Below are 57,571 nucleotides of genomic sequence, written 5' to 3' on the forward strand. Positions count from 1 at the left end.
TCATTGAGTATGTGGAGTAGAGCTGACATGAGTTAATTGACTTAATCAGATATATTGTACATATTTCCATTCATATTTTCTACAGTATTTGTTTTATATTTTGATTTTCCTTTTTTTGTTCTATATTTATGTTTCTGGACGTTTACCGTTCTTGTTCATATTTTGATTTTCTCTTACTATGTTTATTTTTAGTCACCAAAACACCTACACACATCTCCTTGTTTGTGAAAACCTGATTCTGATTCTGAAAACAAGCCTGAAATGTTGAGAGCCACGTCCCTAAACAAGCAAGAATGTGAACATTTTTAATAAAATAAGTCTCTCAGATGCAGTGTAATCATTATTCCTCTCTTTTTTTTATTCGGTGCAGTGGGTGAGATTACATCGGCATACAAACAGACATTCTTGAGGGTAATTGTAGGTTTTTTTTGCCCGATAACCTCTATGTTCTGACCCTAAATGACTAATAAACAAACAGACTAAAGCTTCAGACGGCTTCTAACTGGTCCCAAAGAAAATTGAAGAGCACCTTGATTTTAGCAATAAATAAATTCACAAAATATTGTAACTCCAAAACCATTTCTGTGACCAAGATGGCAGACAACTGAACAGTAACTGATGTGAAAACCTTCAACCCAGAGTGAATTATCAAGGTAATATTATCTGTTATGATCTAAGGAAATGAGAAATCTCTTCTATCCATAATACCCAGTATGAAAACCAGTAAGACTTTCACAGAGCTGCATTTGTTCCAGTTCCTACCTCAGATTTTATATGTTACAGCTAACGCTAACAATCTCAGGTAGATCTGAACCTGCTAGCTCCAAGTAAAAAAAAGAAAAGAAAAAAAAGGGTTTGTAAAAAACACCTCATTCATAAATCGGAACATTCATAACATTCATTGTAATAAAAATATAGCATTAGCTCACATTAGACTAACAAAAGAGAATCATTTGCACTTGAATATTCAAGTATAATATAAAACACATTCAGGAAAATACTGTTGGCTGTTTCCATGACTCCAGATAATACGATGGGGGAATACATTTTGGTTCCTGATAACAAAAAGGTTTGTGTGTAACTTTTTTTTTAAACTAGTGAGGTGTGTTTTTATTCACTCAACCTGGATCAATTAATCTGGTTGTTCAGCTGCCCGGGGTATTTCTCAAACCTCCTCTCCGCCTCCTCACTGAACGCATCGCCTGTAGGGATTAAAAACAAACAAACACACAAACAAGGTTTTAATCTAAAAGACAAACGGGACATAAACTAATCTGGTAGTTTTAAGTGGGTTTTTGTGACTGGTTACCAATGTGGCAGTTATGGAGCCAGATTCGATGTCCGTCATATTTGCAGTTGCATTTCATGGCGTTGTTGGTGAAGTCGCTTTCAGACACTTCTTGATTTGGATTGATAACAATCTGAAGGAGTAAGAAACATGAAAAGGAACATTTTTATAACAGAATAGACAACCACATACATTTAAAAAAATAAAATCAAATACATTTGTGATTAAAAGCTGGTGTCGGGGAATGAAATGCTCAGTCCAGCTTTCTCATTCGCTTACAGCAGATTCAACTTTAGACAAAAAACAGACAGGATAAATTAACTTTTTTGAGGTTCTTCTGGTGAGAAGAGGGTTTTGATTAATGTAAACAGGGTTCCTGAAGTATTTCCTTCAGCAACAAGTAACACATACCTCTCCAAATACTCAACACACTTCAACAAACAATTCAAACATAAAGAATAAGTTCCCCAACAGTAGTTTTCCCTCCAAAATCATCTTCCTTGAGAAAAATGTACCAAATGAACTAGAAAAGTGATGAGTGCATACTTCTTCCTGTCCTCTTTTCTACTGTAAATAAGTTTTTCTGAGTGTTGGTTTTGGGTTATATCCACACACTTATGTGTATATATTTATATATATGTATATGCACATGCTCACCTGCAGAATGTAGTTTCCAGGTCTGACGTCTGTGATGTCGATCCACTGGCAGTCGATGTCGTGACGGTACAAATCCCAGCAGCCCACAGTGATGCCCTGATCGCCAAAGTTGGCGCACTCGTACCGCTTAGAAACACCTGGGTGGCAAAAACATGCATCGATTTTAAGATGCAATAGTGAATCCATAATGAAGTATTCCCTGGTAGTCATTAGATATTTTATATATATAGATATTTAATTATATTTAATTAACAAAGGGTAATTCTTTTGATTCACTCACAAGTTGCCTACATACACACGCCCTTAAAACCTTAAAGATGACAGAAGATTCCTGCATCTTTGCCTTTATTGTCACTTGTTTAAATTGGTGGGACAGATGGGATAGTTTCCCCCAAAACTTTCTCTCATTTGTCGCTCTGCTTCACGACACGTCTCCACCCTTCTGAATGAAAACTGACCCCTGTGGTTTGACTCTAATCTGAAGCATCAGACTCACCATCTTCACAGTCTGAGTCCTCCAGACAGAAGCTGGCTTTGTGTCCCTCGGCCACTCGGGTACCGTTGGCGTTCATCAGATCATAGTGGGTGAAAATATCCATGCTGTGGTAGTGGCTGAAAAATACAGAGAACACTTTGTTGGTAATGACAACAATTTGAAAATTCTCCATTGGCATCTCCTTTTAAACACAAAACAAACACTTGTTTTATTCCACACACTTCAAAAAGATTACCTTTATGCTTTGAAAAACAGAATTAATGGTCGACTGAAGTGGATGTAAAATTAAGATTTTCTTCAGGTGTCTGGTGTATTTTATGGATTTTATGGACTTGTTTTCCTGAAATATATGATCACATGTTTTAAAATCTAAAGTGTTCTACGTGCCACAGAGGGCAAGATGTTTCAGTGAAAACATGAAGACACTCTCAGTAGAGGGCAGATTTCCGGCAGGTGATTCTGCAACGACCACTGCTGTAATGTTGGATTGAATGAAAGCATTTGAAATAACGTATTAGAGAAAAAATTGTAAAGCAGCAGCTTATGAATTCAATTCACAGACGATAAACATATACGCATTATGCTTTAACTCAATTTTGTGCATAAAATAGGAACACACAAGATATGAATTCTACTGTTATGTAAGAATGTACGCATCATGTAAATTGATGTAGATGTATGACAAAATAATGTCACTGGATTGGTGTAAACTTCATTTTTTTGTTTTTTTTACCCAGTGAGACAAGTGAATCTCGGATCTGTCTCATCCAAACAGTTAATTGAAGTTGATGATGGATAATATTACCCATGGCAGGCGTGCCAGACCCACGAGTGGCGCCCGGCCTTCGGCTTGAAGTCAGCCCGACCGATGTTGTGGATCTGGGAGGAGAAGCGCAGCAGCCGTCGGTGTCCGTAGGGCCAGTCGGCCTTGGCTGCAGACTTGGACAGGCAGTCCTCCTCGGCAGCGCAGTAGAGCATGTGCAGAGGGCGATCCTCGATGTAAACCGTCTGCTGGACCAGAGGGGCGTTCAGGACGAGGTCAGAGGTCGCTGTGTGGAGGAGCAGCAGCAGGATTAGGATTGAGTTATGCTCCTCATATGGATGTAATGAACTTGTACTTTACTTGATTTTTTTCTCATGCCACTTTATGCTTCTATTAAAATCAATTCAGAGGGGAATATTTGACTTTTTACGTTACTTCATTTATCTGACAGCTTTAGTTTCTTTAAAAATCAAGATTTTAACACAGAAAACATATGAAAAATGTACAAGAAAAGCTGAAATGATAAGTCGATCAATTGTTTGACAGAAATTCAACATCAACTAAAACTAAACATTCATGGTGCCAGCTTCACAAATGTGAGAATAATATTTTTCCTAATCTTCATTTCTTAATCCGCCTATTTCTGTCACTCACTGTCAGAACAGATGACTCCAGCTGCAAACTTTGCTGCCGCTTTCTGGCAGCTGAGCGTTTTGTGATGCTGGCACTGACTCAGAGACATCTCGTTCCCCGTGCACTTCACGCCGCTGATTATCATCTCCGTCACGTTGCTGCTATCCCAGTACCACGTCTCCTTGGATTGGGGTTCAGACAGAAACAAAACAAGCAAACAGAAACAAACACAGTGCATCGATCAGGAGAGAATCTTTCACAGACGGAGCTGCAGAGAGTTCAGTCAGATGTTCTGAAAAACAGATGTTCACGACTCACGGTGTAAATCTGAGACAATATCTTTCTGCAAATACTGAGTTATTCAATAATCGTGCAACTTACTGGAAGGTTTCTCAAATCTATACCAATATAAATATATTTATGGACCCATTTAAGTGCATTTTCACATTGTTGCAGTCATGTTTAAGATAGCTGAAACATTTTCTTTAAACATCAAACTGCATTTTGTTTCCCTAGAAATACTGAAAATTGTTAATATTGATCCATTGAAACAATATAAATGTGCCCATACTTAAAAGGTACATCAACAAAAACTTTTAAAGGGATTTTGTGTGTTGTTTTAACTCTAAAAAGTACTCTTTGTATTAAGATACTTTGATAAGTTTTCCGTCTGTTTCCTCAGTCTCAACAGGATCTAAGACTTTGATTCGAAACATTTACAGTTAGATATCTTTTTTATTATTTTAAACTAACTTTATTTCTCACATAAAATCAAGTTGCTTCTGCTTCTCAGTGTTTTTGTAATTATTATTTAAAGTCCTAAAAGATTCTGTCATGCTATTGTTCTATCAATCATGTTCTGTGTGTGTTCTTTGTAAGTTTATATCATGATGCATCTGGAGGGTTTTAGCCTTTAAACAATACATTTGATCAACGTCTCCTTTAGGAGCAGATGTCGTCATTCTTTGGTCTACTTACAGTGATGGCATGCATGGAGTAGCCGAGCCCTAGCTGCCTGCAAACCACCATGGCTTCCTTTGTGGTCCAGCCTGTGCTGCATACTGTGCCCCACTTGGAGCCAACCTGAACCTCCACCCGGCCCTCATAACTGGTCCGGCCTCCCACTATCCGGATCTGCAGAAATGCCCTGCTGGGAGTCAGTGAGGGGACACACTTCCTGTCCTGTCTCTGAACTGTCTGGGCTCAAACTAACACTTTTTAGTCACACAGTTTCTCCGGCAGTGGAGAGCGTGTTGTTGAAGCAGCAGTTTGGTTAAGACTGTTCTAGGCCTGGAGAGCGTCAGCGTGGTTTCCAGATGAGGTCACCACTTGGCTTTAGTGGTGAGTAGCTTTTTGAGTTTGATTAGAAACTTCATGTGAGTCTTTTTTTTGGTCCGCCCATGGAGAAATGACCAAAACAGTTTCATGATCTTCCATTTAGGAAAAAAAGGAAACATCTACTCCATATGGAACTTATAATGTACTGTCATTAACACATTCATGTTAACGTATATTCCAAAAATATACACACCGAAATTATTATATGTTTTAGGAAGATATTAGAATGTGTTGCCAGATTTAAAAAGAAGTATTAGTATGCTGCACATATTAAATAATATATGACCGAATAGAAATATTGATTATATTTGAACATATATGCATAGAATGTAATGTAGTTACTGTAATAAAATGAAGTGTTCATGACAGTATATTATATTTGCATATGTCAAATATACATAAAAGGCATCCTGCTGGTCAAAGCAGCTCTGCTCTGCTGCAGGAAGTTGGCCTCACTGGTGTTAATAACCTACTTGCACGCCCTGGTTAGCGTAGCCCAGGCCCAGCTGCCTGCAGACCACTATGGCCTCCTTGGTGCTCCAGGTCTCTCCACAGATCAGACCCCAGCTCTGCGTCCCGTTAGAGTCCGTGCTCAGCACCTCCACGCGGCCCTCGTAACGGGTCCGACCTCCTGTTAGTCGGATCTGTGTGTTGGGCCGAGGGGTTAGAGACCAGAGAGCGGAGCGTGCAGTAGATACACAAGGACCGGGCTGGATAAAAACTCTGTGGTTTCAAATCTTACTGGTGGCATAGTTTACATGTCATATGATGAGAGTGTCCACATGTAACGTTTTTATCCCACTTATTCCGGCTTCAATGTGTATCTACAGGAAACAAAGAAGAGTATCATCTGGTTGAATACAAACTGCACAACCAGAGATACTCTGTGTTAAAAGGAAATCACTGCTGTAACAAAAGAAAACAAGTTTTTCACAAATTTTTCAAAGAATAAATTTGATCTGAGATGGTTTAAAGCAACTGAACTGATTTGGAACATAAGTGGCATCACATTTATTTGTGACAGCAGTTAAGAAGTATTGGTAGAGAAGGAAAATGTGAGATTTTTGGGAATATCAGCTCTTAATCTCACATTTTAGGGCAAATTGAAAAGAAGTTTAGAGCAGCAAAGAGCTAAATGAAAGAATAAACAATAAACACAGTATAAAACAAACTAAGTTGTATCCTTTGCTACATTATTCTGAAGAAAGTCTGATGCAACTAACCAATTTCACCAATAATTTACATAATTTATCTGATGTAATACATTGTATAATAACAGTATAAAGAAAATCAACTGTTCCTCAAGTTAACAGAACAATCTTAAGATGAAACATTGCAGTAAGAAGGTTCAGCTCTGACCGAGTCCTCCAGTCCCATGTGGGGCACGTTGCAGCGGACGGCGGCGTCCTCCACGTGTTGACAGTCCTCTGAGGTGATGTTTTTAAAGGGGCAGTTCCAGATGGTCTTCTCCTGGCCGAAGCACTTCACCTCGTTCATGTAGATGGGACCCATTCCTGGAAAGACGCACAGACAGTCACACAGAGAGAAATCAGCTTCAAGGTCAAAGAAAGTCGACTTGTTATTAGGATAAGTTTAAAGTGCTGCCAGAACCTGATAAATGCTGAGGCAAAGTTTCTTTCCTCAACTATATTTACAGTTTTCTGAAAGCTGCAGGTCACTTCCTGTTTCTTAAACTCTTGTTTCAAGTCTCAGATCAAAAATCTGGGCAAAGAAAAAACAAATAAAGGAAACAGTGACATCTTTTTGTGATCATCTGTTAAGGAACTGTCTCTCCTCTGTATGGTTAGTTATCCTTAACAATGATATCTGTAACAGGTCAATGTTACTATTTTACCCTTCAAAAAAAGGTTTTATGAACCGAATGCAGGTGGAAAAACTAATTGAAAAGGTCACAAGTAATCTACTTTCCTCCATAACCGCTGATAGAAGCAGACAAAGGCACATTGAGCCACATCTAGATACCCAGGATGTAAAGCATGTTTGCGGTTTGTGATATCAATTCATATATCCATTGCTCTGATGTTAAATACTTACATGTTTCCATACAGAATTGGTAGTTAAGGAGTCAGGTCTTGTAGGCTTTTTAATGTTGTTTTAATGTTCTGCCTGTTTGCTGAGCATGCATGTTCTCCGTCAGCGACACCTTGGTTTACATTCACCCTCTAAACTCTCCCTCCATCACTACTGAGTCACAGCACCATGAGGGGATTGTATCACGAAATTTCTGTGAAAGGAATTCCTTTAGGTGTGACGTTTAGGAATGTTTCTTGGATTAATTCAGCTGGGTGGTGGTCCAACATCCATCTGAGCACAGAGCAGGTTCTGCTGCTGCCTCAGAGAGTCTCCTCCACCGACTTCCTCTGTGGCGGAAATCATAATGTGCACACACGAGAGAAGACTTCCCCACCCAGCGTTTCTGAGAACTGCCCTTCAAAAGACTGCTTGTTTCTACTTTGGTGGAATCTCTGGGCAGTTTACCTAAAAAAAACTACAAACCCGCTCCATGTTCTAATGAGAAACACACACACATTAGGATACATATTTTAGCTTCATTATGAGTGGCGCGACAACACTTACAGTTTTGTTTGGTCAGAGAATAATTATTCACAGCAATGTTTCACTTCCTGTGTCCTTCCTCTTGCTGAAAGTTGCTTTTTTAAACAATATTATTTACACAATTCTGTAAGTGGAGCAACTGTACTTTTGAACACTGGGTATCAAACTTTTTTGGTTTGGTATGAAGTTGTTTTTGTCTTAAAATGTGTCCAAAGTAAGTAATACTGCAATGGACTTGGTTTGAAAGGTAACCTTTGTCCTACATACGGTGAAAAGGTCTTTAGGGTGAGATGTGCTGACTAAAAACTATGATTTTCATGTTCTCTAGAAAACTACAAAGGTCAAGTTGTGTAATTTACAGAGACAGATTCTGTGTCTCATATTATTGTTTTTCAATGATTATCTCAATAATCAAATCCATCAGTCATCATTTTGTGTTTGTTTCTAGTTGTTTGAAAGAATCTCCATGACATCACTATTAACCGATATTCATGTGGAGGCCCAGTGGCTCAGTGTCAAGTTGGATTTATAAAATCAAATGCCTCATTTTCACATGAAATAACCTTGTTGGAGTAAAACAGGCGGTTTTCTGTTCTTAATAGAAACCAGGAACCAGAAGCACACAGATAAAATAGTTATTTGATGAATGAGGAAGTTTAACGCCAGAATTGTACTGGAGATTATACACTAAGATCTGTCTATTATTGTAGTAACTTGTTCAGAAAATGAGCCGCATATTTGTTTTCTGTGGTGGGCGTCTGTCTTTCATGTGTTTTATCTTTGTTTCTTTTCTTTCGTCATGCACAGAATTCCTTAATTTATTAAAATAATGAGTAATCTGCGTAGGAATGTGCCCTCCTTGTTGAGGGCAGATTATCGGAGATGACCTGAGAGATAGGACAGCTGCAGATGGACAGCTGATGACTGATGACTGTCTGAAGACAGTTATTAACACATCCTGCCTCAGTTGATGGGTTTAGAGTGATTTAATGCAAACCGCAGAACCAATTTCCATCACGGTACAATATTTTTTTCATGACAGGGTGTTGTAACTGACCTTGTCCCATGCGGCCTCCGGTGAGCGCCTCCTTGGCGCTGCCGAAGCCGAGCTCCCTGCAGACGACGCTGGCCGACTGGAGGTTCCAGCGATCATCACACACGGTTCCCCACTCGTTGTTTTTCAGAACCTCCACCCGACCCTCGCCCACCCTGGCACCTCCCTTCAGCCTCACGTTGCTCTAGACAACAAGCAGACACATAAAACTAGATTTTTAATCTACGTTTGGCAGGTCAATCTTCTGAGCAGCTACAAACAATTCAATTATTAAAAATGATTAAGAATTTTGTTCATGACACATTGGAAAAAAGAAATTAGATCATTATGGGACACTAAAACGTGACTCAAGGTCCACTTACTAACTCTTTCTGGAGCTCTGAACCACATTCCATTGTCAAATACTGAGTTATCTCCATGACAACGGAGCAAACTCCATCTGCTGAGGAAGCTTTACCTCGAGGTACGAAGTCCTTTTTCCATAATCAAGAATGACGTTTCATGTACAGTAGAATAATTCAGCTTTTTAAGGTACATACTCCATCTCAATCACCTTCATACAAAGGCACTTTAAATTGTATTAATTAAAGATATTTATAGAAAATAAAATGAGTAGCTGAAATCTTTATAATGTATATATATTCTGTATATTGATCTATATTTAATTAGTTTTCATATTTCTGTAATGGAGTTATCTATACAGAAGGGCTTGTTTTAATTTAGACTACCTCCATTCCTCAAAAATACAAGAACTTTGTTGTTGTCACATTGAAAAACAGAAATTAGATCATTTTGGGACAATAAAATATCACTTAAACCTAGACTAACTACTTTAACAAAAAAACGCTCAACGCTCAACTCAAGGTCCACAAACTGATTTTTCTTAATCAAAGAGTAAATTGTGACCAAAGCTCCATCTGCTGTCGCAATTGAGTTATGTCCATTACAAATGAACAAATCCATCTACTGAGGAAGACCATGAGACGCAGTCCAAAGCTGTTTACAAGGTCAAGATTAAAATGTAATGCTCAATGCAGTAATAAAGCTTTGCTTTTTCAGGAACCAATCCTGCTTCAGTGACAGGCTTTAAATTAAGTTAATAAACTACATGTATCTATCATAGCATAATCTCCCATAGGCCTTTTTCACACAGTACATTTTGACATGTTATAGTAGGAAAAGCACAGCTATAAATTTAGCTGCTTTAGTTTCAGGGTCATGGAATTGTCCATGCTAGTTTACTGTCATGTGTTTCAATTGTCACATACTGAGACACTTGAAAAGAGCAGAGACATTGTTAATGACATTAGAAACACCTGTGCTTTTCCTACTATAACAAGTCAGAATGTCTGCTAAGAAAAAGGACTGTTTAGTGAGTTAGAGCCTACATTACCGAAATTTTAGGTTTCTTTTTCAAGCCGTTGTTCTGCATGAACAGCGGCCCCGGCATGCAGCTGACGACGGCCGGCATGCCGCCCGTACAGGTGGACGTTGCGTTTGGCCTGCTGAACTCCAGAGGACAGGCTGCCAGGTGAACCTCGGTGCCCGTACACGCCACAGAGTGAATGTGGAAGTGGTTCTTCTGACGCTCCAAATACAACCTGAAGGGAGTGGAGACAAAGGAAACATTAGCTGTGTCCCAAAGCCATACTTATTATTTACAGTATGTATTTACTAATCATCATAGATTATTGTTGAAACAGTTAGAATAGAAAAACATCAATATGTGGGAAAGCTACTGTCAGTTAAACTTCACAAAGAGACATCAAAATGTTTAGTTTTAGATTTAATACTTGTTGCTTTTTGGAGCTGTTTTACCATCACTCACAATTTATCACCATATTTTCCAACTGAGAGCAGCTCCTCTATTTCCTTTGTGCATTGCATTGTGGGAGAATAGTGTCCATCAAAAGCACACTCAAATATTGAGCGTGCTTAGTATGCCTGCCGTCTGATTTGTGATACTTTATTTTGTCGCTTTTTCTAGTGTAAACAAAGAGTTTTGACATAATGCTAAGAATTAACAACAACAAAAAAGACCACACAAATGAATGAATCATTGAAAATGAGGCAACATAATGTTCCTCGTCTACAAAGAAAAAACTTAATGTAAAAACTTGTAAATGAAAATGCTTCAGGTTTGTTTCATGTCATTACAACAACAGCACAAACAGATATCATCTTAAATTATAAAAAACATGTTGGATAAAAGGATAAAAACATAGCTGTCAGGAGTTTGATCTTTGGTACAAACAGTAAATCTGTGTCCAGTAAAATCAAATAATAAGTGAAGCTGAATTTATGAATTGAACTTGCAAAACCATTCATTAGCGGCACTGTTTGACTTTTTAGTAAATATTCTAAACTACTTTCTTGCCAAGAGTTACCCATCTGTTCAGACTGCATCTCGGCCCATAAAATAAAATCTCTTATTGTCTCTAATGTAGCACTTGAAGTAGATCAGATTTCTGGGGTTGTACCCACATGGTTCAATGAACTTACTGTAAGTTGCTTTGGATAAAAAGCTAAATAAATGTAAAGTAATGTAATGAGTTTAAGGAGAAGATTGATACCACTCTCATGCCTGTACGTTAAATATATTATGCTGAGCTAAGCTAGTACCAATCTTCTTATTTAACTTATGGCAAGAAAGTGAACAAGAATATTTCCCATTTATTTCTTTTCAGAAAATGGCTCTTTATGATCAAAAATCATTGGAACCATTTGCGTAGTTTTAGCGCAAATAAGGTGTTTTAATTCTGCTCATCCATTTTGGTACTTTGACTAAATATTCACATAACACCTAACATTTTTCTGACTTTCTCATCAGTTTACATGACATTTGTTTTATGAGTCTTGTGGAAGCAGCATGTGTGCCGGTCTTTTTCAGACAGCTTGAATTTCTGTTCATCCTCAGGTTACCTTTTGCCAGCGCTGCTCTGTTTAGACTTAGAGTTAGCTTTAGCTTTGGATGTCGGCCTGCAAGGTAAACACGGGTTAGACGGCACAGTTAGAAGAACACGAGGAGACAAAGTGAAATAAATCATAGTAACAAAAGTTACCTGATGCACAATTATGTTAAAATCACTGAAGCTACGCTGGTCAAAAGGATGTGTCTCCTTCAACATGGTTGTTAAAAAGAGTTGTCAATACATAATATGTAATTAGTGAATTTTTATAAAGTGTGTTATATATAAGACACACAGACTTGTTGAAAGTGACACATCCCTTTTAAATGCATGTAAATAAACACAAATATGACAAAGAATTAGGATAGAATTTGGAGATTCAGCAGTTATTTTGACACTTTTTATCAACGCAGGCTTATATTCACTACATGGCCAAAAGTATATGGACATTCTTCTACATATTCTTGTGTACTGTCTTGGTTCCATTTAATGTAAATCTTAATGATATGGCCTACAAATATGTTTTAAACAACAGTGGACTCTTCCCTGTGTTAACTTGACAGGTTCATAAGGAAATATGAATGTCCATATACCTTTGGCCACATAGTGTGTCACTCGTAAAGCAAGATCATTAACATTTAACACATAGCGTTTGTTAGTACTTCTTATTTTTCTACAGTGCCAATGTGAACCTTAAGTTACCACATTGATTATGTTTGACGTATGGCATTGCTTTTAAAATTATGGAGGGAGGTGTAATAAAGAAAGCATGATATTAAATGGTAATATCATAAATCACACACACTCTATGTTAGTGGGTTCTTCAACTTTTTCATTAGAAATGCAGTTTTATTTTGTGAGACAAACCTCAGATATTTTGTTACTCTGGTCCAGAACTGAGTCTCTTAGAATCTGCAAATTATTATTATCTTGTTTTAACATATCTAGAAATATGGCAACGTGGCTTTAATACAACGACAAACCTGAAAGTGGTAACACCTGATCGTTGGTTTTGAGCTTTCATGGGATTTGTTGACAATAAGGAAAACATAGAAAGCTATCAATTTAGGCAGTGGATCTGAATCTTTTTTTGTGTTAAGGACCCCTAAATTCATACACATTAGGTTACAGACCCTCATATGATAAAGATTTTGGTTGTTAGATTTGATTAATTCTATATTTATTAACTTCACTTAATGAGATAACTGAGGAGGAGATGAAACTTATGATCAGAATAGTCACGCTCATGACTCCTACTCACATTTGGCTCACTTCTATAGTGAATGAAATAGTGAAAATAAACTATTCCTTTACCCTAAACCTCACCCTAGTTTTCTGGTTGAGAACCACTGCTTGTTTAAGGTATATTTATGTTGGGTTCTCCACACCACAATCATCTAGTCAAATTCATGAAATAAGAAAACAATATTTTGTATTGTATATTCACTGTAATCATTTGGTTTTATCTCCTTAGAGCGCCTACTTGATGTCATTTTCCAACATCTGGACACTTTATAAACAGTGCTACGTCATAACTGTTGACCAGTGTGGGAAACTCCACCCGTCTGAAACTCTGAGAAGGTTAAAACAAACCCTGTGAATTATTTGCAGATTCTACCAGACACAGGTCGGTTCCTGTCACGTGGACTCTCACATGAGACATGTTTTTTCGTTGAAGAACCCACTATGAAAAGTTACTGACCTCCTCCAAAAAGCATGCCATACTGTAATGAGGAACGGGATTCCCAGCTGTTGTATTAAAGGACTAATCCGTGGGAAAATGAATTCCCCCGTCACTGACGCAGCACAGATTAAAAACATCTGTCTCATCAAAAAGGGACTAAAATAGTCTAAATAATAAAAATAAACTATTGACTAAATGTGGGCATTACTGCACTTAATATCAATTTGAATTTGAGATTTTTACAATCTGTGCCATGTCAGTGGAAATGTGAAAGACAACAAGCAGAAATGAGAAGAAACCTCCACACAAAGCAGAATCAAATAAAAACCTACAACTCATTCACATGCTGCTCATCACCATAATATGATATAAGAGAGAGGGCGACTATCTAGAAACAGGAGCTAAATAGTTTTTTGTCTACTACCAACAGGAAACCCACTGTCACAGCTACAGAGTGCAGACGGTGGGTTTTCCCGGGGACAGTGTACCTTCCACCGGCTGAAACATTGACCTTTGGCCTGGAGACCGTCTCAGCTGCTCGCTTTTTCAGAAGTCTGCAACAGTGAGACAGCCAGATTCCATCACATACAGGAGAGAGACTTCATGCAAACAAACACAGGCTGCACATACAGCACACACACACACACACACACACACACACACACACACACACACACACACACACACAAACACACACACACACACACAATGTCTCTGAGCTACACACACACTCTTCTTTCAGGTAAAGTACTGGAGGGTCAGCGGTGAATAACATTTCCGACATTCCACAGGCTTCAGTATATTGTGTTACAGACTTCAGGTCACCAAGGTATGATCACAATCACGGAGCTATTCCAACTATTCAGGACTATGCTGGAGGTTTAAGTCTCATTTAGCAGCTCCAGTGACTGGTGTCAAACTACACAATTAAACCTCTCAGATTTCTCTTTAATACTGATTTTTAATTACTTTAATGGATTTCTTTTTTCACTTAGAAGCCCCCCATGAGCATATAGTCTCAGAAGGTATCTGCCTTCAAAACACCTTTAAATCCAAACTGTGTTTTGAGGAGGTACATTTAGAGTACTGAAGTAAAAAACTAAACCTGGATTAGAGTTCTCAATTTAATTATAAAAAGCTGGTTGTCCATCTTTAGCCGCTCCTGATATTCATATAATATTCATATAAATTCATATTATACAACCAAAAAGACTTAAAATATGACAGAATGACAGAGACAACAAAGAACAATTGGACTGTTTCTGGGTTCAGGTTGGCTTCTCTCCAGTCGTTGTTGTCTGTTCATTATGTGACCTCCCTCCCTAAAACCTGGACCATTCCTCTCAGCCTTCACACACGTCTGAGAGAAAACACACATTTCCCCTCGTACTACTGTGAATCCCATCCGCTGGGGATGAATAAAAAACGCCTTCAACTGGAGCGCAGCCAGGAATGTGTGCAGTCATACTGGAAGAACAAACCAGGGGAGAAAAAGTGGAGGTCTGAGAGTTCACCAGTGTAATCACTTGTCTGTCCAATCTAGAGTCTGTGTAGTTTTAATTTGTAAAGAAAAACAATGTGAATAGGTTTTAAATGTCAAATGTAATTGGAAAAATTATTATTTTGTTTCTGTCCAATTGTCCAGTGTGATTAGTTACTTTAACCTTCTGTGCATGTTTTTATTCACACATTAAATTATCCAAAAAGATTGTGAAAGCACAAATAATGGTTTCCATTTGCATTGTAAATACCTCTAGTGCGTCATAATTTTGATCCTGTTTTTAGGGCTACAGCCCTTAAATATTTTTATTAAGGGCTGTAAAATAAATGGCCAAAATAAAGTGAAAGATGCATAGACCAAACAACTCAAAAATGCTCAATTTAAAATATATAAATCATAAAAAAAACAGCAAATCCTCATTTCTGAGCTTTACATTTTGGGCTGATAAAACAACTTAAACAATAAATGGATACCTAAGTTTGTTGCCGGTTAATGTTCTGAACTATCCGTGCCAAACAAAACCCTCCAGATGTAAAAACACGTGGAAAGAAACACATGGTGGTTGTTGCTTTTGAAACTCTGCAGGCAGTCAATAACCAGCTTCATCAACAAAGAAATAAACACAGACAGAGAACATGAAATATGTGACCCGTACGGGAAACGATAAAGGAAACTCTGGCTTTTCTGTATATCCAAAGAAAAACAAAAACATCCTCGGAGAATAGAAATAAGAAACAGAACAGAACAATCAGAGAATCGTGTGCTTTGTTGTAGAGCTGCTGTTCTGGCAGATGGTAGAGAAAGTCTACACAGAAAACAGTAGTTCCTATAACGTCCACTCTTGACCCAACAAAGAATAAGATCCTGCTTGCGGTTTGGTTTAAGTGTTGCCACTTTGCTTTACAGACTAAAACCACAGGAATGTCAAACAGGCTGCAGCAAACATCCAATAATCAGTGATGGAGAAAGTTATAGCCACTTCGCTTAGTGGCCAAATGGTACTGGGAAGCACAGAAAGATCTGCATGTTTCAATGGAATATTTGTTAAATGTCCTCATGTTTAGAGACTGCTTCCATCAGTTAAAAAAACAACTTACTGAGAGTTAGATGAGCAGATTAACGCCTCTCTCATATCTGTTTTATCAGTTTTTATTTGAGCGTTTTAGAGACAAAGATTAGAGATTGGGGGAGAGAGACATGTATGACCAACAAAGGTCCCAAGGATGGAATTGAACCCGTGACATTGCGGTAATATGGCATGCACTGTAACCGCTCGGCTAAGAAATAGGACTTAAAAAACTCAAAGAGTAAGTTATATTTTTTTAAATGGGGTTACAAGTGTGAAAACAACACAATGTGGTTTTCCTGTGGGGTTACATGCTAAGCTAACCAGCTGCTGGCTTCACACCCACAGTAACATGAGTTGTATCAATCTTCTAATCTAATTTACAGCAAGAAAGAAAATTATCATATCTCCCAAAATATCAAACCAAACCTATAAGTGGCTCCAAAGATGAGCTACAGTCTGTTTCTACAAAATGAAAGAACATAGATCTGTCTTTTTAGGATTTCTGCCTGCATAAATATATGTAAGATGAGGCTGAACCAGAATCAGATTTGATTGGTTGAAGTCGAGCCATTCTACTCACTTGTAGAAGTTCTTGTTGACCTTCCTCTCGTGTGGGAATCCCAGCATGCCGCAGACCACGTGTGTGTTTTTGATGGTCCATCCCAGGTCGCAGATCTGCGCCCAGCCGTCTTTGTATTTCACCTCCACCACGCCCTCCGTGATGGGCAGCTTCTTCCTGGACATGGCGACCACAGGCCGGAGACGCACCTCCTCTATCTTGTTCACGTCCACTTGAGCCTGTTTGGGAAAACATCAGAAGCTGAAAAACCTTAATTCTATAACTCATCTACACTTAAATCTTAATATATATCTTCATATATTTGACAGAAAATCTTTCTTCTCTTTTGTATCTCTTAGTGTAGATTTATTTAAATTGTATAATGATAGTTTAAGTTAGTCAAGAGTTTAGGAGGCTTTAGTTACTGACACATCCATGCACACAGACATGTCAGACATATGCACGTCTCTCTAAGACTCTTGAATGAGAGGAACAGACTAAACAGTGAGTCACAGCTTTTACAGTCATTTTAGGTGCAAACAGCTCATAAGGGGTAAACGTGACCATCTCTGATTGCCAGCTTGGCATAGAGTCACTTCCGCTGTGGTTTATTTGGAAAGGAAAACAGTCTTGTGGTCACAGATTGAAGTCTGGATGCCACATTTGGCTGAGCCCGACTCGCAGCAGCAGGGCAAAGAGGGAGAGTAGTTGTGCCTCTGGAAAAAGGCCGCCCACTTATGAAAACTCTTATGAAACTTTTTTTTTTTCATAGGGTCCTTCTATGTAACAGAGACACCTCATCCAGTCATTCAAGCCGTTTCCTGAAGTCTGTGGACGACGAGTCCCCGCTCTAACCTTGTTCACCTCGGACCGGTCGCTTAGACAAATGGACATCAAAAAAGGAGAAACGGAAAAATGATGAGCAGCTGGAAATAGCCGGCGTCCCACCCAACAGTGTTTTCTTAGATTAAGATTCCAAGTTTCCCTCCTTTTTAAATCTTTATTTATCCAAGGAGGGTTTACTGAGCACACTTGATCTTTTATCAAACACTCTGCTTCACATTCAGCCATCTTTTCCCACCTGAGAACACATGAATATAAAACACTCTGAGTAATTCCACTGGAGTTGGTGGGAGTGAAAGTTCCTCCTCATTCAAGTGCACACACAGAAGGGATTGACAATGATTCAATATCATTTTTCTTTCTACACAATATTGAGATTGATAGACTTCAATTTGCTTGTATTTGTCAGGTGCTTTAATGAACCAACTGTTCAGTATTTATGATTAAGACAGACAACCTCCATCCGTCTAGTTGGAACCAGTAGCCAATATCAAACTGATGTCATGTGATCATAGAAGTTTTTTGTCTATCGTTTCACAGCACAATTATTTGTATTTATTTATTCTTTTTAAGCAGTTATTCTTAATTCGTTAGCACATTCTTTAGTCATTATTCTGACACATTCCATTCTTTTTTGTTTTAAACGCTACACAACTCTTTTCAATTTAAAACACATATATTTTACATATTATCTTATTGAAAATATAAAATTTTTAGATCATGATTATTGACTTTTGAGGGACCTTTTTACTCTTTTCTATTACTATGTTTATTGTGACCGTTGTTCACCAAAATTTCTTCTATGTGAAAACCTATTTGGAAATAAACTGGTTTCTTATTCTGATTTATGAGTATCAGTTCTTTGTAACGATATCATTTTTTTTAATGAAATATTGATATCATGTTAATAGCTTCATATATATGAGTTCAGTTGTATTTAGTGCACAAACACAGGGTCAATTACTTTAAAAGTAAATTAAAGGCAAACCACACATACTGTTTATCTCCATACAAATGGACAAGGCTTCATATAAACACCTGGATGGTGGTCATCCTTAAACCCTAACTGGGAGTTGCTACTCAAGGATGGGAATGAATTTCACATCTGACCTGGTGACCTGAGTTCACAAACAAATCAGTCAAAGGAGGTGATGCTGCACTCTGTTATGGAGGGTATGTCAGGTTTTACAGAGGAAGCTCTCCACATGCTACGTCGCCTGAAGACAACATACAAGGAGAGCCTGCTGCTTTTAACATGCTTAGACACATGGTATAGAGGATCAACACCATGTGTGTGGGATCTCCAGGTGGAGTAGCAGTGAGGTGATGAATGTCTTCCATGTGGGTTAAATCTTATAGTCCATAAGCTGTGTAGCACCAGGAGCTCAGTTTATGGGCTTTTAACAGCATATTTTTTTATCGCAACAAAATTACAACTTACCTCAATAACATTCGAGTCCACAAAGCCAGGGATCCTCTCGTCTTTGCACACGACTCCGGCGTCCTCGTCGTGAGTGCAGTCGCTGTTGCCCCAGCCGCGGGACTTGCAGAATTCAATGCTCTTCTCACCTCCGTTGCACATCACGTTGTCCAGCCAGATTTTCCCTGAAAAGGCAGCAGACTGTCAGTGAGGCTCCTGGAAAGTTGGTTTATTTATTTATTTATTTACCAGGGACTGTGCACATTAATCAACATTTTAAGTTTTCATCCTCAATGTAAATGGGCCGGAGTTAGCTAGAGAGGAAATTTTCTTTTGTTAAAATCAGACACCCCTTGGGCTTTTCTCCTTTAACACAAACATCAGGTTGGTCGGAGTCAGGTTGGAGTCTCTTGGTTTCATTTTAAGGAGCATACCAACTGAATTGTTGTACAGTTGTTAACATGAGTTGCTCAACCAATCTGATACGTGTGCCATGGCTGCAGTTAGTTTGTTTGCAGCTCGTTTGTTTTTAGCATGCACATAAAGAACTGTGTCATCAGCATACATTTGAATGTTGACAGGCAGGCTAAAGGCAGGTCATTTATGTATATGCTGGAAGATTCACATGTTGCTCTGGGAAGTTATGGTAGCAATCTCTCCACAGTTGCTCTTATTCTAGACTAGAGGCTGAGTAAAAGAATCTCCTGGAGGCCTAAAATGTAAATGTAGTCCAATATGTTTAAAAGTACTTTGACTTAATATGAGAGTTTCTAATGTTACAAAATGAAAGTATGATTTTGATTATTTTAACCTACTTGAATAACAGGATAGGTGAGGATTGCCACCTACAACTTATGTCAGAAACTGTATCTCAGGAAGGTCCCTCTTACCTTGGCCCTTGCCGTATTTGGCGCTGTGGGTCCATCCCGTGGCCGAGACAAAGCCCAGATGGCGACAGAGCACGTTGGCGTTATGTATCGAGAAGTCGTCGTCGCAGATTGTTCCCCACTCCCCCTTGTGGAAAAGCTCTACCCGACCCTCGTTGTGTTTTCGGGGGTATCCAGACAGTCTGACCTGTAGACCTGCGGTTTGGGACTGGGGGGACGGGGACGGGGACGGTGTGGGTGATGGCGTGGGTGCCCGTGTGGGTGTCCTCGTGGCTGCGTTTGATGGTGTCGTCTGGGCCAAACAATAAGGTAACCACAACCCAAACAGAAGGCTGAATGCTAACTGTTGTCTGCGTCTAGACTTCTCCATTATTTCAGCTGCACATGAAGAAAAGGAGAAGAGACATGTTTAAACAAACTGAGTAAACGGCAATGATGCTTTGAATGAAAGAGAAACCAGCTTCTACAGATAAGACAGTACAGAGCCCATCAAGAGACACGATGTAAATATTTCTGGTGCATCAGGAAGTATCTTGTGGTCATGAGAAACTATTTCTAAAGCTGAGAAAACACCATTAAGCTCTGAAAAATGCTCCTGAGAGAACAAAATATCATCAGCCAGCTAACATTTCTGAAGAGGTGGGGTGAGTCTGACTTTTTTTCTCTAAATTCATTCCATTTTGGAACATTTTTCAAGTACCGTTTTGTGCTATTCTTATACCAGAGGAAGGGCTTTATTCAGCCCAAGCATTCATCTAGTTGTCACCCAAATGTCTCTCCAGTCGGCACAAATACACTTCTGGTGCCCCCTAAAGGTTACTCTGAATGTATCTTATAAATATAAAACCTTATAAAGCTAAAACCAAGAGGGTTCACACAGAGGAGCTGGAAAAACAATCAGCACACTGAAGCACTGTAAGGGTCGATGTAACCGTGTAGAGTTGCTCCAGCAGTTTGACTGAAACCATCTGGTCAGTGTTGACTTCACTCAGATGAGAAAAATGCTCACTGTTGGTGAGCTACTGTTGAGTTTTTGAGTTCAGTTGAGCAGATTTCCCTTTCACTCAGGACATTTTCCTCTGGGTTAATATTCATTCATATTTCTTGACACAGGCCACCTTTTCCCAACAAAATGTCCCCCCTGCTCTCTTAAACATTCCTGTACAGTGATGCTAACATAGGCCTGCTATTGATAACTTGACAGCTACACTCCTTCTTTGCTTTTAGCAAGTGGTGTTAGGGGGGAGAGTTGTTCCTTCAGAGACACAAATACAGTAGTGTGGTGTGTTTGTACAGAAACCACAAACTTAACTTGCCCTTTCCAAAACATGTCTGAGACTGACTGCGTCGTCGGTGTATGGAGGGACACACACGTCCACACCGAGCTTAGTGAAGCGACAGTTAATACGTTTGAACTGAAATGTGGTGCCACATTTTGAGGCAGATATTTGTTTTAAGGATTTCTGCCTTTATCATGTTGGTGATGGTAGAGATCATTAATAATAAAAGAAGAAGGAGGGGCATTTAAACAAAGATACCCAGAAAGAATTACAACAAAGACAACTTAAAGGAATCCTTCAACAATTTGAGAAATATACTGTGTACTTACAGTTTCATGTGAATATGCAATGCTACCAGTGTTTGTGCTAAGCTAGGCTAAGAACACAGGGATAAAGCTGATATACAGTAAGTCTAAAGACCAAATTTCTTCTATCTTTTTTTCTGTGCAATGAGGTATTATTATGTTGGGGGCTGGATGTTGCTCATGGGGTTTGAGCAGGTTGACCTTTAACCACGGTTGGCGTTTTAATACCCTGTTCCTGGGCAAAGTTTATTATACACAGAATATGAAAGATTATTTACAAATTGATTGGTAGCTATTGCATTTAATCAGTCCACTCTCTCACACACCCATTGAACTGTTTCTCTTCCTATCTCGCCCCTCACTGAAGCAGGGACTCTTCATACCAATGTGCACATGGATCAGGTCTTGTGAAAGGCTAAAATCAACCAGCAGCAGCAGCATTTCTCTGCATCAGCACGGCTCTTTGCTTCTATCAAACAGAACACTTTGGTCATCAAAAAGTCTTTGCCTGAGACACTGTATGCACACATTCCCACCAAAACAAACATTCAACTCTGAATCTGTGTGCTGATCAGCTCACTATCAGAAGTCTGTACCTTGCGGTGCTTTTGTAGACTGAAACAAAACACGAGAGAAAGCTCCCTAGGCGACAGAAAATGTTTTCCTGCCTTGTCACTGAATGTTGTTGACCTCAGAGGAACTTTGTGAAACTTTATGTCTAAAAGAGTCAACATGAATGCGAGGCACATCAAAGAAAGTGGAGGGATGACGGAAGACACTGCATCATAGAGGAACATTGAAGGATAAGATAGGTTTCTATTTAATAAGCAACTATAGAGGAGATCAGGATAAAGGGGAACTAAAGTTGCTTTGAATGGAAACAGATGGTGGTCAAACGTTTCCTAGAAACTTTCTGATCCGCCTGTCTTGTAAAGATGCAAATCTCAAACAATAACACAGGGTTGTAATCTTTTCCAAACTCAACAGAAACATTTAACTCTACCACTTTCTAATAAGGGACCCTTTAAAAGCTATTAAGTCTTTATAGCTCTTTAAGGCATCAGGAAACCCAACCGATGCACCAATTTACCACTTATATTCTGGAAAACAACTGCAGAGCATCTGGACCAAAATCCATATATTAACAATTTAAAAACCACATGGTTGATGGCTTATCAGTAAGGAGTTATTAATGCATTAAGAACATTGATTATCAAATACAAAACACCGACAGAAAGGATTGTACAACCCAAATGTTGCTCTATGCTGTATAAGTGACCTACAAAGCATTAGTGAATACTTCATTTTTCATTAATAGATATAGCTACAACTTATATAACATTTATAAGTGTGGCTCATTAGAAGGTTTTTTTTTACCAATTTAACACATTTCAGTGCATCACACCAGATATTTTGGCAGCAAGGATTCCTGTGAAAACACTTCAGACTATTTTTCTAAGTGCTTTGGGAACACATCTTGTTTCCTGTTGCAGCATTCCTTACATTTTTTCCATCTCCAATACTAGGCATCCTAAAAGTGAAAGCGTTTCTTTTACTAGTATAGATGTATTATCAACGAGGCATGATTTAGAATGAAGCCAATTTAAAGCACAGTCCTGCCTCACAGAGTATTGAATGCAACTTGCTTTTTTAGTTGTACTGTTAGTTTAACACAGCAAAATCTTTTTGTAGAGAATGTAAGTTTTGCAGCAAAATCACGACTCCAAACTGCATTTCTCTTCATTTCAAACTCAAACTAGAAACACATCTGCCTTACCTTATGTTTCCAGTATGAGGAGGTTATAACAGTTCCAGTGGAGACGTTGGGGGGGCTGGGTCTTCAATTTTTGGTGATCCCAGAAGTTCACAAACTGAACCCCCAAAAGGCAAAAGATGAATAAATATCCCAGTACTTGTTCTAGTTCATCTCCTCCATCAAACACAGGTCCAATTTGCAGGGCTAGTGGTCCATCTAGCAGCCAATTACTCCTTACAGCGTTGTTGTCTGTAAATTGCCAGCTGTGCAGCCCTCACTGAGGAGGAGGAGGAGGAGGAGGCTGCAAAGCGGCAGTGGGCTGGCTTTATCCTCCTGGAAAGACACTAACTCTTTCATGGATGGTTCTGTAACAGGCAGTCCTCCCTTGCATAACTTCCAAAAAAACGTGAATTTCATTTATTTCACATGTAGACGAAGGGCAGCGTGTCAGCAGCAGATTTACAACCGGAAAAAAGCTGCAAATGAACTTCTTGGAAAAAAACATTTTGTCCATAAAATCAATAAAAATGTTCCTTGTATTGACCTGCAGTTGTGGCAGGCTGTTTGGACTTTTATTGGACTTTAGGGGATGGAAATGTTATCTTACTGTCCCATGATAGCAATAAATACCTTGCAGGTGAGAAACAGGCTAGCAGAAATACTTTAGAACATATAGCATTAAGCAACACATAAACAGGTTTTTAACTGTTATGTATAATAAAAAAATACAGTTCACCAGCTTCAACATTAAAGTAATGTACATATTTATGCATCAATAATTATAATTTAATAATATATTATTCATGTATGCGTTTTTTTTATTTCGCTTAAGTACATTTTGATGCTAATAATTACATACTTTTAAACTTTTAAATGCAAGACTTGTTACGGAGTATTTCTACACTGTGCTATTGCTACTTTGACTTAAGTAAAAGACACTTAAAACTAAAGTAAAGCTACATCAAGAAGCTGATTACCTTAGACTGGAAACAGACAGACACACACAGCTATCCTGGCTCTGTGGAAAGGTAACAAAGAAAGCAAATAAACATATTTCTCCACAAGTTGTCACAAAGATATGAAAAGTGTGTATTTAATAAGGAACAATGCAAAAAAAGAATGACTGTTACAATACAAGTACAACGTTTTCTTTGCAATGTAACATTATAAGCAAACAGAGGGACACCTATAGAGTTACAGACCAGTTTGTCTCATTTCAAATCACATTGCTGAACACATTATTGTATTCTATACAAAAACATGACAGGCACTTAATTTAAAAATTAGCTTACAGATACATTTTTCAACTAACTGTCAGCTGAAATACTGTCCAACTATTTTGTGAGTCTAGTCTCTTTTAGGTAGTTGAGGAGTCATTATGGTCCCTGTATCCATCGATGGAGCGATTACTAAACAAACAGATGACATAAAAATGTGACGGATAAGTATTCAATGAAATGATGGGACGAATAACAACTCTGATAACACGCGTATAAGAGACACGAGGTTGAACATTTTTCAAATTCTACCTTACTGAAAAAAAAAAACTGAAACTGACCAAGACGTACATTGAATTCAAAACATTTAAGTACACACATTCTGAAGAAGACAACAATGTTTGGGGATTTCAGGACCTAAAGCCTCCATTGGAGGGATGCATCAAGTATCTGCATTAAAGTAACCTTTTTTTTTAATATTAAATCTGGGGAAAACTCACTTAACTCTACAAGGAGAGGGATGCAGTGGCTCAAGGGCACTTCAGAAGGGCAGAGGCCAGAAAGAGACTTAAAGCTTTACAGTCCAGTCTCACTCACCTCAAAACTGATTGTCTAGACTTTCTGATACCACCGTTACAAAAAGACCGTTTGGAGTAAACTAATGGGTTCAGAAAGGTTACACACATTAAGATCTCAAATGCAAAAAGTATATAAATGATACACATTCTTTAACCATAACAGTAAATGTCTCCTTTAAAGATGAAATGGCATTGACCTTGTGGAGATTTCTTTGTTTTTATCAATTACGGTGCCAGTGAAGAGACAGAAATGCAACATTCAGTGAGGAAAACCTGTAGTTTCATCTACACCCTCATTTAAAGTCCAATGGGTGACAATGAATAAGTGATAAAGGATGATATAACACAAATAATTAGTGGTTGTAAATTATTATCAGTGTTTTGCTTCAGTTTACAAAGAGCATGAGATGGATGGGAGTACTATCACGACAATATCCGGCCTGACAGTCTTTCAATTTTAGTTCAACCGTCTAGTCTCAAAACATCACCCATGACTGTGACAAGATAAACCAGTGTTGATTTCCCATATCTTGTTATTTAGGACTGCAAGTATGTAGAGCTGAAAGAATTAGTCAATCGATAGTAATCTGCAACATTATTATCGCAAAAAATGTCCTGTTTCCAGCTTCTGAAATAAGATTTCTTGCATATCATTGTCTCATATGACGGTAAACATTTATCTTTGAGTTTAGAAATGCTGTTTGGACAAAACAAGCGTTTTAAAGAAGTCATCTTTGGCTTTGGAAAGTTAAGTCAGGCATGTTTAGCTATTGTCTGATTAATACACCAAACAATTAATCAACAACATATTCAGGAAATAAACAATGATGAATTACTGGTAAAATATTTCCTGTGATAATCTTTAAGTTCTAGCAACCATAATATATACTCATTGGGTATGGTCCAATTGAACAAACTTCCATCCACCTGTTCCTATGTAGGGTACATTTTAGGCCCAGGACCTGATACCCTCTGAGGGGTAAATGCAGTCCTCAAGACTGTGATGACGAGTATTTTCAGGCAAACATGGTGAATTTCCATGAGATGTTTCAGACCAAACCTTGTGACTTTGCTACATAAGACGGGGCAGGAAACATTTCTCAACACTGACCACAGCAGCATGCGAAACACAATTTAGACTCGAATTTCACAAACCAGTTGATTGCTGAGAACATAATAATAGGACCTCCAAATGTTTGACAGTTTGCTTGCCACAACCAGAATTTACCAGTAACTGGCAGGTGGCTGGCACATCATCCCACTATGGAATACATTTTTGGACAGTCTAAAGTGCTAAAGGTTTTTGCAGCAGATTGACAAGTTCTTCTTTGGATGTAGTGCAGACGGATTAGGACGGATGCAGAAGCTCCAACAGGGCTCCAACCGCTCCGAAGTAGCCCTAAAAAAAACAAACACAGACAATAAAGAAGGTAGACATCGTTGAGCCCATCAAAGCACAGAACTATACGTCTGGTCTCTGAAGTCAATAAGGAGTTGAGTTATTTACCTCATGCTGCAGGAAGAGCGCCTTGAGCTGTCCTTTAGACCAGTAGTCCATAGCGTAGGCCAACAGCTTCATAGAGAGAGTGTTCACTCTCAGGAAGTTACCCACAAACACCACTCTCTCTATGTTCTTAGTGGTGACAGAGATGGGGGGAGGGGGGGAACAATTTGGTTGATTAGTAATTATATTGTCTAAAATAGTATAAACACAAAAGAAAAATATTATTCATGTGTCAAAACTGTGAAATAAGCAATATGGTTGTTCAAAGACTCTCTCATAAAAGCTGATTTTACTTATTTGTAATGAAATTGACTTACTTTGATATGATTATATATTAATTAAATCATATTACGTATTAATGTAACGTCACAGCTAGTTATAGAAGACATAAAAAAACTATTTTACCTAAATAAAGCAGTACTTAATACCGTTAACTCTTCAACTCAAGTAATAAATCATGTTGACCTAAAAAAAAAGGTTCTGCTGATATTAATTACTTTATTCCTCTCAAATATGATTGTTATCAATCCAACAGCATTTTTAGCTGATCTGTAAAGCATTATGGTGAACATATTTTAATTTCAAATTTAAAACTATAAATAAATACATGTGTTTGACTACTGATACAGACTGTGTTTTTAACACCTTGTATTTTGACTGCTTAATAAAATACACATCTCATTCATTACTTCAGGTTTGTGTCTTTTAAATGGTTTTGGGGTTGGTCACCCTCTGCTTTTGATGTTGAAAGACAAAAGGGTAATGCAGCGAACCTCCTCTACGCCTTCATAGCCCTGTACAATGCTGCTTGATCGAGATGCCACAAGGCAGCACCGTAAAGAGGCTGAACGCAAAGAGGAAACGACCAGCAGGGACACCGGAGGGGAACGGATTTATCCACAAACAGGTTCATCTAAAGCAAGTCTTTCAAAAGATCTTTTATTATATTACTTACCTCATTGAGAGCACACATCCTGGTGATGGAGCCGATGTTATTGGTGATGGTGACCAGCGTTGCCCTGGCCAGGTCCTCTTTGGTCACCGACTCCCTCTTCTCTTTGGACATCATGTTGCCAAAACTATCAAATCAAAAACACAAGCCATATTAGATGAACAAATACAGCCATGTTGTAGATCACACAGCTAATCCCGAGAGGAAGAATCAGACAAGTTCTTTTCACAAAATCTAATTTTGAAGTTACACATATTGAAAAATCTTGGTATTTGCTGGATATTTTATCTGAGGATTAAATAAAATTAAAAAAACTGAAATAAAGGCTTCTTTTTCACTCTGGGATAGGAACTGGAGTAAATTTAGCGCTGTCCTGGTTCCCCGTTTCATTACAGCTGTGACCGTGTTTATGCTGGAAGCCACCAAAAACTGTCCCACAGTTTTTTAAAAAAAAAAAAAAAAAAAAAAAAAAGCTGCTGTAAACCGCACCTGGAGGCTACAGCCCAACCTGGCAGCCCAAACCTCTCATAGTCTCCTCCGTAGATGTCCCGAACTAGCTTGTCCACTCGGGTGCTCTCCCCTTGAGAAGCCATTTCTAGAGCTTCCTCGAAAGTAGAGCAGCCGGTCAGCAGGCAACACAGGCCCAGGAAGGTCCCACCACCGAGGCTGTGGACACACAGAGTAACAGAGAGATGATTTATGAGATATTCATATTCTAGAAATGTCATCAGTCTTAACGGAGAGTCTAAAATTGGATTTTCAAAAAAATGTGAAAAAAAAGAAAGAAGTCATGTACTCTGTACAAACTCCAAATTTGAAAACTCATCTAGTGTTTCTTTCTCAGCACAAAGGGCCATTACGTTGAGGGAGAAGTAACCATCCATGAAGCCACTGGACAGAGAAACCACATGCAAATAAACCAGTGGAGAGTCGGAGAAGGAAAAACTGTCGGTTCAACTCAAACTTTAAACTAAACCCAGATCAATCTAACAAAGAACCATTGTGTTCAACTCACAAGAAAACAGTTAAGTGAGGGAAGTGGTTCGGTAGCAGACAGCTAAAACAAACATGCTGCTACTTTTCACACCGAGGCACTATGGAGACACAAGAGGGCAGACGTCACCACCAAGCAGGCCACCCACTTGACTGGAGTGCATCCACCTGCATCACTTTAACCCGGTGTCAGCCTGCGTATGGCTGGCTAGTGTCAACTAACGTTTTCTGATTTTGTTTTGTTTTTCTGCTGACATTTGGAGCTAGTGACACAAACGACCAATATGTCTTTAAACGTATAACACTGCACTCAAAAAATAGAGTTTTCTGTTTTTTTCTTTTGCTCATTTTTTCAAGACCGTAGAATATTATCTGACCTCCAAATGGCATCTTTAATCTTTCTTGAGTGCTAGAAGGTGTGACTCATCATGAACACAAATTAAATATTCAGTGTAATCGAAAGTGGTATTTTTTATTTTTTTTTTACTTCAAAAGTCATTTAAAATTGACTGTGTCTTAAAGTACACCCCTGCAGCCCCTGTACTCCCTCTGGGCCCCAGCTTTCAGAGAAATAATATTAAATATTGAGGGCTTGTGTTCTATATTAATTGTATTTTGATTAAATGGGAGCATGCTGCTTAAAGCAAACTGCAGCAGGCCTAGTGGATTTCCACCAACGTCATACAGAAGCAATATCCGCACTTATACTTAAATGTAAACAATTCCATTATATGAATAATATATAATGACGAATAGTCCGCTAGAGCACAGTAAATCTCCATCACTGATAAGTACCTGGTCCCTGTAACTCGTTTGTAGTTGCTCTCAGAGTAAACGGCCAGGATGCTGACCCCGGACCCAATGTTGACCAGCAGCAGAGGGTAAGGGTTCTCCAGTGTGTAGGGCTTCTGGATGCAGCGATCTGGGTCGGTGGGGTTCTCAAAGTAGTAGCACTCTGAGGGTCCCTTGGACACCACCGAGTCGATGTACAACACCCCCCGGATCAAACAGTCCAGCTCATCCAGCTTGTGGAGCTGCAGATCCGCCATCTTTTTTTGTTTTTGTTTTGGGTGAGAGGAAAGAGAACATGGATAACATCACTGAAGGGATGTGGTAGGGGAACAGAGGCGGGAAACTGGGGGGGGGGGGAAGCAGAGGGGTAAGAAAACAGGAACCTTAATGTTAATTGTATTGTAACGCATCTTGACTAAAAGAAAAATAACAGTCTCAATCTAACAGATTTTTTCTTGCCTATATTAGGAGGTTATTGTGCAATTTGAAATTCCAGTTTGATGAAGAAAAAAAAACACTGGAAGGGACCTTTAGTGCAACAATCACTATATATTCTTTTGTATTGTCACCGTTTAATTTGTCCAGTTAAATTAATTGATGTTTTCTTATGGTCCAGAAGGAAAGAAATATGTTTAATATGTGTCAAAAATGTATTTGCTTTGATTTTCAACCAATGTCATGAGGACATGGATGCCCTTTTTGTCCTTGTATCTATTGGCAGTATTGCTACATCATCAAATGTTGATGGTGTTCTCCATCACTGGCTGTTCAGATTACATCACCTGCTATAAAAAGGTCTCTGCTCTTTCCTTCCTGACAATCTTCACCATCCAGCCTGTAAATAGCAAAGAGAAGTAAACAACCGTGGACCCACCGTGCGGAAATCAGACTCAAACTTGTACGCCCCCCCTCCCGTGGCGCAGAGGGTGGTGTGGAGGCTGGAGAAGTGCTTGTTGCGGCCCATCTGCAGGAAGGCCGGCAGGTCATGCGTGGGGAAGCGGATGAAGTGCAGGTTTCCGGTCCTGCCGCACAGCGTCAGGTCCTGCAGCTCCAGGTGCACGTCCCTGATGCCCGTCTTCCCATAGGCGGTGTTGGAGGTGAGGTAGCGCCGGATGCTCTTCAGGTTCTCCACCTCTTCCTGCTCCTCCTCTGCCGTGATGTCTTTGGGCTCAAAGTACACCAGCTTCACCAGGGTGCCTCCAATGTCCATCCCAAACCAGGGAAATGCTGCATTATGGGAGATAACATAAAGAAAAAAATCAATATTTAGTGGGTTTTTTTAAACATTGCATTATATATATTTTTAATTTAAATGCTTATTGACAGTGTGGAGCTGATGTCTCAATGCTGCAGCCTCAGAAGCAGAAGTACAGTGTGTACCAGGAACGCCATCTTGTTGCAAAATGGACCCTGGCTATTTCCTGGAATCCACCCATATTACATTGCAATACCAAAAAAAAAAAATTATAACCATTTTTTATAAACATCCCAGCACACCACACACACATTAATAATGCATTTATTTAATTTTGTATTTTTTTTTTAAAATTGGAAATACATGCAACGACGCGTTTTTCCAGGAAATACCCTGCACCTACGCGGCCTTGTCTTTTTCACCGAGTCGCTCCGAAGCCTCGGTGTCGAGTTGGAGCTCCGGCCGTCGGACGAGGCCCTCTCTGCGGCCTCACTGTCGGGCCGCGGCTGCTTCGTGGGGGTCTCGTCTTCGTCGATGTTTTCATCCTCGCGTTGGTGGCCATTGAACGCCATTTTAACGACTAACTCACTACATGCATGCTGCAGTTTATTATTAAAATAAAAACGTTAAATATGGACGGTGGACGGTGGAGAGCGGCGGGCTACGAGCTAGCTAATTAGCTTAGCTAAGTAGCTGTGTCGTTAGCGGCCGGTGTCCTTTTTATATTCGCTGTCAAACCGGGGTGGGCGGGGCTAGTCGGTGATTGACGGACTCCAGAGCCAATCAGAGTGCGAACAGCCCAGTCAGGAAACAGTTGATAGAAAGAGGCTGATGTCAGTTAAACATCATAAATGTATGAGTATGAAAACAAAGAAAAGTCTTACATAATATAAATCAAACCAACTCCTATATTTTTTATTTATTTATATTTAATTTATTATAGATAAAACAATAGATGCTAATGAGCCTTAACATATTTAATTAAATTGACAAATTCAACAAAAAGTCATTTTAAAGAAAGGATAGATTTATAATGCTTTGGCAATGGATAGTTTTTTTATTTTTATTTTTTCTACATTGTAGATTAATATTGAAGAAATCCAAACTATGAAGGAACACATATGGAATTATGTGGTAAACAAACAAATGCTCAACAAACCAGAATATGTTTTATATTTTAAACATCATAAATGCATGAGTATAAAAACAAAGAAAAGTCTTACATAATATATAGTTACAATAAATCCCACCAACTCCTATATTTTTATTTATTTATATTTAATTTATTATAGATAAAACAATAGATGTTAATGAGCCTTAACATATTTAATTAAATGTACAAATTCAACAAAAAGTCATTTTAAAGAAAGGATAGATTTATAATGCTTTGGCAATGGATATTTAATTTACCAAATAGCATTTAACAAGTTTAAAGTACGGTACCAGTCAAAAGTTTGGACACACCTTCTCATTCAATGTTTTTTCTTTATTTTTATTTCTACATTGTAGATTAATATTGAAGACATCCAAACTATGAAGGAACACATATGGAATTATGTGGTAAACAAACAAATGCTCAACAAACCAGAATATGTTTTATATTTTAGATTCTTCAAAGTAGTTGAATGAGAAGGTGTGTCCAAAATTTTGACTGGTACTCTATAGTTACAATAAATCCCACCAACTCCTATATTTTTATTTATTTATATTTCATTTATTATAGATAAAACAATAGATGTTAATGAGCCTTAACATATTTAATTAAATTGACAAATTCAACAAAACTCCTTTTAAAGAAAGGATAGATTTATAATGCTTGGGCAATGATTATTTGATTTACCAAATAGCATTTAATTTTAATTCTATTTTCATTTAATTAATTTTTTATTGTATATGTTTTATTTATTATCTGTTTCTATGTAGTTGAGCTGCTGCAACACCCGGATTTCCCCCATGGGGATCAATAAAGGAATATAATAATAATTAACAAGTTTAAAGTATGTTGTATTTTCTACATCTTGATTTCAAGATGCAAAATAGCATTTGTTTGATCAGCAAAATGATGATCCAGCTACTCCCAAATGATCTATAATACAAGCACTGTATGTACATTTTTTTTCTTTTTACAGAATAATATTGGATACAATGGATTCAAGATGCACTGTTGCCCATAAACTTGTGGTTTCCCCGCAGGGAAATTAATATGCACACTCAATGAAGGATTTTTTTTATTTTTTATTTCAGGTTTATTGTTTCTATGATTGTCAAATATATAGCTAGAGACTTAACATTTTGATAAACCTTAAACTGAGTTTACAAATTACATGTGTTCCATAATGGTAATACATTTAATATACAAAGCATCTTTGCAGCTTAAATATCCTTGTTTTTTTCGGACATTTCCTACATTGACAATGCTATTTACAATAAAATGTCACATCATAGAACATGAATTCTCAAACTTGCTTCTATTTAAAAAGGAGAACAAATCCAATGGAGAAATAAAATGCCATCTTAAACATTTGCACCAGAAGATGTCCATAGCACAGACAGCCTCAGTGAAGTGGCGCAAGAAATAAAGTGATGTTTACACAGATTAAATGTTTTTGGTGTTTTTTCAACATCAAAAACAGAAGAAATAACCAATAACCACAGAAATGACCATTTAAAAACCCAGTTAAATATGAAGCTACTTACACAACATCTCATGATTAACAATCTCATAAAGAAACAGGAAGAGCCATGGTTTTAAAACGTTTTGGACAGACTATGGACCATATACATTTTCAAAGTATGTTAATTAATTATGCAGTCTAGCGGACTGATTCTTTGAGACATGAGTGCTTGGGAATGTTTTTGACACATCAGTTTATCTTAAAATACCTATATGGAGCAAATATATATGTACAAATAAATACAGACAGTGCACTAGCCATGATTTAGAGAGTGTGATGCTGGTACTCTTTCCTCCACAGTGCACATCCAGTAAAATTCAGGTTCCTTAGTACGCTAATCTTTACTGGATGACAGCCAACAGTCTTATCTTGAAAGTGCTTATCAGACAAGTGAACATACAAACATTTCTATCACTAATACACAGCTTCTGTGTATATTTACATACCACATGTTTGCAGCAGGTGCATAAATAACCTGAGATCTCAACCCCAGTTCCATGAAGTTCCATATTTGAAATAAGAAGGGTAGGTTTGGTTTTGGCTCACTAGGGCAAATTTAATTCAACATTAAAAATGATAAAATATAGTCTGACTTAACAACATACTTGTAATTAATGACATGATCAAAGGTCTGGCAAATCAGCTATTATTACTCTAGGTAATTATTAACCAGCTGTCTCTCGCCTTTCCAGTGACTACAATAAGGCACCATAACCTTAAGATCCATTTTTTTAACAGCCTTATCTTCTCCCCCTTTAAAAAAGGTATTAAATCACCTTAATTCCTAAACCTCCACGCCAGCAGCAGTGCACAGGCGCCCACTCCTGCAGCGGTCAGAATGTACTTTGCATTAGCTGGCACGATGCAAGAGGCCGTTTCCTTCTCCGAATCCTGCAGCGTCTTCAACTCTGGTGAACTATCAGCGGGTGCGGGCTCAGAGGGGTGGAAGTCCTCCCTGGAGGTGGTGTTTACACTCAAAACAGTGTCAACAGTGTTGGTGGAAAGCGGCGGTGCAGAGGTGATCTCCTTGGCTGCTTCGCCGTTGACGATTTGAGCTTGTGGTGTCAAGCTCTGGCCGTCTAGGTCGAGGATAGACGGCTCCTCGGATACATGCACCACATGCGTCATCACCTCCTCCATCTCCGAACCATGACAAGGCGACTCATAGTGGTTTTCCTCCGGTTCGTTATGGTTAACAGCAACGCCGTTCTCCTGGCATGGCAGCGCCGACGCTGTACTCACAGTGGTGGAGCTGAGAGCAGAGCATGCAGGAGGTTGGGCGAAGGTCACAGTGTCCGGTGCACCGTCGCTTATTTCAAGACGATCACTGTCACCTGAGAAAGGCTGCACCGGAGCGATGGGTTCAGAGATATTGGGGCTGACATTGTTTTGTGGGTAGATGCTGACGAGTTGGCCCGGCTTGCTCAGACACACATCGCTGTCATCACAGAGAGAGAAGTCTATCGCAGCAACAGCCGGCAGGGGGTAGGTTGTAGCTGTAGAATCTGTGGGCGGGCTGCTTTCAACAACCTGCAGGTGAAAATGATGTCGAGGTTGGTTATTTTTACAAGGAAGATGGTGTAGTTTTTTTTCACTCTCAAGTACGTGGATTTGGTTTGAAAAGACGTAAGGAAAACGAGGTGAAGCCGTATCGATCCCTCTCAAGCCCACTGTTTAACAAACCCAGAATATTATAAGAGTATATTTCTACTCCAAAAAGTTATGATCATGGGTGAAAACACCACAACAAAAACTAGCTTTAACTTCTCGTTTTCTATGATTGAAGTTTTATTAGTAATGCATGTAATGGGTTAGTAGCTCTATGTTTCGATGAGTAGGTTCCTGTTTTGTTGTTGTTTATTCAACTGATCGACAGCTGGCGGCTGCAACGATCCATGAAACGCAGCAAGGTCCGAGTAAAAGTAAGAACGAACAAATTGTAAGCTAGCAAACATGACTGCAGGATAAAAAAATAAAAAATAAATACACAAAATTTGTTTTGGTCAGAAACACAGAACTAGAGTTACATTATGATGTGTTCATGCTCTATTCAGTATAAATTGAGAATTAAGGGAAGGTTAACTATAACTTTATCATGATGTGTAAAATAACTTTGGCCTCAGAAACACTTTCGAACCCATAAATCTATATTAATGTTCCACCCTAAAATGCTTCAATACTACTAAAATGATAGTTAAACAGTTTTGTTGTTAAGTGGTGCATCTTTGTTGTTCCATAGATGTATTTACCAATTTAAACAATGTGATGTTATGCTAAAATGGAGTCTTAAAAGTTTGAATATTTTGGTATTTACCCGTGTGGCAGGAGGCTCAGATGTCTCCTCAGGCTGCAGGACAGCAGCAGGTTTTAGGTCCACAAGAGGGGTGGTGTCCTGGACTGGAGGCTTCTCTGGGGTCATCGCGGGGAAAGAGGATCCATCGGTGACATCCGAGTCTATCTCTGCGGTGGTGGTTGTTGTTGTTGTTGTTTGGAGAGGATCCGGGCGGGTTGGAGTGTCTGTCTCACACTGCTCAACAGGACGGGGTGGCTGAGGAGCGTCCTCATGGTCGATGGATACCTCGCTGTTTTCTACGCTCTCTTGATCAGGAATCACACCATTATCACCGGAGATCACCTGGATGTCTGATTCAGAGTTTTCCTCCGGCTCCTGTTGAATGTTAATCTCCCTCTGAGGCGATTTAGGAGGTGTTGATGGGCGGGCTTCTTCCACTTCAACCTGACCGGACAGTGGAGGCTCAGGGACCGGCTCAGGTGGAGGAACAGCCTCAGGAGCTTGCGGCTGCACCGGGGTTTCCGGAGGCGGTGAGGCCTGGGCGGCTGGATCTGGAGGAGCTGACGCTTCAGCCAGCGGAGCAGCAGCAGCCGGACCGTTTGCATGGCTCTCTGGGACGGACAGAGGACTGGCAGATGGTGCTGGGTGGACGTGTGCCCTGATGACAGTCGTTGGAGGGGAGTTCGGGTTGGAATCTGGGGCAAAGCAAACAACGTTGTCATTTAAATCCACACTGAATGCATGTGACTAAAGCTCCTGAGGGGACAGCTGACTCTGTAACGATACAGTGATTCAGTTATCGTTTACTCATTTACTCAGCTTCTATCAGCAGATGTAACAGCACTCAAGTTCACAGGAACATATGCCGATATCCTATAAATGGATTTATTTATGTGGATTTTATTGTTTTTCTATTGTCATTAAGGTCTGACATATGTCCTACATGTGTATTTATTAATGTTGATTTATTGTTTTCATTTTTTTGCATTGGCATTAAGGTGTTATATAACCTCTAGGTGTATTTATTAATGTGAGTTTATTGTGTAATATTTTTAAAATTTCATTAAGGTCTCATATATGTCCTGGTGTAATTATTTATGTGGATTTATATTTTTTTTATACTTTTACATTGTCATTAAAGTCTGATATATGTCCTATAGGTTTATTTATCAATGCAAATGTATTTTTAAAATATTTTTTAAATTTCATTAAGGTTTGATATATGTTCTACAGGTGTATTTATTAATGTTGACGTAACATTTGTATATTTTGTTACATGTGCATGTTGTGCACGGATTAATCTGGTGCAATACATTTATTGTACACTGTCCCTGTTTTATATAAACTAATACACAAAATCAGTAATGAAACATGCAGCAGATTATTCCCTGAAGAATTTGGTTGAAACAAAACACAAAACATCCTGTTTGATATAATATGATTTATAAATCATACTAACATTTAAGTGAATATAAAATTAATGTTGGGCAGTAATAGGAATTTCACAAAACAGATTAAAGGGGAGCCCAAGATGCATTTCAGAATTATAAACTAAAAAAGGTAAAGAGTATAGCTCTCCAGAATATAAGTGATAAGTGACCCTCTCTTTCATTTTTGCTGTATTTATGATTATTTTTTAATCATATTTTGTTGATACTGTGTTTCTGCTGTTTGTCCTCAACAATTATCTTATATTGTCAAATGTCTTTTATTGTATTAAATGCTGTCAGCTGAAACTGGAGACCAAACTTGACACAATATGGACAATAAAGTTCCTAACTAACAAAAAATGATTATATGCATTAAATCCTTCAGTAAAACACGACTTGTGCATGTATGTGAATCTTCTAACTATCTCAACTGAGAGCAGCTGAATTGTTCAGTGTGCAGCATGTTACTTACAGATATCCAAAAAACATACAGAACAGCTTACCCTGACAATTTATAGGTCAAGGATTTAAGAATTTAGAGTTTCGGGTCAAGGTGGTCAGGATTCTCCCACACATCTCTCTCGCAACACAGAGTTATTTCTGAAGGTCACACAGCTGTTTTGCTTCTTCTGTGTAAATGAGCTTATGAGGCTCTCTAAGCCACATGCTCGCCTGTTTACTGTCCATGCAGGGGCCAAAAATAGACTACAATATTAACATTAATGGAAAGATTTTGTTTACAAATGACTGCAACGCACTATGCTGAGTAGAGCTCGCTATCACGATTCTGGCTTTGCACCATTACATGAACATGATCAACTGCAATATTGACGTTTATCATTTTGGCCATAATCTAATGAGTCCAACATACTTTGCTCCAATGTCCACACTAAAGTACAGTGCATGAGTACAAATGAGTGCAGAGTACAAATGCTGGGCCATAAACACTTGGATTATTCTGCCCAAGCTGTATAGAAAATTCAATGGACACTTTTAGTTTTTTGTGACTGTAACAACGAGGTAACCTGTACCGCCCGTTACACAGAACAATCTGAAAAGCAGTCTTTGGAATCTGTTTGGAAAAGGGCAGGCACTTTAAAAAAAGAAATTGACAGGTGATTGGATGACGCATCTGCCAATCAAACTCATGTCAAAGCCAGTCGCGAAAAGAGCCTAGAAAACATCTCATCCAGGGAGAAAAGCTGTCAGTGCCGTTCTTTGCTCTTCTTTCAATTTAGAAATACTCTCTAGTTCTGATGTAACGGATGCTATTGCAGCATCTACGATCACCTCTTTTGGAGCCACCATCATTCGCTGCTCCGTGTTGTGTCACACACACCTAAGCCCCGCCCCTAGCTGCCTGTAGCTCCTCACAGGAAGCTGATTGGTTAGTGCTCTGGCTGGCTGGACACAAGCGCATTACTTGAAGCCTGATGCGATGGATTTTGGTGCGATATGTGATCCCTCAATTATCAGTAAGTCAATCTCTTCACATCACAAGATTCCTGTCTGCCATGCCATGTGAAGAATGTGGTCCTGTTCAACTCAAGGCTTAACTGAATCTGTACTCTGTGTTAAACCAACACACATCAGTAAAGTATCAACTTAGATATAAGATAAAGGGTAAAATATAAAATTCCTTTATTGTCTCACATACTACTTTGATCACAGGAACCCTAAAACATATTTTTATAGAATTAGTTTGAGGTAGCACTTAATCATTTCTAACTAAAATACACAGTATTAGGCATTAGATACCTGACTTACTGTTGGTGCCCTTCAGAGTGTCGTATTCTGCTCTGATCTCAGCTGCTAGAGTTGTGTGCTCACACGCCTCAAGCGCCTCGATGAACTGCTCCGGCCAGTTTTCTCTTCTCTTCAGGCAGTCCAGAAGAAGCACCATGCTGTCGAAGTTCCCATTAGTTTCTCTTTTTGCCTCTATGTTTTCCTAAAATTAGATTTCATACAACAAAAAAAGCATATGAATAAAAAACATACATCAATGTATCAGTTTTTGTTAGTTTACTGATGATTTTCAGTGAGGTTTATTGTTCAAAATGTACTGTTACTGTCATTAGTGGTAATAAAAAGCGTCTGCTAAATGACTGTAATGTAATGTAAACATTACAAAAAGCCTAACAATAACCAAATGTGAGCATCCTTTTAAAAAATGTTTATAAAAGGATTTAAAGTTATGTCAAAAACTACATTTTTGCAGATATTATTTCTAGACTCTCAATGGTTTATATCAATTTTGCCCTTAAAAAAACAGTATTGGTCGAGGACCAATGCTAGCAGAGCTTTGCTAGGCCTTCTTATACTTCTAATTAGAATGTATTCTTAAAGCTGCAGCTGATAGCTTTATAAAAGATTAACTATTTGTCATATTTGCTCAAACTGTCACTATAAGAAATCTGGTTCCTCTGCTTCATGTTAAAGCTCGTAATAGCATTTGCAAGATTCCATCACGCCCTAATAAAAACAACCAATCAGAGGCGAGGAGTCTCCAACGCTGCTGTCAATCACTGAATACGGATCAAACTGATCAAATATGAATCAAGATTCTGTTCCTACAATGACTATTCCAATATTATTCAAACAAACCCCAGTCCTTGTCCTTTATGACTAATACAACTTACCCTGTCGTGAGCAGTCAGGCAGGGCAGATGGATTATTATTTCTCTCACTTTCACCTTGGTCACAATGGTCGGCATACTCCGCCGCAGGTATCCATTGTACAGCTTTTCACTGGCAAATGTCATCTATGCAATGAGAAAGTGGGCAAAAACACAGAGAGAGTTAAGACTTTAGAGAAAGTGTAATATCATTTCTACTCCTGATATTTTCTCTTTTACTACACGAGATGGGAAAGTACCCAGAAAATGCACATTAAGGCAACCTGAGCTTTATTGTGTGCAATGATCATAGACTCGTTTATAAGGGACTTTTTACTCAGCGAAACTGAAAGTGAAGATCAGACCTCTTCCGGCTTTGGGGGAAAAAAGACAGTTAAAATTTTCATTTTATCTCAGTTTCTTTTTTAAGTGTGTGACTCATTCTGCACAGCTTTAACCCCTGTGTTCCCTTTTCAAGGGGAGGGCAGCACTCTTTTATTTCAAGGTTGCAGTTGTCTGGCATACGAAGAAGGTGAACAGGCCCAAACTAGTCACTGATTAATCACCTCCTGACTTCAGCTTAATATCTGAACTTCAAAATGTGCAGCATGAACGTCTCACTCCAAACACACACACACACACACACATTCCAAACTCAAAGCCTTGGCACACTTTTTTTTGTATTGAACACACCTTAAAACCTTTACTTTGTTTGTATCAAAACAGTCAGGGGAAGTAATCAGTTGTCAGATCCAGTCAGAGGAGGGTTTTTAGGATTATCTGTCATCACGGGCCACGTCAAACGGAGCGTTACGTTACAGTTTAGTGTGAACGTGGGACAGCAGCGGTCCGGGATAAATGTCACAGGCACAAACCAAAGAGCAAAGTCTTCCTCTCTGTATCATTAGCCCTCAGAGGCCGAGGTTTACCTGACACACACACTAACAGACTGCATGTCAGGTGGATATGCTGCCGTGCTCAGGCTTTAAAAGAGGTTTGCAGGAAGTCTGTGGGTTTTATTTCCAAGCATGCATCTTAGTGTAAAGTGATGAGAGGTATCAGATTAACAAGACAAGGGAGGCGGTGTGAGAGGGGGATAGGAGCACCTCGGCAGGACAGCTGAGCCCAGCGAGTGACCTCTAAACGGGCAGGTCATGGCAGTCCTTCTCCTTGGCTTCCCAAGACTCTGGCTCAAATGTCACAGAACAGAGATCTCTCCTACAATCTCACCACCAGTGCTTATTCAAGAGCTGGATTCAAATAAACTTTATTAACCAACACAGGGACATTTGACAAGGAAGTGAAAGCTGATTTTTTTTATTTTTTTTTAACATTAACAAACTGGCATGAGGAAATAATTGAAGCAAGTTTTGGAGTTAACATATGACAAAGAAGGGAGGGACACATAGAATAAAACACTGTTTCCGGATTTGACCCCATTACTCACAACACACTCAATGAAAAACCTATTCTATGCAATAACACACTTATTACATGTTTCATTATCATAATGCAATATAATATAGAGCTCACCTTTCGTGCTTTGGTGCCTCAGCAGTCCGTGAATCCGCCTCAAACGCTTCTGCTCTCAATAAAACCTGCGCTGTCTTCTTCTCACACATCTGCGCAGCGGTACGCCCCCGAGCTCCGCGTTCTGCTTTTCTATTGGACGAGAGCGCTGTCAGTCAAGGAGCGGGCCAATGGGATTGAGTTCAGGCTGTAGAGGTAGGCGGAGCTTAAGCGTGACCCTAACCGTGACCTTTGCTGTGCTGCGATGGGATGGCAGCAGAATTAGATTGGATCTAGACTTCTGCTTTACATCTGTCTGTAATCCCTGATCCTAATCCAGTCTCACACACACACACACACACACACACACACACACACACACACACACACACACACACACACACACACACACATACAGAGACACACACACACACGACACACATACATACACACACATACAGAGACACACACACACATACAGAGACACACACACACACACACACACACACACACACACACACATACAGACACACACACACACATACAGAGACACACACACACGTACACACACACACATACAGAGACACACACACACACACACATACAGACACACACACACACACACACATACAGACATTACACATTTACACACACACACACACACACACACACACACACACAGACACACACACACACACACAGGGGAGGGCACAAACTGTATTATTTATACATGAAACAGAAAAATATATGACCAATACAATTGTATTTCTTAATGAAAATAATGCTGGTATTCACTAGCAGGCAATCCAGGAGTATTGAATCACACTGTGGTGGAATGCAAGTAATGTTAGTGTCCTAAAGTACACGTTTGAGGTACTTGTACTTGAATATGTCAATTTCATCCCGCTTTTTAGTTCTACTTTGCTTCTACTACGCTTCAAAAAAAAGAAATATTGTACTTTCTACTCAACTTAATGTATTTGACAGCTACGATTCAGTAGCTTTACAAATCAATATTTTACATCCAAAATACATGACCATCTTCTAAAAAGTGCAAATTGTTACAGATTAAAAGTATTTTAAAGGATATAAAGCCACAAAAAATAGCTCCCCTGCAGCAAAATCTCTATATAAGTAGAACTATTATCAGCAGAAAGACTAGTAACTAAAGAAATGTAGTGAATTATAGAATAGCATGCAACTGAAATACCTCAAATTTGTAGTTACAATACTTCAGTAAATGCTATATTCCACCACTGATGATATCATTACAGTTATGCTTTTATCATTACGTTTGTACAGATATGTATTTTAGCATGCAGCACAGATTTCAAATGTACTAATCCCGCATTTAATCATAATTAATCCGTGCAAAACTATAAGCGATATAGTGGTGACATTTGTTTATTTGTTTATTGGTATTTGTACGTACCCTCAAAATGAATCTGTACTTCCCTCTGTGTATACCTCATGAGTGCTGCCTTCTTCAGCCAAACAGTCAGCAGTGTACACAACAACATAATCACTTGTGGATTGTTCTACAGTAGAAGACAAGGCCACATGGAGGACCGCTTTAAGTTAATTATTCCATTTTATTGGTGCATGTATAAACTTATTTGCCATTAGTCAGATTGAACAAAAACATTCCCACTTAGTGAATTTTGGGTCTTTTTGGGGGCCCAGAACAATAGCCTGCTTTGCAATCCAGTCATATAATATTGTTTATAATGGGTCAAGTTCATGGCTGCTCAAAGTGTTTCATCTATTGTTGTTATTTCATTAATGTCACCATCTATTAAGTCTTAAAAGTGTTTGCTTAATGTTCTCAAATGTGGTTTTTATCACCATTATTGTCATAATGTTGAAGCTCCATCATTTGAAGACTTTGCGATCGAAACAAGATAAGATTCATTTTATTGATACTATGACGGGAAGATTGTGTAATTGAGCGTGTAAAGTATAGTGTGTAAAAGAATAAAACAATAAGTGAGGCAACAAACTGGTCTGCTAAAGTCCCAAGATCAGCTGAATAATAAAATCACAAGTTACATGAGTTTAAACACAAGTTTATAGCACGAGAGCAGCAACATGACTGAGTCAAGTGTAAACATGGCTTATGCTCATTTCTAAACACAAGGTGGCGCCACTTCCTCACTCACTGAGTCAGGAGCATTCTGGTGTGTTGAGTAACAAACAGTATGCATTAACAAAAAACATTCCCTGAATAAAACAAGCATCCACTGATGAGCATCAACAGGAGATCCGTCTTTTGTGTGACGACAATGTTATTTAATGCAAGAAGCAAGTTAACAACATGAACAGGGACCCTTGTGATCTGAATTACTGGAGGATTATGGGAAGGATAATGACATCAGGCAGGCTGTTAGTTCAATATATCACAGGTCTGTTTAACAGAGACTGAATGTTTGAGAGCACTGTTGGGATGTAAAGGTTTTTTATTATTTATTATATGATTAGATGTTCTTTATCCTGCAAACGTGCCTCTAAATACTTTGCATTATTTATGTTAAATGCATTGCCTCAAGAAAAAAACTACATATATCATGAGTTATGATGCAAAGAGGGAAAAATCTGAATCACAGTGTTGCATTTGAGCTCAACACAAGTTTGATTTTTTAGCAGATGATTTTAATTAAATGCTGTTTGATAATTTGACAGTTTTTGTGGTGAAAGTGACCAGTGGAAATAGTATAAACATCTCAATGAATTCTGTTTATTGGATGTTTGTGTTTTTGTGACATCGACAATGTGAATCTACCTCAGTTCACCCTAAAAGAGTCAAACAATAAAAAACACAATCAAACTGCATCATGGGAAATGTAGGATTCAAGGGTTATAGAGCTTGACCCATAATAGGGACTCAAATTCTGGATATTTTGGCCGCTGACATTTCCATATTGACCTTAAACTTTATGCAGGTATATAAAAAAATGCTGGAGTTTAGTTTTCAAAAAAAATGCTGGAGTTTAGTTTTCAACCTCAAATCAAAACAACATTTCCGTTAAAAAAGTGCATTACTCTGGTTACTGCTCAGCTCTAATCACCTGTCAATAAAACCACGTGGGTGGTACTAGTCTGTCACATCTCCTTCTGTGCATTTCCTTCTGTTGTTTCTGCATGTATGTGTCAATCTCTTCCTTATCATTTTTCTACATTACTGCTCAACGTCTTCTGTTTATCTTTGAACTACTGAACTAAATCTAAAGCGTGTCACTGCCAGAGGAGTGACAGATGAGACCATGTGTGTGTTAAGAAAAGCAAATGTTGTGTTCAGTCAGCTGCAAAGAGTGGGGGAAATAAAGATGTGTTTGGATGAAAATATGGTTGTTATTTTAATTATATTTGATGAGAGCACTGATTTTTGGATGACAGTCTAGACATCAGAGTGGCCAGACAAAAAATATAGTAGAGAATATGAAAATCAGTTCATAACAGACAACAAACCGGACACTAAACAACACAAAATCATCTTTATACGGTGAATCCCGGCCCTCTTACCATCCTTGCGGCTCCTGCTAAAACTATTAGCGAGTCCCATTTTGTCTCTAGTCTTCTTCAAACCTTTTCATATCTTGCAGGGCAATCCTTCCTTTGCAAGATGATGGCTGCGAATAAAGACACAGCGAGAGCCCGAGGCAACATCAGCAATCAATCACGGTTGAGTGGGGAGGAAAAACATCAGCTACGGCTCAATAAAAGAGCAGGACTGCACTCTCTTCTGAGGCTCTAAAACTACAGAAGAAAAAAACATGGAGTCGTAACGTTAAAGATTCTAATGTAGCACCAAGCTGATATTTCAACTCAGGCTTCAGTCGTGGTTCAATGTATTTACAGCATTAAAAGAAAAAAGCAGAAAAATGTTACTGTGTACTACTATATATAATATTAGATTAGTTTTACTGACGCATTAATGTAAAAGCAGCATTTTGCTCTTGTAGTTGGTTGAGTTGGAGCTCATTTTTAACTATTAACTAATTCTCATTATGGATTAATCTGCAGATTATTTTATCCGTTAATGGAATGATTATTTGAGTTGAATTTAGAATATAGTGAAACACAATCACTTTTTGCCCAAAGAGACATATTCAATATGTTTGTTAAGTCCAAACCTCAGCATTATTTCAAACACATTCAAATCATTACAATTATTAAAAGGAAAAGCAGCAAATCTTCACATTTAAGAAACTAGAACCATGAAAATTTTGCATCTTTGCATGAAGAAATGATGATCAAATACATTGATTCGACTAATCGCTTCAGCTGTTCTTATACATGCTGTTGTGTCGTGTAATTTAAAACCTCTTCATATGTTTTTTATGCAAGAAGTTGTATAGGATCTAAAGGTGCCAGATAAATGTAGTAAAGTATAAAGTACAATATTTCCCTCTGAAATATAACAAGATAATCCTATATAAAATAATCCTTTATTAGTCCCGCAGCGGGGAAATTTACAGGATTACAGCAGCATAGAGTATAGTAATATTCGTGTAATATTCATGTAATGAAGTACAAGTATAAAGTGGCATGAAAAGTGATGGCTCAAGTCAGCCATCAAGTCACACCTTGTTTAAATCCCACTCTGCTGATCAAACCTGACTGCTTTTTCATTTCGTGCGAGTTCATATCTTGGTTAAAGTTCGTCAGTTCAGTCTTCAGCAGTTCTACCCTTAACCCACATCTGAAGAAGCTCGCTGGCTGCATGAATGATGAATGAGACGGCTTTCATTAAATATGTGCACATTAAAGGGAACTCTGTTCAGCACACGTGTAGAGTAAAAACGTGGCCTTATGGACTTTATCCCCCAAAGGCGGTTTAATTTCTTTTATGCCGGCGTTAAGTGAACCATGGCTGCTCTACACAACAGCCTTCATTACTATTATTATTATATTATTATATTATTATTATTATATTCCTTTATTGATCCCCATGGGGGAAATTCGGGTGTTGCAGCAGCTCAACTACACAGAAACAGATAATAAATACACATATTATACAATAAAATAAAAATAGAATAAAATAAAAAATAAGAATACAAATAAAAAAATGTACTGCTTCTTAAACACACTGCACCTCGGAGAACATTGAACATATCAATATCGATGGTTCGATACCCGGCTTCGGCAGTCGATGTGTCCTTGGGCAAGACACTTAACCCCGTCGGTGTGGACTGGATGTTGCATGAGTGTTAGTTAGAGTCTGATGGTGGCACCTTGATGGTAGCCTGTCATCAGTGTGTGAATGGGTGAATGATATGTAACATACTACTGACTGTAAGTCGCTTTGGATAAAAGCGTCTGCTAAATGACTGTAATGTAATGTAATATCAGATAATTGTTGCAAACAGTTGGACCAACCCTTCCTGTGATAGTGAGGGATGTTTGTGAGCTTTGTCTTTCAGTGACATGGATGAAGAATCAACAAGGAGTCACTGAGACTAAGATCGAACTGGGTTGTGAAAGTGTCCCAGCCTCGACCCTGATTCTCTGCTGAGTGCTTAAAGGTTGTGTCTGTGTCAGTGTGAAGTGTCTGTGATCTGGATCCAGGATAGCAGGCACATGCACTAACACCTTCGGGGTTAAAGGTCAGATCTCTGTCGGGGGTTTTAACCTATATTAAAGGTAGAAGAACACAAACAGCAGTGAAGAAAAGTCACATACATTTCAGTCGTAGACACTTTCATGCAGGAATTAATCGTTTTTAGCAACAAAAAAACGTGGATTCTTCTAGAGAACTAATCCCTTTAATAAAACGTCTTTAAATAAACAATACCAAAAATATAACACATGAGGAGGTGTGGTGGAAAATGGCTGCTCTGTTCACCGTACAGTCTATGATTTGAGCCAGTGATAGTGAAGCATGAATGAAACTTACCCTGAGAAGCTAATGCTGATGCTAAGTGCTCTCCTTTAACATCGTATTCTTCACACCTTTTTTCTTTTCTCTTGATACTTGAAGTACATTTTGTTACTAACACTTCAATACAAACAACCAAAATTAATTGACTGATTACCTGGGTCATCGAGGTAATGCTACTCTGTCAAATTGAGATACCATTGAGCCACACTGTCACTAACTGCACTATCTGTATAGATATTATCTATTTTTCTTAATAGATAATAATCTATATAGTCTTATCACAAAAACAAGTTGAAACCTCATCACTTCACTTCTTCTCAGCCATGTTGCCGAATAGTGACACCTTTAAAGAAAAGGACTCAGGAAAATCTAAGTAAAGGAATGCGAAATGGAAATTCAATGTGCTGTAATGCTTGAATTTCCAGTTGTGGTAACAGTGTTGCTGTACACTTCTTCCAAATCACTGACCAACAGTGGAGTCAAACCTTCCAGAGTATAAAACAAGATGGTGAATATTTGCTGCAGGTTTGTTTTGTTTATTAATGTGTACATTGATGCACTCAGGGTCCAGTAGGGGCCTTTTTTATATAAAATCTACAGCACATTATACACGTTGCTGAATGTACTTCCCTTCCACATATTCTTCTTTATTTTGAATCCTCATGATTTTAAAGTTTGTCTGTTACCTGCTTTTTATAAAAAGACATTGATTATAACCTTGACATCAACTGTAAAGTAGTGAAAGCGGGATTTGAAGGGAGACAAAAACACAAGAAACGACAGCAATGTAGATATCCTCGAGAGAATATTCATTTTTGTCTCATTAGTGTGATAACATAATTTGTCAGGGGAGTTGAAAAGCTTTCTGTTTGGGCACTTTTGGACGTTAACTTAAAAGTAAATGAGACAGCTATACAAAGGGTTGTTCTGGTGATCTTTACTGTCCTACCGCCTTTCTGAAAAGCCATAAATGGCCTGGTTATTAGATGCAGATGAGTCAGTCAGGTCCTTTAAATTTAGTTTTTTTTTTTCAAGAATTAAATGAAAAGCTGTTGAAGCTGCTTTTACCCTCAACACTAACCTCCTTTTAAAAGCAGGCTTTTTTTCTCTAAAGCCTTTGATTAGGTTTTATCCTGGTTTTTTTTACAGTGTTTGTCTGTAAACGTTTGTCTGTGTGCAAATATTCTTTACCCCTACAAATTGTATTATTTTGGTCCATTTAAACAATGCTCCACTCTTTGTTTTTTATGTATGAATGTTACAAGCAGACGTTGAAAGCACAGTTGTTGCCACAGCTTTAGAAATATTTAGGTCATCCTGAAAACAAAGTTTATAGTATTTTTCCTTTTCAGCTAATCTTTCTTCTTCTCTGCTGCTGTGACACTTTTCCCTGTATGGTAGAAAGAAATCTACCTTATTTTACTACTTTTATCCATAAATAACACGTTACTGATCTGTGACTGTTACTTTAACTTATTTAAAGTCAGTCAGTGTTTTTATATTTTAAATTTCATACATTATAATTTATTCCCTTAGAGGTTACAAAGCACACAGTTGTCAACAGCACAGTGTCCCCATTTTTAATGAATGTTGAAGGAGAAAGTTGGGAGAGTTTATTCATAATTGTCTCTTTTAAAAAGACTCCTTGATTGGCTGAGAAAAAGTAAATGATGTCAGTAATTCAATTTTATAAATACAGTGAAGAATGATAATGAAAAACCGAGTGACCCAAGGGCAGACATTTGGAGACAAGGTCCATTGTCAATGAATAAATTATGTGCCGGAGCAAAATCATGATGAAGAGCTTTAGAGGCTTGTTGTTTTTGACCTGTAACCTTTCTTTTCACTCAGGCAGACTAAAATGTCAAATCTGCCGGGGCGTCGGAGCCACAGGCGGCCGCTGCTTTACTGGTAAACACACAGACCACTAAAAGCAGGTTTTTCTTTTCACGGCCACTGAAAGGTTAGACTGTTAACTCGGGTCATGTGGGCAGTTGACCATCCTCTTTATCTGACCAGCTACTGTATATATTTACATACATATCTGACCCACATTTATACATCAAGAAACACTGGTTTTAAGTCTCTGGTTTCTCCTTTTCACTGTGTAAAAATGTGAATACGCTGTTTTTCCTACACAAGAAATCTAAATGAACTCAAACTACACTCTAGTGAAGACTCAGAGACATTTCAATAACTTTAATTATACTTTTTTTTAGTTTTTCTGCATTTATTATGTTGTGTTGATCGTTGAATAATATAAACAATGCGACAAACATCCTTTTTTACCTTTACTTCAATCCATTTATCACTTTTAATCGGTTTATAAACATATAATAAGTTGTTTATAACACTTTGAAAATATAGTTTTAAGCAGATATGAGGACATGTAAAAGTGTTTATTAATGATTCAACAACCACTTTACTTAAGCTGTCCCTATTTATCATCTATAAGCAGTATAAATATTTAATAAAGGTATTATAACACTGACGTTATATGCAGATATACATGTTAATTGATGTATTTATCATGGGAGTAGTTAGAATTGTTGACAGATGATGTAATGCACTTTAAAATGTCCATATAGCTGCATAAACCTACAATATAATGTGTTATTAATACTTTATTAATGTTTATGTACTTCTTATAAACAGTGGTGAGAGAGTAACTAAGTACAGTACTGTGCTTTAGTACTGTTTTGAGATACCTGTACTTTAGTATGTCCATTTTCAGAAATGTTATACCTCTACATCTCAGAGGAAAATGTTTTTTTTACTTTGATCTACATTTATTTTAAAAGTTAAGGTCCCTATGATTTTGAATGCAGGACTTGTACTTGCAACAGAGTATTTCTACACTGTGGTATTTCTACTTTTACTTAAGTACAAGATCTGAGTACTTTTCTCCTATTGCATCATGGCTAGGATAGGTTTAAACATGTAAGTCAAACTTCCTCGAGGTTCTTTAACATCTAAAGCATGAAAAGAATTCTGCATGATGCAATTGTATGTCAACCTGGCTGTTAGTTCTACTGAGAGTCTGCATTCATTCATGCTGAGGAAGAATAGAGACATAAACAGTGACCAGCTTTGACACCACGATACTCACTAAAACTGCCAAAATGTTGCTTTCACTGAAATATGATGATTGACCTAAAACATGCAGCTGGATTAGTTGTGATTTTTAATATGGAGAAATGATCTCTTCTGAATTAAATGGAGAGATTTACCGGTCGAACTGTATTTGATCCGTGATTAAGGCAGACTCAATGATTTTATAGCCTTTGGAGAGGAAAAAAAACAGAGCAGTCCATATTTGTGAATGTTTTAATATCCATGTTTTTGCACCACACGTACACAACCACAACTCACTCCTCGATGCCTGAGTGTATATTTACACTGGCTTCATGTTTGTAGGTACAAAACCTCTTCTAATAAAGGTTTTTTTTTCTACTTTTCTTACTTTAACTTCTTTTTTTCTTACTTTTCTTACTTTAACTTATTTAAAGTCAGTCAGTGTTTTTATATTTTACATTTCTTACATTATAATTGATTCCCTTAGAGGTTACAAAGCACACAGTTGTCAACAGCACAGTGTCCCCATTTCTTACATTATAATGTATTCCCTTAGAGGTTACAGTGCAGCAATACTGCAGGCAAGAACAGATATTCAAAATAAATAGAAACATGTGTAACATCAAAAAAAAAACATGATAGTGTACAAGTTTATCTTACATCTAATCAAGCTCACGTTCAACGAGGGTCTGCACTGTGGGGGCCACACACTAGAAACCAGCTGAGAACAAGTTGAAAAAAAAACATTATACTATATATATATATATAAAAAACACTTTCACATCTGATCCACTACAACATCTTCTCCTCTCTCTCCCACGGAACCGGATCCTGCTCCTCCTCGACGTGCGTATTCCTGCGCCCTGTCCAGAAGTGCTCCACATCTGGGATGGTCTTCTCACTCTCCTTGGAGACCTCGTTTCCCACCTCTTTGGCCCCGACTTCAGCACCGTTCCCCTCCGTTTGGGGACACTTGGTTCTGCTGATGGGCTTCGTGCCTCTGCAGGTGGAGGTGAACCAGATGCGGATCAAACCCTGGCGCACGTCGTCGTACATGGTCATCAGGATCACCGGAGAGAGGGCGCTGCATGCGTAAAGGAGGACTTGTGCAAAGATGATCAGACCCACAGGAGGCTTGTTGAACCCCAGCCTGATCCAGGTGAAGGTCCCCCACTCTGGCAGCAGCATGAGCCCCAGGGCCCCGCTCAGACACAGCAGAACCAGGGTGACTTTGCTCTGGTGCCAAGGGTTGGGTGCATGGTTCACCGCAGTGTGGAGAGCTTTGGTGTAATACGCAATGGTTAAGGTGACCGGCACCAAGAAGGTAGCAGTTGGATAAATCTTGTAGAACAAACTCATGAAGTCAGAAGCACACACTGGCATCTCAGACACGCATATGGAGTCACGACCAAGAGGCACCAGAGAAGCAAAAAGCATCTGAGGGATTGGAAACATCATGGAGATGATCCAAATGAAGGCCAGGGCTGCGTGGATCCACGTCGGGCTGCAGAGGGTGGTGCAGGGGTCCAGGGTGTGTTTGGCTCTGGTGGTGACTGCAAGCATTAAAGTTTTGGCCACAATGCAGGAGTGCTGGAACCAGTCCGTGGTGCTGCAGAGGAACCTCCCCAGAGTCCAGGTCTGCTTGTAGTAGGTGATGGCTCGCACCGGAGCGCACAGGAGCAGGATCACCAAGTCTGTGGAGGCCAGGGAGGCGAGGAGAGCCTTCACCTCAGAGCCTCCTCCACTCCTGAAGTCATGGAGGAAAATCAGCAAAACCAGCAAATTCCCAACAGCTCCAGACACACAGATCCCGATGAGGATGACCGGCATGGCTGTCCTGGTGTCCTCCCCCTGGAGAAGCTGAACTCCTCCGACGAAATCGAAAAAGGAGACATTTGCTGGTCGATCAACATCCATCTCCTCCAGAGAGACTTTAAAGTTGGAGCTCCTTGAAGTGGGAAAATAACAAACAAAATGTGTTTTTTTTTCTCTTGGGTTCCACTTTGTTTCTCTGCAGACTTGAAGGTCCTGGAGGGATAAGGAGGTCGGAGGAGCTGTCCAGGGCTCCGCGGTGCTGAAACGCTGCTGACGGGGTCGTGATCGCATCACAAGTGGGTGAGCAGGCTGGCAGGTAGGCTATTTCAAGGGCTGCCATTTACCATCGGCAACCACTCACGTCATTTTGTATATCTGTGTGGCTCCGGGCTGCAGCAGCCCAAATGTGAGCGCAGCGTGATGTAATTTACATTTTAAAAAAAGAAAAAATACTCAGAGGGATCACTTCTGGTGTCAGCAGCATGTCAAAGTGACACAGTTATCTGAATCTTCTGGATGTCTGTCAGACATCTCTTTAGACTGAACAGGCAGTGACTTTTACTGGAGCCGCTGGACAATATTTGGCATTTAGTGCAGATATGTAAATTGTTTAAACCACTAATCATATTATTCTGCAAAACACTGTAAAGTCTTAAAGGTATGCAACTTCTCATTAGGGCAAACGTCCCTTCAATACATTTTAATGTCATCCTAACATATGAACATCGTCAAAATAAGTATCTTAAATCACTGAATTGATGGCTCACATTTCCCTAACTCCCCAAACTTACAAGAAAAATATCCAATGCCAAACATCAACCTTATAAGTCAAACTGAGAAGAATAAACAACATTACGGTTTGCTGAGGATCAAATTCAGTATTTTAAAGTACTTATTCATATGTGAAACTACTTTTTGAAGATGAAGAAACATTTTTCTGTCAGAAATGAAATGTTGAACTTGTGTTCACACACACCCACAATTCAATATGCAGAAGACAGCCCGACTTGGTCTGGTATGACCCCGTAGCTTATGTAATCTAATGTTACTATTAAACTGCACTTTCCACTTGAGACACAGTGGCTGCTCTTCAGCAAAAGTTACGTAGGTTCCCTTTAACCTTCTGTTTCTTTTAATGACTTGATTAAGAATTGTATCAAGAGCATTGTGTCAGCACCACTTTCCAATAAGACTCTGTTTGTTGTAACGAATGGGTCATTGGTATTCAGTCTGTCACTGCTGCTGTAAAGATCAGTACAAGTCGTTTTTAAGAACAACTTTTGGGTTTGCACTGAATCTGCATCGCGATTTAACAGCAGATGTTCTACAAAATGTGTTAGAGGCCATTTAATGACAGAATTGCTTGTGTCCAGCTGAGTTTATTTTTCAAATGTAAAATCATCCTTACATATCTTAATCACAGTTCTTTAACAACACAATTTCAGGGATCATTATCAAACATGTCTTTATCCGTGTTAACTTGCATGTTAAAAATGAATGTCAGCAGATATATTATTATCAGACTTTTTAAACTCTCAAATACCTGTGTCAGTATCGGTTTCAACCTTCGAGGGACTATTGGCACATTGTGGAAAATTCAACATGACAATTTTGTTTTTTGCTTTTTAAACCTCTCCAGTTAACTGTTTGACCTCTGCACTTTCTGGAAAAAACATGCATGTGACTTCACAACAGTTGTTTACTGCAGATTTGACGTCTTATTATAAAAGTGAGAAACCAGTGAGCATTTATTAATGGAATACCAGCTTTAATACCATCATTATAACCAAACAAAAAGGAGGGATCCATATTTTCCCCCTCCAAATATACTAAATATACTGATACATTTCTATCTTTTCCCCAAATTTACCACCCTAATTGCAATGATTTTTCTTATGTAAAGTAACTTAAAGAATCATGCTGCACAAAAAAACTGAGTTAGCCGCCTGCTGTGAACTAATGAATGTGACTGAAAGAGGAAAACGCTGAATTTTTAATAACAACATTGACAAATAAACAGTATTTAATGTGGATCACGTCAAGTCGTGCATCACGGTCCTAACTAAATATGAATGAGCTATAGTATGTAATGTTTTAGGGGTATTCACACAGGAGTCAAATATTTATGATTGAAGTGAAACGAAATGGCAAATCAGGCTCATTATCAGTCCTGCACAGTGCACGAAGCAGACTGCGCCACGGAGTGAGGTGTGTTTACTTGACTTGAAGAGCATCCAGATAATGAAGGGGAGGAAGGGTGGGGGTGGGGCGGTGGGGGGTTGGGGGGGTTGTATGTGGAGAGGTGAGGGTGCCCACTCAAATGCTGTCACCTCCTCTAAGAGAGCTGGTTGCTAGGAGACCGGAGCCACCATCACAGTATGGGGTTAGGAAGATGTGAGGCATCATGAAGTAGTGCGAGATATGGACGGGTAGAGAGGCTTTAAAGAGACTCTGGAGCTTCACATGTAATGAATAAATGGTTACAACGGTGTGATTGCAGAGGTGGCAAAAGGCTTTGGTGATATTTAGAGACAGGATATAATAGCACAAGCAGGGCTGCTGCCCTTGCAGCGTGCAGCAATCAGGGATAATTGATATGTTATGGACTTTGCAAGGCTAAGAATACGAGTAGGTTTCAGCTCCCACTGGTTTTGCTTCCAGGAAAACTATCAGTGTAACATTAATGTAACGCTCAAATCTGCATTTCTTTACGCAGAGATCCACTTGTAATATTCAAGTGTGTCCCCACACGTATAGATCTGCAACACATTTCTAGATGAATAATTAGTAATATATATAAATATTTATAACATTTTTTATAGCCATTTTCATGCCTAATTGAACAGGATTAGTAGCTAAATTAGGCAGAAAATAAAAAGGAAATACGCAGTAACACTAAGTATAATGTTTGATAACAGTATCATGAACATTCATGGTGCCCAGAGCATGACCCCTAATGGTGATCACCCGATAATTATATCATAATCCTTCAGGATTACCAATATAGCAGCTTTTGTGATCCCCTGACTTTTCATCTAGCGCCACCATCAGGTCAAAATTTCCATTTGTCCAATTCTTTGATTATGACTTAATATCTGCAAAACTGATGACATTCCCATCCGACTCATCCGCTGGACTTTGTGTTTGGTGCTAATACCAACTTACTTACACGCTAAATGGAACTTGTGAACATTTAACATTATACCTGCTTGACAATGAGCATGTTAGCATTGCCAGCTAGCATTAGGATAAGCCTCAAAGTAGAGCAGCCTCCTTTAGCCACCAGTATGGCTGTAGTCTTGTTCTAATATGTTTTGGGGTGAATGAATGGAACAAATCACCATTCATTAACTCTATTCATGATTTTGGGGTGGATTAAATGACTTGAAGAAGATCTTGCTCCTATGAGGTTCTGTCATTCTGTCAATCATGAAAGCTAATATCCATCAAAAGGTGCATTAGTGTGCTTTAATTTTCTGCCGTGTCTCATTTGAGAAAGTAAGTCAGTTTTTAAATGGCGGCAGTCTCATCTTGGAACAAAAACAGTTTCTCAGCGAGGTCTTGGAAGCATGAAAGAGACTTATTTTTGAATTGTCTGTGCGCCTACGTGTATTGTGTGCTACTTCGGTTTTCTTTTTTTGGGAAACAACCCAGACCAACTGAGATACAAGAGCATTGTGTGAGATTCGGATTCCTTACATTCCCTCGAGGCTTTTACAAGGCCAGAGAAGGACAAAATAACAGAAAAAAAAGAAAATGAAAGAGAGGTAGGGGAGGACACGAACAAAAACCCAGAGCTGCGTAAGAGTCTAGATGAACTCCAGTAATGTTCCCCTTGGAGATATCCCAGAGTAGAAACAAAGATGAAGTACTTTTTCCACCACAGGGCTGTCTACCCTAAGAAGCAGACCTTGCCACGATACATTTCTGTCCCAAATCCCTTGATGCAGAAAAGCTTTTTACAGTATCAAAGAAAGCAAATGCAGGGTTGTTGTTTTTTTGTCATCATTCGCATCATTCAGAGAGATCAAAGGTAAAAGGGTCTCCCCAGGTAACCGCAGACATAAAACCGTGCTGTTATTGATCTTATTGCTCAGAAGTGGAGAAGCGATTAGTCATTTGTTGTTGATGTTGCGACCCTGTTTTACATTAAAACTGACTGCTTTCAAGTTCCCCACCGTCATCAGACCAAAGCATCAAGATGGGGAGTGATGGCTGCTGACATCAAGTTGCTCCCGTCGGTGTCAAAGACTGACAGTTACCACGACAACCTGTGAATGTAAAACCACTTGACTTGCAAAGCTGCTTGTGACTGTGTTCCTGCTTTCGGACAGCGTAATGAATTCCATCCTCTCTTAACAGTTTTTAATTTCCCTGCGCGCTTGAATAAACCTGTGTTCGATTTTTTGATGAGCTGCCAGAGCCATTATCTTAATCATTTGTTCGTTAGTTTCAGGCATCATGCAAAGAGATAAATGACTCCCTTTAGCGAAAGGGCAGACTCCCGCCTGCAAAATAGCAAATAATTAATGTCAGTTTGTTTATAGTGCAATGTGGGAGGGTGAGCAGATGGAGGCTTTTCTTTTTTTTTTCTTCTTAAATCAAAAATACATAAAAACCTGAAGACATATGCAACTGGAAACATTAGCAGATACGGTATAGATTATATTTCTTGCGTATATTACTCCCATAACTTGTTTTTTAATGATTAATTACTTGTTTCCTATTTTTTTATGCAGATTAATGTTACCTCTATGCTGCTACCTGCTGAGGCTTCCTGCTGTCTGCTATCATGACTGATCATTTCATGGACACTGACAGCTTATTAACGGTCACGTTTATGGTATTTAGCTGTTTTAAATATAAATCAAAGTAATGCAAAACAACACAAAACAAAACTAACAGTGGTGGAAGGAAACCAAGCACATTTACTCAACTATAATTATCAGACTCTTGTGCTTTACATGCATGCTTCATTTTCATCCAATATTGTACTTCACTTTATATTTCATATCTTTAGTCACTTTTTGGAATACAATTTTACATAATAAAACCTATGATTAGTCTGCAAACTATGATGCATAGTCATTGTTTGAACAAACCTAAAGTACATAGAAACGATCTCCAACACAACCAGCTGCAACAATAAATGATTCAGGATTAAAGATTAAAAGGATTTATTAGTCACATGCTCAAACAATGTGTGTGTGTTCAGTGAAATGAAATGCAGGGTGGCATAATGTCTGTGCTTAAAAAAGAGTAATGAAAAATGAAAAATAAAAAAGGTGGAAAAAGAAATGCCAACGATATACAATCATATTTAAAGCTTAAAAATGTATAAATATATTTAATAACAATAAAAGCCTGTTCTCATTTCAACTCGCCACACACTGACGCTTGGTCAAATGCTTTGCCGTCACTTTCTGACACATTAAGTAGCCCAGCTTGTCAAATTATGATGCTCCACTACAGATCTTTGGCCCCGAGGCATCACGTGACGGACCCAAACCTTGAAATTCCACCGTTTGACCACTATGTAAAACTTTGCTTCTTCTCTTCCGGAGGTCTTGATTCAAACATAAACACTTGCTTTTGTTTAGGCGTCAGTACCACTTAGTTAGGTTTAGGAAAAACATCATGGAAAGGTTTAAAATAAGAAGGCCTACGTTAACCAAGTCAAACATATAGACAACTTAATGTACTGAAAACATGGCACAAACATCACTGACGTAACTTCAAAATGACTCAATAACACACACACGTAAGAACACAGGTCTCCAGGTTGAAAGTCCTGTGTTTGTTTCACACATCATCCTCCACCTGCCCTGTGTGTTTCTTTCAGTTTTTTATTATTAATAGCATTTCTCTCTGAAGGGGTTAATAATGACGTAGTTGGGTTGTAACTCAACAACGTCATGATACTTGAAAGATACTTGAAAGCCGGTGCTTCTCATACAGACGGTAAATGTCGCCTTCTATAGGGTGCAGAGGGCCGTGACAAAGCATCAGTATTTGACACCCTGGGAATGAG

General features: G+C 38.7%; 4 protein-coding genes across 7 annotated transcripts; all 4 read right to left on the minus strand.

Annotated features, from left to right (window-relative positions):
- Positions 1-351: 351 nt before the first annotated feature.
- On the minus strand, positions 352-23,281 carry loxl3b (lysyl oxidase-like 3b). Of its 2 annotated transcripts, XM_054613422.1 has the most exons (15): positions 23,041-23,281; positions 19,682-20,056; positions 18,813-18,976; positions 16,550-16,767; positions 10,200-10,407; positions 8,810-8,990; positions 6,535-6,689; positions 5,649-5,819; positions 4,816-4,971; positions 3,859-4,018; positions 3,247-3,490; positions 2,442-2,557; positions 1,946-2,082; positions 1,310-1,421; positions 352-1,202 (listed from the first exon to the last, which is right to left on the minus strand). In XM_054613422.1, exons 2-15 carry the CDS (start codon positions 20,046-20,048, stop codon positions 1,129-1,131), a joined length of 2,463 nt encoding a protein of 820 aa, XP_054469397.1. In that variant the 5' UTR covers positions 20,049-20,056; positions 23,041-23,281; the 3' UTR covers positions 352-1,128. The 2 variants fall into 2 exon arrangements, with proteins under 2 accessions (XP_054469397.1, XP_054469396.1); XM_054613421.1 differs by lacking the exon at positions 4,816-4,971.
- An 803-nt stretch (positions 23,282-24,084) lies between these two features.
- On the minus strand, positions 24,085-30,956 carry pank2 (pantothenate kinase 2). Of its 2 annotated transcripts, none has more exons than XM_054613685.1 (7): positions 30,654-30,956; positions 29,930-30,282; positions 29,059-29,312; positions 27,793-27,936; positions 27,274-27,397; positions 26,322-26,447; positions 24,085-26,213 (listed from the first exon to the last, which is right to left on the minus strand). In XM_054613685.1, exons 1-7 carry the CDS (start codon positions 30,820-30,822, stop codon positions 26,163-26,165), a joined length of 1,221 nt encoding a protein of 406 aa, XP_054469660.1. In that variant the 5' UTR covers positions 30,823-30,956; the 3' UTR covers positions 24,085-26,162. The 2 variants fall into 2 exon arrangements, with proteins under 2 accessions (XP_054469660.1, XP_054469659.1); XM_054613684.1 differs by having other exon boundaries at positions 27,760-27,936.
- Positions 30,957-32,494: 1,538 nt separating this feature from the next.
- mavs (mitochondrial antiviral signaling protein) lies at positions 32,495-40,865 on the minus strand. 2 transcript variants are annotated; one of them, XM_054613905.1, is made up of 5 exons: positions 40,797-40,865; positions 39,288-39,410; positions 38,416-38,596; positions 35,240-35,913; positions 32,495-34,455 (listed from the first exon to the last, which is right to left on the minus strand). In XM_054613905.1, exons 2-5 carry the CDS (start codon positions 39,408-39,410, stop codon positions 33,703-33,705), a joined length of 1,731 nt encoding a protein of 576 aa, XP_054469880.1. In that variant the 5' UTR covers positions 40,797-40,865; the 3' UTR covers positions 32,495-33,702. The 2 variants fall into 2 exon arrangements, with proteins under 2 accessions (XP_054469880.1, XP_054469879.1); XM_054613904.1 differs by having other exon boundaries at positions 38,407-38,596.
- A 9,652-nt stretch (positions 40,866-50,517) lies between these two features.
- On the minus strand, positions 50,518-51,831 carry LOC129103684 (G-protein coupled receptor 151). The gene has a single exon (XM_054614268.1). The coding sequence runs from the start codon at positions 51,829-51,831 to the stop codon at positions 50,518-50,520; it is 1,314 nt and encodes a 437-aa protein (XP_054470243.1).
- Positions 51,832-57,571: the final 5,740 nt, after the last annotated feature.

Source organism: Anoplopoma fimbria, chromosome 15 (assembly GCF_027596085.1).
Source record: "Anoplopoma fimbria isolate UVic2021 breed Golden Eagle Sablefish chromosome 15, Afim_UVic_2022, whole genome shotgun sequence".
Lineage (NCBI taxonomy): Eukaryota > Metazoa > Chordata > Actinopteri > Perciformes > Anoplopomatidae > Anoplopoma > Anoplopoma fimbria.

Excerpts from the sequence above, each read along its gene's own strand:
- loxl3b (XM_054613422.1), bottom strand. The coding sequence starts at position 20,048 with ATGGAGAAGTCTAGACGCAGACAACAGTTAGCATTCAGCCTTCTGTTT. Across the intron at positions 18,977-19,681 it reads CAAATACGGCAAGGGCCAAG|GGAAAATCTGGCTGGACAAC; the intron begins GTAAGAGGGACC and ends CTGCCTTTTCAG. Across the intron at positions 1,203-1,309 it reads GCTCCATAACTGCCACATTG|GCGATGCGTTCAGTGAGGAG; the intron begins GTAACCAGTCAC and ends TAATCCCTACAG.
- pank2 (XM_054613684.1), bottom strand. The coding sequence starts at position 30,822 with ATGGCGTTCAATGGCCACCAACGCGAGGATGAAAACATCGACGAAGAC. Across the intron at positions 27,398-27,759 it reads GGTTGGGCTGTAGCCTCCAG|TTTTGGCAACATGATGTCCA; the intron begins GTGCGGTTTACA and ends TTGATTTGATAG. Across the intron at positions 26,214-26,321 it reads CGCTCTTCCTGCAGCATGAG|GGCTACTTCGGAGCGGTTGG; the intron begins GTAAATAACTCA and ends TGTTTTTTTTAG.
- mavs (XM_054613904.1), bottom strand. The coding sequence starts at position 39,410 with ATGACATTTGCCAGTGAAAAGCTGTACAATGGATACCTGCGGCGGAGT. Across the intron at positions 35,914-38,406 it reads GGGCACCAACAGTAAGTCAG|ATTCCAACCCGAACTCCCCT; the intron begins GTATCTAATGCC and ends GCTTTGCCCCAG. Across the intron at positions 34,456-35,239 it reads CTGAGCCTCCTGCCACACGG|GTTGTTGAAAGCAGCCCGCC; the intron begins GTAAATACCAAA and ends TTTCACCTGCAG.
- LOC129103684 (XM_054614268.1), bottom strand. The coding sequence starts at position 51,831 with ATGCGATCACGACCCCGTCAGCAGCGTTTCAGCACCGCGGAGCCCTGG.